The 72,089-nt window shown below is 41.2% G+C and overlaps 1 protein-coding gene across 4 annotated transcripts; it reads left to right on the top strand.

Annotated features, from left to right (window-relative positions):
• The first annotated feature begins 39,544 nt into the window (after window positions 1–39,544).
• LOC117562638 lies at window positions 39,545–50,276 on the top strand. 4 transcript variants are annotated; one of them, XM_034240470.1, is made up of 10 exons: window positions 39,545–39,827; window positions 40,313–40,497; window positions 40,732–40,861; window positions 41,639–41,682; window positions 41,836–41,862; window positions 42,130–42,222; window positions 42,410–42,458; window positions 47,549–47,659; window positions 49,245–49,316; window positions 50,134–50,276. In XM_034240470.1, exons 1-10 carry the CDS (start codon window positions 39,728–39,730, stop codon window positions 50,250–50,252), a joined length of 930 nt encoding a protein of 309 aa, XP_034096361.1. In that variant the 5' UTR covers window positions 39,545–39,727; the 3' UTR covers window positions 50,253–50,276. The 4 variants fall into 4 exon arrangements, with proteins under 4 accessions (XP_034096361.1, XP_034096352.1, XP_034096367.1 ...); XM_034240461.1 differs by having other exon boundaries at window positions 40,726–40,861; XM_034240484.1 differs by having other exon boundaries at window positions 39,747–39,827; window positions 40,722–40,861.
• Window positions 50,277–72,089: the final 21,813 nt, after the last annotated feature.

Here is a 72,089-nt window from a genome sequence, read left to right as displayed (position 1 = left end):
GTTTTATCAATGTAGAAACCAGCCATATTTGAATTAGCCAGGGAATTTGTGGCTCTGTGGCCATCACAGTGTGCCTCTGAATAAATTCACGAGGAGACAGATGCATGTGTCCTATGGGAATCCATATTTACAACCTAAAAACTGCCAACATCACTTTCAGTGTATAATTCCCCTGAAACAAACATGAGCATGAAGATTTCAAAGGCCAGACAGACATGCCTGGGCGGAACTGACACCAGTAATAATGTTGACAATATTTCCAGTCACACAGCCTCTGATATTTCCCTGACCTCATTTGCATGTGCTACCCAAAAAAACACTGTAGGGTTTGCTAGAAATTCAAAATGTTTCAGCCAAGCATAACATCGGGGTAATAGATGAACAGACCATGCAGTACATTGGCTTGCTGAACACACAACATTTTACTGTGTCTATGTGTGTGTCACTTACACACCCACAGACCCGTTAACAGGCTTACCAAAGCAATCTCATCCCAGTCCCTCTTTGCTGAGCTCAAACCTCGGTCTCATCTTTTTTTCCTCTTATAGAACCTAGCATGTATAACAGAGTGTGTCATTTTCCACGTGCTCTCCATCTCCTCTTTTTCTGGGGGGATGTTTGTGGTCCACATTGAGTTGGATATACGCACACATTTCAAAGGCCGTGTAAAAAACTACACATGCAGCAGGATCGATACAAATGAGCTGTTATTACATGTGATTTAAGGGGGTTCTTTGGGGAATTTTCTTTGCAGCAATTGGATAATTCCACCCTACACGATGCAGTGATCGATCTGAAATCACCACGCAGCAGTGGATTTCTCAACGTTTTCTCATTCCACTCCATGATGCCATTGGACTGCTGTGACCAACTTGCCTGCCTGCAGCGAGAGAAAGGCTGAACCTTCAGGAAGCTGTATAGATGTAAAGTTCACTGCTAAGAAACACAATAAGCTTTGTTTCCATGGCTTCAGAACACTGAATCTGAGCATGTTGATGAGAAATTATACATGTGGTCTCATCTTTGCATTTGTAATGTGAACAATTCCTTTCCCATTGAGTCAGAGGCTGTGTTTTCTTCCATTTGTTTTCTCACCTCCATGAATTCAATGTACCAGAGCTGCATATAAAGGAGTGCAATCTGAGGCTCATATCCTGACTGGGACAAGGACAGATGCTGGAATGTTCCATGTCCTTCTGCTTTCAAGAGAAAATGAAGAGGGTTAGCGGAAAGGGCATGCACACTATAAGATGATGTATTGTGAAAAACATTCTGGGTTATAACCTCGACAATTAAGACACGAAATTCCACGCTTATTTCATCTCAAAGAACTTATAAAACACTTCCATTTATTTGTTCTGGATATAAAAGGTGACGAGGTCAACTCATGAAGTTAGCTTGAGCGCAATTCAATCCTCACATCATGGACGACCCCTAGTCAAATGAATTCGCCGCACTTCTGTAAAGAGAGGCCATTTTGATTGAGCAATAAAATGATCCTGAAATGTACTTTATATCAAAGATTAACCTGAAATTCTTTTTTTATTAAACCCTCTTTGATGTTGAATGCCTACAAGGTTATAATAAATACCTTTGAGGTGAGTTAAAAGTGTTTCATCTATCAAAAGCCATGAGCAGCTCTGCTCTGTGCGTTTGTTCTGTAAGAAGTTTTTTAATAGCAGCAATTTGACTGTAGCTTTTGAGATGAGAGCTGAATGTAACTGGATGCAAATTACAGTCTGAAACATGATACCTGAAAGGGCAGATATCAAGTGTGCGGACACAGCTGGTGCAAAGACTACATAATCCTTTCCAACACATAAGATTACAACTCTGAACTAGAACAAGCTCAGATCCATTACACAACCGTGGAACTGAGATGCTTCTTTATCACCATGTGCTGAAGAGATTTTCATGAAATAAAATACAATTATTTAGGGTTAGCAGTTTTTCTGCAGTTAAATATACAGTGATTTCTGGATTTAGTAAATAAGCATTGTTGAAAGAAGTTCTCACATAACAAATAGCAATACTCCTGCATTCAAAGCTTACTATTAAGTAAAAGTATACAAGTATAGGCACTAAAATACACTTAAAGTGCAAAAAAATAATCATATAATAATGCAGACTGGTTCATTTCAAATTTCACAGCTAATGTGGCCAAGTAAATGTAGTGGAGCAAAAAGTACAATATTTAACTTAAAGCTGTGGTGCAATAGAAGTAACTGAAATGGTACTTAGTTAGATTTCGCCGCTGTTATAATGCAGAATGGCCCATTTTAGGATCAGATATGAACTGTACAGCATGGCGGTCATTAATGAAAACAGAACACCCGAGAGGATGATTCTTATTTCATTATTGACCGCCTTGCTGCACATAGTCCCGCTTATTACATGTCCACATACTAAGTAAACCAACGACTTGACTCACAATATTGATTTAAAAAAGGAAACTAGTGCTTCCACTAAGAAAAGTCTAATAAAATAAATATACCAATGGCTGGAACTGCGTAACTTAAAAGACGGCAGCACTGATCGAGGTTTTCTGTAACTGTCCAACAGAAAGCAGACGGTAAATCAACTGGACATGTTTCTGCTGATTGATATGAAAACAAATAGTGCCCCAATCCTACTTAGCCATGGTCATGCTATGCTTAGCAGCCGAGCGTTAGCGTGTATTAACAACCTTTGAAATGTCCAAATTGACCAATCAGTTTCGAGTATTCAAATAAGCCTAATAATACTGGAAAATTATTAGTCATCACCTAATGTTGTATATGGTAAAGCAAGGCTAGTTTCAATGCATTTATATGCTGCTGGGTAGAATCATCTATAATCATATCATAATGTTTTAAGTTACTAGTTACTCAAGTTATTAAATACATTTTGTGGGTTTAATAGTACAATATTTGACTCTGACATGAAGTGTAGTGACCCATCCAACACCATTGCTTTGCATTGACTTCGAGTCAGATTTTGATTTAAAAGCTAATTCAACTGAGCATCATTATTTAAACTAAATTCATGACAGCCATTTTAAAAAGTAATCTCACAGATCTGCACATTAACAGATTATCTAAAACAAAAACGTAATCACATCTTTCTCTAAGTAGCTCTCACTGCGAATTGTCTTCATTTTCATAGGAAAAAATAACTTAGTTCTGAACGGATATGAGACATTATGAGTGAGCTGTCATTTATAATCAAAGCAGGCTACACCAGCATCCACTGCTACTGCAAAACAAATGTTTTCTGTTAAGTTTTCCCTGAGCCAACGGCCAACATTTCCAAACTTCAAAGAACTGTTTTCATGCCCACATTCTACTGTGAATCAAATAAGAGATAGAGCATAATTGCCTCGTATGAATAATTCAGTTGTGGGATTTATGATAAGACAAAATTCTTATCGGGGCTTTCCCTCAAGGTCCTGTAGACGGCTTTTTTCCATTTTGTATGGCTGGCTGCTTGTACAAGATTCCGAGGTCTCTATGTTCTCGCTCTCCTACTTCCTCTGAATCCGACCAGGAACACAAAGTCAGCAGAATTCACACTGACTGACACAGAGTGGCCGCCAACAAACACGCCGCTCACTTTGCAACAATGTGGCTCGGTAGATTAAGACATCAAACTTCAAACAACACAACAAGCAAAGAGAGTTTTGTTGTTGTGCGAATCATTAAAATATACCACCATTCTTTCTTTAAAAGCATGTTTACAGTGATGAGTGCAAACAGAGAATGCAAAGTAGAAACCCAATTTGTACGACAGATGATGCTGTTTTGAATAATTTTTATAACTGTTTTGTAAGTGAGACCCCATTCTTGAAAGACTGGAAAAAGCTTGAGATTTCTGTTTTCTTTTCTCCTTCTGATCTGAATCCAACTGTCCATAAAATGTGGATCTGCGAAAATCCTTAGCACTTTGAAGCCCAACAAGAGTTTTTCCCTGGGTTTTCAGGATATCCGTGTTGGACCTGTAAAGTGTTTTTCCCTCTCCACTAAAGCTATTGTTGTTAAACCTGCAGTATACAACTGGTTTTAACAATGACCTAAACAAACTCTTTCTCTGGCATTCTGGCACTGCTTGTGAGAGTTACCATACCTTAGCAGCTTACTTTACTTCAGAGCTGTCTATCCTGGGATTATATCAAACAGACTGGGTTCCTTAACTGCTGTCGAATTTTCTCAAAAGAAAAAAAAACCTCCCACTACTATTCTCTTCACTAAAAAGTCACCTCCAGACATATCTCACGTCAAGAAATTGAAGTATATTTCATAAAGAAGGAAAGGAATTGTGTAATATTGTTAAAGCTCAAATGCCTATCTTGAATTGATAGATGGATCAGGTTTTCAAATGTAACGTTCAATACTATTCCTTATATATCATATCCATCCTTGTCACCAGAAAGTTTGCATCCCTCTTGCGATCATGGCCCCAAAGTGCTCATGGGAGATCAGACAAAGCAGAGGCGAAGCCAGGTCTCAGAACTAATTTTTATTTTTTGGCCCCGTCTGTCAGACATCTTTGTTCCGATGTGAAGGTCTGACCTCGCTGATTAAGTGTCTAAACCGACTGTTTGAGTCAGCGCTTTCAGAACTCTTTCTCGCATGATGGAGGGAGCTTTGAGGGACATCGGTTTTATGTGTAAGGTTGTCTCTTCCTTTAGCTGCTACCCTATATACACAGCTGCACACAGTAACTCACCACCAAGGACAGATGGAGCATTGTTGGATCAAAGGAGTCCTCTTGTCAAACAGTGCAGGGGGGCCTGACCCCCTGAGCAGTCTGTGGTGATGCTAACTGGTATGGCACTTTGACAACATTTTCAATTACCTCAAGTCTTCAGAATGCAATATGTTCTTCTCTCTTACTTGATACCATCAGATACAAAAAGGATGATATGGATTTGTTTGCCCTTAAGTTCAGTTGCTTGTTACTGACCATTACTCAGGTAAAATGTCTGAATGGCTTTTACCTTGAAGGAATGAAGGCAGTTTTATTTTTTTGATTGAAGAGTTTAAGAATTGGTGAGTAAAATGTTGTTTTTTTACATTTAATAATTTTACCCCAGCGTGATTACACAGACATATGTTAAAAGCAGCATGTACAGTAATGTGCTAGTTAAGATCCTTTTCGAGGTGGATAAAACAAATTCCCATTTTCAAAACAACTATGTTTTAATTATCGTTCCTGTTAAAAGAAAGATTGGGATGAATGTGTAATGAACGGTAATTTTACACAGGAGACTGCATTTCTGTCCCTGGTTTAATCAAAAGTCGAGGATAACAAACATACTTTTTATTACTTAAACCATAATATTTTCTTTTCTAAAATGAACAAAGTTGTTTTGTTGCAACATCCATTGCTTGCGTTGGTTTATCCTTGAGTCCAATATCATCCAAAATGTCCAAAAGTATAACGTGAGATATACGATCAGTCGAGTATCTGACACTTAGTTCCTAGTAATCTTTTTTCTAAGACAAATTACAAAATACTTCAGTAGTAATTCCACTACAGAAGGTGTTTTCTGTACTGACAGCCCTTTAGTAGGATGATATATTTGCAGCGTAACAAGTATAAAGTCGACATCAGTAGCGGGCCGTGCATTTCACACCTAGTGTCATGAACGAGTGTGACTACCAGTCAGACAGTACAGTACACTCTGACTGTACAGTCACTACAGTGTATACTGTATAGTAGGTGTGTAACAGTGTAATGCGTATAGTCTACTCTACACTCTACCTTTCAGCAAAGTTTTAGGGATTTAGGCTCAGTCAGCTCAGGGACTGTTTGGTTACTTTAGTTTGGTAAATGAAATAAATGTTTGAACTTTGTAGTAGTTCACTGTAGTTGCTGTCATAAGTCATTTGTAGACTAAGTGGCAAAAAGTGTTTTTTTTACATTTGTACTTTGTAGAGAAATGTAGACACAAGTTGGAAGGGAGCACAATAAACCTGATGAGTTTGAATTTGAGTTGATTATGAGTTTATTTTCAATTGATAATTAGCTCACAATAAGTTCACTTTAGTTACTCACACAACTTGACACAAGCCATGGGTTCAGGTCCGGACTTATAAGTCCGGACCTGAACCTGAATGTGAGTCCAGGTACGCAGCACTAATTCTGACAATAAAAAACGAAATATTTTCCCTCACTCAAGGGCTTTCCATAATTGTAAAGCCTTTAGGAGCAACTTCCCATTCACATGCACAGGGCAACTCCAAAATGTCATTAAACACTTCCACTTTGAGTTGACGCCATATGGCTTTATTCAGATCATAATTAGCTGCTACTTTCTCTAAATGTATTTACAATGCATTACAATGAAAGTGGTACTACAGTTGATCCAGCTGGCACTTCTACATTGGTTGAAATATAGAAGGATGCCCAAGCAATTTCTCACTGAGGGCACCAAAGAGACAAAATATATCTTCACCACTTCAGACAGGCTTTTCACACATTGCAAAGGGCATCAATATTTCTAGCATGGGTAGCAACATGTCAAACTCTTTGCCTGGGGCCCAGGTGGGCTCTTGTGTTTTACAGGATGTCCCACGCCAGCAGACAGCTTAAGGCTGCCGTCAGACTCTTTATGTCATTGTGATGCCTCTCCTGCCCAAGGCCATGGAAGCAAATGCTGGTGTTTGCTTTTAGCACTTTAAAGTCCTTCGGATCCCTCCTAAAAGTGAAGAGCTGGAAGCGCAAAGTGTTGACCTGTGCTGGTCCCAGGGTATGCATTCGAAAGCAACCTCCTGCCTTCATTGTTCTAGGCCTTGACAGAAAAAAGAACTTGATCTCCTGTGACATTGTAGCTTTTGTTGTGACTCAGACACTGTACTGTCCACATGACCTCTTCTACAAAAAGGCTGTGATCCCAACTTTTCCATTACCAACTTCACAAAGACAAGAGTCACATCCACGGCTCCTCATCTGACCTTTCTGTCCTTGTGCCTAAACACCAGGGACAAAGAGTTCTGGGTACCGGCTCAGGGATAACCACTAGAAACTCTGAATTCCTCCATAGCAGAAAATACAACACCAATAGCATTTTTTACGACAAAATAAGAGAAATATGACTCAGAAACCGTGACATCTTTAAAAACTAATTATGTCAATGAACAGTTACGTAGGCATTAGTAGAGTAGATTTCTCAGGTGCGTATGTTCAAAGACTAGTAAAATAAATAAATAGTAAATTAAATTAAGAAACCATAATAGAGGTGATCTAGTAAAACAGAATATAATTTACTCAGTGACACAAAGGTGCAGGAAAAGAAAGAAAAGCACTAGGGATGGGAATTTGAAAGCAAATGTATATTAGAATATTTTCGACCCCCAAAAAAAGGGTTGTGGGACATTTTTGACATGAAAAAAAATCCTCGGAATTTGGGCAAGAGGTTAGGGTTTGAGTCTGCGTGATCTGCGTGTAGGGAGGGGCAGCAGCCATATCATCAGCTAGATCTGATGGATTTGGATATAAACGCGAGTGAAGTATAACCGGACACGAGAGCTGCACCTGCAAAGAGGGACCGGTGAGCAGAGCAAAACACACCTTTAGACCTAACACATTTAGCTAGGCACTGTCGTATACATTGAATTATTCCATTTGATAATATGTAATCAACTTACTTAGGCACCCCTCCCAAAAAATAAATAAATATTCATTCATATTCGAATACCTGAATAATTTCGAATATTCGATTAATCGTTCCCATCCCTAAAAAGCACACAGGGTCTTCCCAAGATTCAAACTCATATGGAGCGAAAAACATATAATCACTCATTTGGCAGTCGCTAGAGGGCTGTCTCTTACAATTTCTTTAAACTTCAGCATCAAACAGACCAGTTAAACTTCGCAAGCCAACCTATAGTGTGTATAAAGTTACTGTAGTGGCCAATTGTCCAAAAAAGGAATGTTCAAAGGCCACTTAGTCTAGGAGGCGAATTCGAGTATTGACTCTCGTATGTTCAAGAAATCCAAATACCTTGCTTGTTCAATTCAAGTGCTTTATTAGGAGGTTCAATGGATCAGCTGGCGGCCCAATGCCGACGTGCAACCTTTGCACGGTATTTAAACATATAAACAAACAAATCCCAGTCGTACGGATGTGTGCGGTCAAAAACTTTTTCCAACTTCCTCTCTAGACTTCCTGCTGTGTCATGCTGGCAGCGTCATTTATACCTGAGCACGCTACTACAATCTGCTTTCTATAAATAAAAACAAAACATAAAACTAGAGCTGTCCATAAGCAAGATAAAACGTTACAAAAACAGTATAATAATAATAATTCATAGTTATTCAGCTAATTTAAGTTAAATTAAAGAATATTCAATTGGCTCACCAAACCATAATTCATTACCATAAAATACTGTTTCTAAATGGCTCTTACAGTTACCCTCTTTACAAAAAAATGGCTTTTGTGATCAATTCTTTATTGATTTGACCAAAATGAGAATAGAACACAAATGTCATCCCCCCCAAGCCTTTCCTGACTTCCAACATCCTCCAGTCCGATCACTGGGTAATAACATTAGATTTGTCAGTGCAAAGTAAACAACGGGCACTCTTAATTAGGCCATACGGCGCTCTTTAAATAATTCAAACGATAAAAGAAAGTCCAATGGATACAAGTCCATACAAATGAATGGAAATGGAGGAACCCTAATAGAATCAACTTTTTATCGCCACACATGTACACACCGCTGCACACACAGTGAAATGTAGACTCTGCATTTAACCCATCCTTGTATAGAGAGAATTGGGAAGCTATTATACTGTATGTGCAGCCCCCAGGGAGCAGTGTTGGGGCCCAGTGCCTTTCTCGGGGGCACAGTTCCCAGGAAGCGTATGGCACCTCACCAGGTACCAGTCCACACCCCATACTTAGTCTGTTTGGGGGCTTATTAGTACCATATTGCTTTTTATTTGTCATTATAAACCACTTATTAATGATTATTCTTCACAACCATAATCTACAACTACTAAGAGCTTTTCACTCAAGCTCATAATTACTGCTCAGATTTAGATTTATTTTCCCAGGAGGATTTTTGTTTTCACAGCTGGGACACAACAGATTACTTTACACATTACTGGAGATAGCAAAACAGACACACATAGCAACACATAGACACATAGCAACAAAAAATACAGATACAAATATGGCAACATTCAGGGTTATTGAATAGTGTGCGTGCTAGGCGTGTGATAGTTCTGAGGTAATTCAATCTTAGACTGGGTATTGATTAGGGTTGCCAGAAACTGACCATGATCAAAATCGATTATTCGGCAGCCCTGGCGAATAATAATCGATTATTCGACCGATTAATAATATTATATATAGCAGCATTGCAATAAATAAATTGTGCGCGCATCGCGCATCTTCAAATAAAGGCAATGGCAGGCACTTTAGAAAATAACAAAAAATAAACCAACATCATGTTGATGTTGGTTTATTTGTCGTTTATTTTATTTGTTGTTTGTTGGCCCCCCTGTACTCTGGTTCCACGCTTGCCATAAGCTTAAGGAAACCCCCTCCTTCCACGAAACGTATTGGCAGCATGTCCTTCACTATCATATTGGTAATTAGCAGTGTTGTGCTAGTTACTGAAAACCAGTAACTAGTTACCATTACTAGTTACTTAATGTCAAAAGTAACTCAGTTACTTTACCAATTACTTACACCCCAAAGTAATGCGTTACTGTGAAAAGTAACGTTTTCGTTACTTGGAAAAAGGGCTCCCATTAATGCCCTTAAGCCTTCATTTCAGTACTGTTATTGCATTGGAGAATAATACAATCTGTTGATCAACTTGACATGCATTATATGCAATCTGGATTGCATCGATATTAGCTGGCTTTCCATTTTTGTATATTCTTTCTCCAGGTAGTTGGAAAAAGTTTTCCGTCCCATATATGCCGTGTGCCGCCCGGACATGCTATCATGCTAACTAGCTCCCTGAAAGCGGGTGACTCCACTGTAGCAATAGCCTGCATGTGTTCTACAACATACCGTGCAATGGCTTTATCGACTTTTCCCTGGATAACAGTCCCTCGGTTAAAATCCAGCCGCTGTTGCTTAGGCGGAGGTGGAGTGGCGTCGGCTGAGTCTCTGTGGTCTTAGCTACTAGCTTCGTCCCAGCATGTTGTTTTTGCAGATGTTTTTAAGATATTTGAATTACTGGTTTGGGCAGTAGATAGGATCTTTGACCCGCCAAGACACAACTTACATTTAACTAAAACGTTCTTTTCTTTGTGCTCGACAAAAGTGAAATAGTGAGAATATCTCCAGGTGGAGAAACTAGACTTGAGCTCCGCCGCCGCCATGATAGTCTTGTTAGTAAACAACACAAACACACCCACAGCCCGTCTCCGCATGTGACACAGGAAGTATCAAAGTACATTTACTCAAGTACTGTACTTAAGTACAGTTCTCATCTCTGTTCGCCTGGCTGTTGACTATATAAAAAAACTAACGCAGTAACGGAGTAACGCACCATGTAGTAACGGTAACTGAGTTACTGAATTTAAAAAGTAATGCGTTAGAGTACTAGTTACTGCCACTAGTAACGCGTCACTTGTAACGCGTTAGTCGCAACACTGGTGATTAGTGCAGTTATTTCACCTGCACGCATGTCATCACAACGACGTGGCCTTGAAGTGAAGTTGGTAATGGCCGGCTGTGCTGCGTCTTTCTCTGTAACCTCTTTGGCGTGCTTCGCACTCAAATGCGAACGCATTGTTGAGGTTGAGCTGTGATAGACCAACGTCTTTTCGCAGAGCTTGCATTTAACTTCCTTTGGACTTGTAAGTTCGAAGTAGTTCCACGAGGAGGAACTCTTTTTACCTGCCGCTTTGTTCATCTTTAGTCGCACGTGTGAGGGAGAGGGGGGGCGGGGTCGGTGTGTAGCGTGCTGCAGCAGCAGTCTGCTCTGCACGCAGGCTTCCTCCAAGTTTACAGTAAAACAAACTGGTGGTGTGACCAATGGCCATTTACAATTATTAATACTATTACTATTATTAGCATTAGTCTATATTTTGGTTGAAACTAAGCCAGAAAGCCTAGTAGTTGTAGAATATGGTCATGCAAACAAGGCATTACTATTTATTCATGATGAATAAAGCCCCAGTTAATACATTCATATTTCAACCTCTAACACATCAGCTTGATTCAACATTTAAAAGAGCTGAAACATGTTAGTTAACCACATTGTCTTTACTTAAAGCAATTTATTGAAATTATAATAAAAATACAAAAGCCCTAATTGCTACTGATGGTGCAATAAAACACTCAAATCAATAAAGGGATGGTTCTCGGAGGGAATCCAACACTCAACCACATCACTTGGCTGAAGTTGCTAAGAAAGAACACATTATGAGCAGAAAGCAGTCTAAAGAGAGAGCTAAGGTCACATCCTATAAACAGCGCACTGGCTTAGTGAGCTACCCATGGACTGGAAGGCTTTTTTAAATACACAGGTTATTAATACACATGGTTTAATGATTATCATACAAAGCCTTGCATATATTGAGGCTGCCCCTACGCTTAAAATTCCCACATTTAATGCCCTTAAACACACACTGGAACGCATGCACTCACTTCTCAGCCATTAGAGGAAATCTTCACAAAGATTTAACACTTGGCATGAATACGAGGTCTTATATATTGTCTGCGGGGAACTGTATAACATACAGCGCAAAAACCATTAGCATTTAAGGTGGCAAACACACGGATCTCCGCCGACAAATGTGGTGGAAACAGATGAGCTCGCTGCATGTTAATGGAAGCTCAACGAAGGATAAATAATTAAAGACAGCATTACATAATTAATGAAGTTCCTTCAAAAGAGCATTGTTGAAGGAAGATAGGAGGTAAGATGGGTCCATCGAGAGTTTGACAGTACAGTATACGGGCCCTATGGGATCGATATGGCAAGGTGTGCCCAGAACCTTGTATCGCAGGCAGGAGATCACAGGAAAAAGACTCTCGCATGAAGGAGGGACTGGCAGCAGGAAGGAGGCACAAGAGGGAGAGGAGAGCATAGTGTGGAGAGGGGGAGGAAAGAAGGGATCAGAGCCCTGACTCTGGGGTGTTTGGCTGAGATCTTTCTGCTCGGCGGGTGGTTGGTTTTTCATTTGAGTTTCTCACCTTGATTACCACTCGTGGAAATTAGCAGAGGATGTGTGTAGGGCCTTGGGGAAAGAGACCCTGAGAGACCAGATGGCGTGCCTGAAATGGTAAGCATGGGTGTTCAAAATGCTCCTGGTAAAATAATAAAAATATTTTGGATGTTCAAAGTATCCTGCATTACAATTTTATCTCCTGTATTTTGTAGAGGCGGAAAGTAACAAAAAGCTGCAATTATAAGCTATGAATTATAGAGTTATATATAATATATATATATATATATATATACTTACAGTTTTATATACATACTTTTCATATAAATGTCTCTTTATGCTTTTATTTCACAACATTTCTGAGGGATAGGGATTTCAAGTATGGCAATTTCTGAAGGGCCTGCTAATAGCAAATAAGGAAACCCTCGCCATGCTTCTAAAACTGGTTGCATTAACAGCATTAGTAATAATATTAAATGTGTTATAATAATACACTCCATTCAGCTTTCTTACAATTAGCTGATACCACTATTTAAATCAAGGTGGTGCAACATTTAACTTTCTAGGCCTAACTTTTATATTTCAACACATGGAAACATTAGAATTCATTTGGATTCTTTTAACGGTCTATCTGACACAAGTTAGTCCCCTTTTAGCTATGTTTTGGTCTCCACCAAACATCTGGCTCTTTACGTGTGAAAAGTTCACAATCTAACTCACTTAATTTGTCTTTGTTCTGTTTGGTGCTTGCCAGCTAATGTACATTAGGTTTATTACAACTTTTACACCAGAAACCACTTATCGGCAGAAAGTAATTATAAATAATTCATAAAATAGAATAAATAAACCTAAACAATGAGCTGAAAGACTCTAAAACGCTGAAGGCTGATGGAAATTGCAAAATTGCCCAATTTCTCTATGGGTCTATACAGCATGACTCAACTCAGCTTAAATGTATATTTATTTTACTAATAGTTTTCCATAAAGACTTGATGACCCTGTACAGTAAATAGAGGAACCGCTTCAGGGGTATAAGCAGGTAGGGGTTGTGTGTGCAGTTGGAGGCATATAAGCCTCCGACAGACCTGACAGTGTGGCAATGGGGATGAATAATTCTCCTGGTATAATCACAATAGAAAATGGGATATAAAAAACTTTTTCCATAGCAACCATATATCTCCCACTGTGTAGATTTAGAAAAAATGCCTACAATAAACGGTGGATCTCGTGATTCACATACTGTACAAAAAAATGGCCCCAAAAGGAGAGATAATCTGCGTTGAAAAAACAATATATTCAACGATGATGTTGGTTGCTATTAAAGGTCGCAACAATCTGCTGTTACTGACAGGCTTATTGTGGCGTGGTTTCCACAAAGCACGCAGGTGGAATATAAAACATGACGGACACGACTCACGAGGCGAAGAGATCCACACTGAGAATAATACAGCACAAGAATGCAAATCAGGACCATTGTCTAAGGAGCTTATAGAAAGGCATGGTTCCAGTTTCTCAACTTGTTTTTTTTTCTTCTGATCTCCGTTTTTCACGTTTCATACTTAAAAAAGAAGCTGTACCTACAGATCCTGTACCGTGTGATATCCAATATTCAAATCATGCATCATCTTGATTTCTCTTTATTTTTCAGACTTAATGGACTTGGATTTGTTTTATGTTCCTTTTTTAGAGTGCAGTTTTATGCTGATGCTGCAGCTTTGAAGACAGGCCCTCTAAAGAGGAGAAATAAAAGACTGGTTTATGTTTCGACTTCCATCTAAAAATGCTCAATGTTACTCTTTAAAATGTGTTGGTTTTTTGTATCTTAACATTAAAAGTGCTTTTTTCTTCCTTTGTAGGATGTCTGTAGCTGTTAGTTGCGTCTTTGTTGGACTAGCACTTTGAGGAACACACAATCTCACTTCTTATAATAAGGTGCCAAACCCTGTTTAAATGCAATCCCGTGGCAGTCTTTCTTGAGCATCACAGCATTTGTTTGTAATGATTTTATTTCAAATGAAGTCAGAATTGGGTGTTTTATAGTGGAAACATATGGATAAGTTATCAGGGAGTAGTTACTTTTAGGAGAGAATCCAGGATGAGTAGTATCCCTCTCAAAAGTAAAATTCCCTCACCATAACAAATGATTGCTCCATTGGTCAGCAGGGCATGGAACCCTAATAAGAGGCAAAGCATCTTCTAAAGTGTCTCAGTGGAGTATTAATGGCTAAACAACTGGTTTTAAAGCCAATATAAGAAGTGAAGGGGAATCATAGGAATGCTAAGATGCAGCGTTTCTTAACGGAAAAGCAAAACTATAGAAGCCATTTAAAGACCAGGTCACGCTGATCCTTCAAAATCTAATTTCCCCTTAAAGGGAATGTCAGGATTTTGCTCCAAAAGCACTTTTTCTATCGAACTGTAATTAACTTTCATCCACTTTCTTCCGCTCAATTCAGGTGTGGCTTACGCTTACCATTTCTTTCATTAAACCCCCACACTTTCATTCAGCATGCTATGTATGATTTACTCTGACCCCTGCTCTGTAGCATAACCTTCAGTTGCATACAAGGAACCATTAATCTTCTTATTTCCCCATGCCACCTACACCGTGTGTGGCTGCTTGGGAAGACAATTAATATCCAACAAACACTGTTATTTACACATCTCTACACGTCTTTGTATTGACAAGGACTACATGCACTGTTTCCACTCCATAATGTTTTTATAATTTCCTTTTGATACTCCCAGGATCTGAAGCCTTCTGTTCACATTTAAAAAATAATTTCTTGCAGCACCAGTGACCTCAACCTTTTTATTTTATTGCCATTACCTTTGGGCATAGCTTCCTAGATTGTTCTAAGGAATAGTAAGGTGACTTTGTTTTGTTCCCCTTGCATAATTATCATATCAATCACATAGGATTCTTATATAATAGCTATGAATTATTTTTCAATAGTTTTAGGTTGTGTTGCTTCATTATAGTGTCAAAAGACAATATCGTTACCTTGTCATTATAAAGTGAATGTTAATTGAACAATGTATTTCTGTAGAAAATAACCACTATCAACGTTCAACTTGGTCCCTCATTAGCCTCACTTTGACTACGCAATTCTGTCTGCAGGTCGCAATCTCCGAGGAAAATAAAGACTCAGTTAACGGCACACAAAGGAAGAGGATATGGATTAAGTTGCGCCTATACTTATGCAGTTAATACAATAAAAAAGGGAGGCTTTGCAGGCAAACTCTTTATTGCTCCCACATTGTCAACAACAGTGCTAAGAAGAGGCAACTGAACAAAATAGCATACGTTAGCTATCCCCAGGTAGCGCTAATGGCTGACGGTGAAACAACAAGAGTAATGTTTATAGTGGTAACTTTATCCTCCAAAAGTTCCTTGTTAACAGAGCAGTTTCTAGTAAGAGAGACCAGTATTCTTCCTTTGTTAAAGCACTGAGATCAAGGTTTGTAGTTTGTACAGATTTGTTGCAGTTGTTTTCTTGCTTCAGATCATGGCCGTATCCACCATTGAGGTCACCGAGGTCCGGACCTTGGTCATCTTTTCGAGGTGTATATAATAAAAGTCGTGAAATAACTGCACCTACCAGTAATGCAAAACTAGCCTCTATTAAAGCAAACAGAAGAAGACGACATGAACTTATCAACAAATAGCCGCCGTCCGGACTTGTACTGGAGCAGCGGAGTGATGAGGTATCTGAGATCTGAGTCCAGCGGTCTGCTTGTGTTTCTGTTCATCACAGAACATCATAGGACCAGCAGATCCCGTGTGAGCGCTCTCGTTAGTCAGTGGACATCCGATAACATGCCCAATAAGTTATATTGCAGCAATAGGCTATACTTTGGTTTAAAATCCCATGAATAAAATTGCTAGAGAGCTAAAGTTCATTTCATTCATCCAATGTCAGACCTTGTAACGAAAGTTTCAATGCTTTTCTTTTATTATAATTTGAGTAAAAGGTTAAAGAGATAATATTGTATTGTTTTCTTTTTCACTGACACAGATATAATGAAAAGAATATCAGTCCAAGCTCAGCTTTGGTAAGGGAGAGACAGGACAGGCAGAGAGTAAGAGAGAAAGTGATGGAAGTCAGAGAGGAACTGCAGGTGCAGCCTTCTGAGCCCAGGGTTGCATTTACATTCTGTTCATGTGCTGTTCAACACAAACAACATAGGCTTGATAACCCCATCTATCTATCTATCTGCAAAGTGAAATGAACTCAATTACTGAATTATTTGTAATACACTGGCAGGAGCGACAAGTGAGAAGGAGCATACAGTTAACAATAAGGGATGAGTAGAGGACAGAGAGAGTAAAGAACAGAAAGAGCATGTTAGCCTCTTCTGCATGTCCGGATTATAATGTGGACCATTATTGGTAACAATCAACTGATTCTCATGCATTACACTTTCAAATATCATTTATGCTGCAGCCCACTGACATGGTTTGAAATCAATATATATTATCCAATTTGCGGACCCCCACAGGAGGGGCCTGCCCCCGAGCCCCCCTAGCATGTTTTGGACCTCAGTATTTACGAAATCCTGGATACGGGCCTGCTTCGGATAGTAACGTTAGCCAGGCTGCTATTGGTAGCAATGTTGCTAACAATACAACAACACTTCAATCAATCTAGAGAAGTTTAGCAGCGTCTTTGTTGTACGGTTTGTTTGGAAATCAAAACTGTGTGTCTCTGAAGACAAGGACTGTTGTATTTGTGAAAGCTGCACTCACAACATTACCACTTGGAAATGCAAAGAGGGGAGTAAAGTTATCTGTTACCACTTTAACAATTTGTCCAATTGTTATTGGATGAACACACACATGTCTACTGATTTAATCCTCAGCAATAACAATCATTTATACATACTTAACGTAATAGCCTTGCCTTATTGCTGAGAGTCATATGAGGGGAAATAACTGTTATCAATCTTCTTATTAAGCTCTTGCCAAAATAAGTTTATTTCTAACTTCTCAAGGAGTCCGATGGTTGGAGGAGCCCTGGAGTGTTTATCCTCGAGCACTGTGAAAAATCAGGCTGGCATGCCTGTGCTGCACTGTGGGAAATCAAATTATATTGTTGTGCACATCTCTTCCGCTTCATTGGGTGATTTTCCGATATATATTTTTTTCTCAGTACCTTTCCCATACTGACGCACATTGACTGCTTCCTGGGACAGCGTGTAGGGTAATCACAACAACAAGGGATGTGATTGGCAATTGAATTCCCAGCCTGAGCGATTACCTGTGTGCTGTCACAGAATGTATAAATATGGAAAGCCTCACAAATTGAGAATCAATGGAACAAATATGAAAGTCTTCCTCTGCCTAAAAGTAGTTTGCAGTGCGTCATCTCTCTCAGCACAAAATAGCTGAATGCTGATTCTCCGATAGGATTTCAACTCCAAAAAACACACTCCCTCTAAGTTTGACAAGCATTCTCGCACAGCTGTGATGAAAGCCAGGCATTGACTGAAAATTCAGAAGCAGAAGATGATTTACCGTCATTATGTAGGAATTATTGTGTACAATGTTTATCTTCTGTTACAAGGTTGTTAACATGTGGAAACATTTTGTTGGATGAATTATTGATAAACAGAGAAATACAACAGGATATATTTGAGATGTTTCATAAGAAAAACATAGGCTAGATGTCTTGCTTAAAGGCTCAGACGTGTAAATAAGAGAAGAGAAACTCCCTGTGGAAGGGAACTTTGGGATTTTAGCCTTTGTAGGCTATTTACATGCACAAAAACCTATATAACACACAACAGGAAAGGGGAAATCCAAAAAGGCAGAATAGGGCCCCTTTAACCAGTGTAATTGTGTGTTGGCTACAGTATAATAACAGTATATTTGATCTTAAAGATAAACATAAGGTCATCATAGCCGCAATCTCTCCCTTGCGAATCAAGAAACGGTGAAAGCAGCATTGCTTTGAGAAATGAATGTACAGCTTATCTGAAAAACTGACTAAGATGAAAATGCAGCTGCAGTCTGACAGCAACCCAAGAAATACACCTGTCCCTAGCCCACTGCACTGCAAAATACAAATCAGATATGCCTGTCAGATATGAGTCAGCGAGGCCTATGAGATCATCCAGCAGCACACCACACAGTCAAAAGCAGAGGAAGCAGTTTATCTGTCAGACACAGATGAAAGTTAATTCTTTAAACAGACAAACTTCAGGTGCATTTTATTCATTAACTTTAAGTATGTGGTCCTGTGTGGAAAAGTATAAATGCTTCACAAACCGCAGATCATCAGTGTTTGTCGACGGTGCCTGAGGTATCTTTATGGCACCTCAGCCTCAGGCTAGATGCATTCAAAGGACACAATATGATTGAGTGTTAAAGTGGGACTTTACCATATGAAAATAAGAAACTGAGAAGGCGCCACAAGGTGAATATAGAGATGCGTAGTGTAGCTTTAAGGGGAGACACTACAAGTGAATAGGGTAAACATTATACATATAGATAATAGGTATATTAAACTCCCACAATTACTTAAACTAAGATAATTATTTGTGTATACCAAGTCATCCAAAATGTTGGCTTTAAATATGCAAATGAGAACAAAAATAATGTGCTTATTTGGATACAATTGTATAAGGCCAGGTTCAAAATCATTTCTGTTTCTCTTATATAAATTGTATCACTCAATACAATATCATAAAAAACGAATAGAAATATGGAAAGAAAAAAGTACATTTTGAGAAAATGACCTTTAAAGATATGCATTATAAAAAACACGTTCATACCTGAATTACTTGCCTTAAACCCTCTCAGCAAATAAAAAGCGTGTTGAGTGGATTTTTCACAGGCACTTTGAATGCATATCTAGTTTATTTTCAAATATCACACACGTGTCGTTGTGAGACAAGGCAAGAAAATGTATATCAAATATACTCATTAAAGTTAAGTTATGGCATCCTTGTCTGATTTGCAGCAGTGGCTGAAGATGCAGCCCTCTGCTTATTAAGGATGATCTCGAAGCGATGCAATGCGGCTGAAGATCCTATTAAGTCATGAAGATATGGCCTTTATTGAAAGGACCACTGGGTGGAGGAACAAATAAGCTTGCAGGGGAGGTGGACGCACTGCTGCCTGTACTTTTTATGAGATAGTTAATGAGCATGTGGCTCTGGGTGGTCAAAGGGGGACCAAGGTGTGAGCCACTGCACGCTGCGATATCCAGCAGATGCCTCTGCAATGACAGCTGGCGAGGCAAACGGTCCAGAGTGCAAACATTCAAGGTAATTATGGAGTAATTATCCAGCATTGCTGCCATATGGAAACCAACTGAGCCCCATACATCTTATTTCCATCCCGAGCTGGATCAGTTATTCATATATCAGCGGGTGGCATCTTCACAGACTATTTGATGTAGTTGTGAAGTTTGGAAAAAAACTAAGCTGTTTGTAAATATATTTGGTGTAAAGTCACCCAGAACATTTGGTAAATGCCGACTCCTGTGTTGGTGGTACTCTAAGCCCGGTCGCGCTTCATGCCCAGATATATGAGTCACTTATGCTAAATAGATTTCTCCCAGATGGACAAATTATCCATCTGAGCCTTAAGTTTTGCCGCAGTGGGAGGATGCAGCATGGACGGTCACGCTCACAAAAGGTGTGTATCTTCATCAACAGGACATGGTAAGGTGCTGCAGGAATAGGGACACATTTTCTCATTAACACTGAAACATTTTCAATTTCCGTTCTATTTTTAAACTTTTGTTTATCTCCCTTATCAGCGACCTCTATTAATGTCCTCCAGGCACTTGTCTCATGTTTGCAAGTGAGCTTATTTAACATCAAAAGTGGACATAATAAACACACCCCATGAGTGCATTGATTCATCTTTCACACTTCTATCAACACAACCTCCTGCGAGAACAGCTGTAGACATAACCCTTATCATTGATCTTGCAAGGCGTAGCCGCAGCTTCTAGCACGCTGACTTTTTGATGTTGATGATGTCTCTCCACGCTGCTGAAATGCCGCACTCCCCGCCTCCGGTGCTGAGGAATCACCTGCTCCACTGAAACCAACACATAATCGCTTATCTACACTTGTCATGCCAGGCCCGCTACCTTTGCAGCTATTTGTCTTTAGATCTTCTTGGATATCAGTTTTTTGAAGGCACTTTTTCACGCTCGCACAAACGACGAGCATTCACGGCAGGGTGCCCACACGCACATTGAGAAGCATTTACCACATACACAAGTGTGATTTTCCTTAAGGCTTGCATTTTTGGTGTTAGGATTGGTTGGCAAGAGGGGAAAAACAAAACAAGAGTATTTCTCAGGCAAGACACTGTAAGAACTGTTTGCTCTGAAGGAGGTTTAAGGTTATAAGAGTCCCTGTGCTTACAGAAGTGCAATGAGTTGCTGCGAAGTATCTGCAAACATTGGTATCATAACCTTTGGAAATCCTACTAATTTGAAGGAAACATTTGGCAAGTGAAACAGGAGCAAATGTCATTATGTCTCACTTTTGTCGAACCCTTCAATGCAAGTCTGCCTCAAGATCGATGCAAGTTTTCCTCTTAACTTCATACTGTTCGTTTTTTTCTGGTGTTTCCCATGTTTTGATCAGATAGTTTTCACTCATGGTATGGAGAGAATTTGCAACTCTTAATATCCAAGATTAGACATCTTCATTACTCAAAAGTGCAAGTCTGACAAAAACCTTCTGAAAATGTATTTTAGCGACCAACTGAAATCTGCATTATTGCCCCTCTGGCGAGCATAAATAAACATCTCTTCATTTATCATTTATCGTTAATGAAAACACATTTTGCACTTTTGTATTTCGTAAAGTTTTCTACAACATAAAACAAACATTTGTAAAAAAAATGCCTTATTCGTTTTTTATTGGTCTGAAAAATAAATGGATTTTCTCGGTCACAGAGGCACGTTCAATCAACAATTGGCACTTGGCGATCCAAATGAAAAATGTTCCAAATGACAAATATAATTCCACCAACCATTCATGATTGTCTCCTACCCTCCAAAGCTTTGACATATTGTATTGAGCATAAGACTTATGAAAAAGCCGTACTCCTCGCTCTCCGAAGCCTTCTTTGTGTGCATTCATCAAAAGTACGCAGCAAGATGGCAGCTTAGATTGATAACGGTTCATAAACGAGCCGAAAAACAGGAACGTAACTTGTTCACCGAGGGAGCGCTGTGAGGCCCCCTATCTGATGAGTGAAAGAAAGGGGACAGAGCAACAGTGTGCAGACAGCGCTGGAGATACTGTCGGGTTATTGATGTGCTGCAATAAAGCAGCAGGAGGCCTGTTAGAACGAGCTAAAGAGCTTGTATCCGTCCCCTTTAAGACTATCAATCCTGTATCCAATTAACAGTGGCTCATTGCTTCAAAGCCAATGCATACTGTTGCCGTCTCGCCCCCTATTTATGTAAGAAAAAAAGCATATCTTACAATCTTCCATTTAGGCTTAAAGTGTACATGCATAGAGAGTGAAATGTGTGTTTTGGTTGATGTGGCTCTTCAGTGCTGTCACAGTTAGCACCCTGGGAAAGGCATCTCCCTTAATATGGGAAAAAGGCATCGAGGCCCTTCATCTTAAATTGTTAATAATTAAGTAATTAATTCTCATGCAACTCAACTTTGTAGATAATTCATGAAAAGGCTAGAGGGGAATCAGTCGAGAATGTTGGATGGCTGTCAGCAGGCTGTGGGATGAATAACAGGCTCAAAGAAACTTTGAAATATAGGCGCGTATATATCGATCTTGACATGTTAAATAAAGTATTTGTGAAACTGTATAAAACCACAGACATAAACAAACGAGCACTGGAAAACATAGCCCATGCTACATCTTACTCTATAATATCAGACCACCTACGACAACATTTTTGGAATATGTTTAATAGTCGCTGTAGTTATTGTCTGTGCGTGTATGTGTATGTGTGTGTTTTGCCCACAATGGGACTCAATCACAGCTAGAAAGTAGCCACAAACGACACCAAACTTGCTACACCTGCCCAAGACCCTTACACTAAGTTATTAAAAAGACTGACGCAGTTAAAATCTAATTTTAATGATCAAGACCCTAACCGTGTCCAAACTGCCCCCCCCCCCCCCCTCACAAACACACTAGTCTTTCTCCCCACTTGCTACCCCCTTCCCTTCCTTCACCACATTTACTATGTACCAGCAGTGGCGACTGGTCATTAGGGGCAGGTGGGACACAGCCCCAGTGTCAGCAGAAAGTATTACAAATAATGATTACAACAAAATGCAAAAAATAAATTAAAAAATATATAAAATATATTTTAAGATCATGTTTAATCATCTGATTCGTCTGTACATTGCTGTTTTAGTCTGTGTTCTTCTAATTAGTGTCTACAGTGCAGGCCCGGACTGGCCATCGGGAGCACCGGGAGGTTTCTCGATGGCCTGGCCTGTTAAGTGGCCTGCTGGCCTGAGGATTTTTTTTATATATATGTATTGTGAACTCAACGCTGCGCAAATGTGGGTCTGACTCTGCCTCACAGAGGGTGACTGGCTGTCTACATGATGTGGCCTGCCGACATGGCCACTTTCATACAGATCATACTAATGCCCTCGATTGGTCTCTGTGTGTCATTCAAGCTCGGGAGGGTGTGTGTGTATGTGTGGCGCGAGCGAGAGAAAGCACGCGCACCGGTTACGTGTAGGCTATTGTTGTTGTTAGCATCTGGTGCTAGCTACAGTAGCTGCGCTAACGGATATAAGGAGCTGTTTCAACAACAAGGTGGAGGAGAGTCCTCTCCTGTCAGACCCCATGACGCCGGGCCCGCCCATCCAGGATTTGGGCTCGCCCATCCAGGATTTGGGCCCGCTGTTTTAATAAGGGCTGAATATCACATTTTTATTGTTTTATTATTATGTTTATTGTTGTTATTTGTAGGGCTTTGTCCTAATATTTATTTTTGTATTAGTTTAATATCATTTTTTTATTTTGCTAGGAAATTCTGAATGAAAGGCTGCGCGCAAGACTGGTTTTTCGCTGGGTTGAGTCGTGTGGGTTTTTGAGTGAGATGCGGCACAGCAGCCTGTCAGTTAGTTTACTCTTGCTAGTGGTTCACGAAAGGAATATGGCCACTCAGCGCCAGATGCAGGCACATTAGAATAAATCAGTTAGGCCTACGTTACCAACGAGCAAGCAAGTCAGCTGGCAATCAATTATATTTTGAAGAGAAATGTACTCTCAAGCCGGCTCTCTCACAAACTCCTGCTCTGTGCGCAAGCAGACCGCTGCACAGGCTCTCTGCCTCGGTCAATCTATCTCTCTCTCCATTGCTCAACCTCACTCCACCTCTCCACCCTGCGTGCTTGCCCAAGTTGGCACAGCGTTACAAATGTGCCACAAAACCAACCAATGGATACATAAGACCGTCAACAGCCTTATGGCAACCTAAAACCCCTCTCTTTCAACAATTCAGGAGCGCCTCCCTCCCCCCCCGTTGACAATTCAGATTTCCCGGGAAATGCAAGTGTCGTGGTGGGCCCGCCCTGGTAAATCAAATGCCCGCCCAGAGATGTATGTCTGCCGCCGGGTCTGAGCTTATTATTGCACTAAGAAGCTTATTGCACTGTATATATATATACAGTGCAATAATTATTTCATGCTAAATGAAGCTCTGTTGCTTGGATATCACTAGATCCTGTTACAGCGTAATATAAGTACATAACGATTGATGTCAACATTAGCATAATTACTAGCTAGCCGCTAGCTGCTAACTGCCGCCTTGTTAATATCAAATCCATCATAATAACAATCCATTACCATGCTGTCATGAACGCACGGTGCTATTACGTGTACGCAAATTGACGTGCTTGATGTGAACGAGCATTTTGGTTAAAGTTGCGCATGCTCTATGAGTGCACATACGGGTACTTCTCAGGCATGCCGGATAATCTGTGACGTTTCACTCTCTCAAAAGTTGGGCCATTTTATCATCATGTGCTAATGAGCAACTCTCATAGGAATGAATGAGGCCCCGCCTCCCATGCTGTATCCAGTTCTTATTATACATCCATGGATTAAACCCCTCTGCAAGGCCTAGGAGTTACATGGCCGGTCAGAAACTGTATTCGCAGAATATAACAAGATTTGACTCCATTCAACAATGGGGGTCAATAACAGCTACAGTATATGTAAGGGAGCAGCTTCAAACGCCAAGTCGGTCATTGCTTTATCTGCAGAGGGCTGTGGATATCTACAACTACATTTAAGAAAAAAAAACAATAAGAGCTGGGCAACAGAATATATCTTAATAAAAAAGACGATAAGTTTGAAATCTACTTTTAGCCATTTTATTTGCCATTTTAACATAATGGTTCAAAGATGAAACTGTCAAGAAAATTGGACATCACGGCAAGTTTAATTGAGCACCCATGGTACTTTACACTGTGTTGCTACCTTATTTAACACTCTTCTCAGGAAACACTAAGTTATTAAAAAGACTGACGCAGTTAAAATCAAATTTTAATGATCTCTCGTCTGCCGGCTGGATGATATTGCAGTGGCCTGAGAGTCACAACACCTTTTTACTAATTTGCAATGTGATTAAAATGTTGATGAAACACTGACTTGTTCTTTATCAGTCGAAAGGCGTCTCGGTTCCCAATTACCTAGATTAATCAAAACTAACTTGGAGGAGACAGGAATCAATGAATCAGTCATTCTAGTCCAGGACTCACAATTCTTCCAAGAACAAAAGGGCACACAGGGACATCTCCACCTCTCACTGCAGTGGTGTTCAATTGTCTGGGTGTAGTTATACAAGTGAGATTGTTCTCTTTCTGGAACAAATAGTCTATTTTTTTGTTGCGTTTTTATCTCACCACTTGTTGCCGGAGTATGTATCGAATCCAAATAGCATTTATTAAACATCAAAAAGTGCCTTTTCTTCCCTTTCCCATCTATTTTATTGGTTCTGCAGTTCAGAGCTTTAGATTAGTTTCTTGTATTGTCTCTAATACAACATATGTAACTTTTCTTTACTGGTGCTGATCTTTGTTTATTACTTGGATGACCTACAGTAAAATATTGGCACTGGGATACCACTTTAAAATAAGGTATACGCATTTGTGAGGCGTTGCTAAGGAACAAGTGAGGCTGAAATCCACCTGATAATTTATGAAGAGCTATTAAGTTTAATATAAATAATGCTGATTAACTAGAAAACAGACTGGGAGCTTATTTATTAATCAATCATTAGATCAGTTCATAAAAACCTGCTAATCTACATTGACAGCAAATGCACAGAACAAACTAGGATCGACTCAATAACAAATTGTTACCTAATCATTAGGCACTCTTTCTGTCCACCCCCAATTAAAGTGACACACTTTGTTTTAACCCGGTAGTTACAAAGGAGTCCCTTAATATAAAAACATTTTTAACTGAGGAATGCACATCTAATGCCTTAAACACCAGGATGCTAACACATATTTTAATCATAACATTAAAACCATATACATATTAAGATGTATCCAATCCATATGGTAATGCTTACCATGCTCTATAAGTGCAATACACAGAGTGTGTACCAGTGAAAGTACTTACCTTCACTTTCCTCTATAGAGGAAATGGGTGTAATAAAGTCCAACGTTAGCCCTGTGACTTTCCTTTCTCCTGTTTCAGATGAGAGTCTTTCTGGAAAAGAGGAACGGTTGTGTTATTTTTATTTTTTGCTGAATAGAGGGTGTGACTTTTTTTGGCCTAGCCTTCCCCTTGCAAGTTTCCTTTATAAATAATGCAGGGATCAAATAGTAACATCAAAAAGAGGTCTTTCATGTGCGCCACGGGTCATAAAGGTGTGCTTCACATGCAGAAGTTCAATCCTATCTCATATCTCTGTATAAGGGCTTTAACTTTCTGAACTTCACTGATGTCAAACAAAGTTCACTTTAAAGTGTAAAATAATACAGTTTAGTTCGGCTGCCTCCTGCTTTAGGTTCAGCTTGTGTTCTGCACAAAGTGCATCATGATCACTGTCCAATGTGCTGATCCTGCAACCCCCATGATGCAGTAGATATCTGACTGCCCGTCAGTTGAGCTTATCAGCAGGATTTTATGTACCGAGAGGGGATGCAGTCCTGAGGGCTAATGAGATGTGTTGTTTCAAACGTCAATGATAAGCCAGGAAGCTTTGCAAAGATTCAGTATTGTTAATGTTTTCTTCTAATCTCGGTCATTTGTAGATTTGCCTTTTGTTGTCTGTTCTCTAGGAATTCAACATTATCTATTGGAGATCCAACTACTGTATGTCCAGGAAACATACTGTGTGAACCAAGGCCTAACAAAGACCAAAGTTTACCCAGTACTGGTTTATTTGTATTTGTGAAGGAAGCGTGTTCACATAGAATCTAGACACGCCCTCTCAGGAAATATAGGCAGGGGGGCAGACTACCAGAGTCTGGCTTTTATGAGGCATTCAGTCGTCAGTTGGCTGGCCCACATCAGGGGGAGGGATATTTAGTTTGCTACTTTGTCTTAAATTCTGGGATATACTGCATTAAATGAGGATGTCAATCGTGTTCCCTTCTTCACTCAATCCCTAATACCTGCTCAAAATGTTGAATAATGTATTATAGAGTGTTACCAACCTACAATGCTGTACTTTTACATTTTACAAGCTTTTTCATACTTTTTCTTTACCCTTTACCTTTCGGGTGTCAGAAATGGGAGTTATCCTGTGAATGACTTACCAAAAAATATCTATGTGTCAATCATGCTCACTTCACACTGCGGTTGGTCAGGTGTGCAGTGTGGGGACATTAAGCAGGGTTTGAACTTCTCTCCTGAGCTTCCTTTTTCAATTCATCACTCTATCAGTTTTTATGTGTTAAACCAAGTGCAACACTATTTATGACTTTGAGAAGAAACTGCCATAAAGTGTGTGACCTCGTCCTAGTTTTAACAATTGTTTGCCTCTCACCCCTTTTTAAAAGGGCAAACTTTTCACTGAACCTTCACATGTGGCCATTTGGATAGTATAAACATATTTTCCTGTAGACTTAGTTTGATTAAGACTCACATTTTTTTTCTTCGAAATCTGTATTTTCTGACTCCAATTACATTCAAAGACATTGCATTCCTGCCTTCTAGAATAATTGTATGGGACTAATTTGTTTTGCCAATCATGTTGTGGTGGGAAATGTAATTGCCTCGTGGATTTTTTCATGGAAAACACATTGTATAAAAGTGCATGTACCTTGTTTGAAGAACTTTGATGACATACTGGGTAGCTTATAAAAGTATTTCCTGGAGACACTAACAATGTTTTTATTTTCATCACTTCCCACCTTCAACTGTCCTAGCTTTATCTTGTTGTCCAAAATAGACATGTCTGATGCTAGTAATATACAGTGTATCAGCTCTTTTTTTAAACAGACTCTACTGTTCTCATGTTAGCCATACTTGGATATTTGGTTCCCTTAAAAATATACACTGAACAAAAATATAAACGCAACACTTTTGTTTTTGCTCCCATTTTTCATGAGATGAACTCAAAGATCTAAAACATTTTCTATATACACAAAATAACCAGTCTGGGGGGGTCCGAAAACCAGTCAGTATCTGGTGTGAGGGGTAGGGTTAAGGTTAGGGTAATGTTGTGAATTGAGTGGCCTGTGTTCGTCGTCCATAACATACGCCTACCCATACCATAACCCCACCACCACCATGGGCCACTCGATTCACAACATTACCCTAACCCTAACCCTACCCCTCACACCAGATACTGACTGGTTTTCGGACCCCCCCAGACCCCCCCCCAATAAAGCAAAAATGCACGTTTCAGAGTGGCCTTTTATTGTGGCCAGCCTAAGGCACACCTGTGCAATAATCATGCTGTCTAATCAGCATCTTGATATGCCACACCTGTGAGGTGGGATGGATTATCTCGGCAAAGGAGAAGTGCTCACTATCACAGATGTTTTCCGAATTGTGAACAATATTTGAGAGAAATGGTTATTTTGTGTATATAGAAAATGTTTTAGATCTTTTGAGTTCATCTCATGAAAAATGGGAGCGAAAACAAAAGTGTTGCGTTTATATTTTTGTTCAGTGTATAATGACAACAACATTAATCCTAATGTCACTGTTAAAAACTGCTTTAATTTGTGGCTTCTTTCAGTACTTGGTAGCGTCTTGTATTGCCAGCTCCTCGTAGAACAGCTGAACAATGGGATTAGGTTCCAAAATAGTATAACATTTGGAAAGTGAGAAATGTCAGCGCCTTCCCAAGTGATCCTCGACTCATTGATATTGATCAACAACACTGTCGGCTCCACTTCAGATGGATGGTGGTCATTTAGTTCTCTGGGGCCAGTTCAAATCTTAGTTATTGCTCTTTAAAACGTGGCCATCTACTCCCGGGATCAGGGGCAGTGTGAGAGGAGCTGACATATGAAAAATATGTCACGGACAATCAATATGGCTGTGAGATGTGGATGTGACAGACACAGAGTGAGCTGTTGGTGAATTAAAAGGTTGAAGGTTAGAAGTAGGGATGCTCCGATCGCCAATTTCGGGGCCGATCGCCGATCCGATCGAGTGGGCGGGGCCTAAATGGAAGATTTAAACATCACTTTAAATCTTCCATTTAAAGTCATGTTTAAACTCAGTTAATGGGGCTCATTCACTGGAGCTTCCACAAACAACAATCAACTTAATTATTACATTCAAATGATGTACATTATTCAAGTTTACATTAACTTTGGATAATAACACGGGAGAAATTAGCGGAAGCGCTCTCTTTTCCTCTCTCCCTTTCTCTCTCCCCCCTCTCTCCCCCTCTCTCTCTCCTGACAGCCTGTCAGTATCTCATGCAGCTCACTGATCCAGTAATGAGTGACCCGACAGTGAAGAATACATATATTTATAATAACTAGTTTAGCTTGTTCCAGAGGTAGATAAAATAGCTACGTGTGTAAGGTCTAACTCTTGTGTGTTTCGCTCCGCTCACCGGTCCGGCGGGCGGAGCTGCAGGATTTCTGCTTCACACACACGTTGCATACCGCTATTTTACTGTCTTTTTCGGACACCTTAAAATAATGCCAGACCGGTGAAGCCATTTTGGCGAGCTTGTTTTGCCGCACACAGAGAAAAGTGTCATGTAGGCTATTTTACGTCATGCGATCGGCTCTCACGATCGGCATGTTTAGAGACCACCGATCGATCGGTAGAGAGTGAGTATCGGCCGATCTCGATCGGAGCATCCCTAGTTAGAAGATGGGCTGTATGCGTTCCTTGCCCCCCTCTACTCGCACGATGATACACTGACCCCGGGTGCAGGGGCGGAGCTTCCTACAGGCGATACAGGCGGTTGCCTAGAGCGCCACCCAGAGGGGGGCGCCAACAATTGCACCAAACAAATAAATAAAAACTTTTTCTTTTTTTTGCTTGGCGTAGTTTTGGCGCCCCCCTCTATATCTGCAACCATTATTCTTACATTAAAAAAAATTCTAACATAAGGGGAAATAAGCCAAACATCTAAAACGGTCGGTCGGTCTAAGAGCCTCGGCTTTAGGTGTTCACAGTCGGAACATGCTAGAGCGCTGTGCATTGATGGGTATCGGTCAAGTGTTTATAAAATTGAGCGTTGAGGAAAGAAAGACTAACGTTAGAGAACTATGAAGAGGCAAAAGCCATCCGGGGCGCAGTATAAAATCAGAAGAAAAGAAGAAGAAGAGAAACGTGCCAAGGTGAAAGGTATGCAATTTTGATTGTGTTGTCAACATTAGCGAATGGATCATGTAATCTTGCTAGTTAGCCAAGCCAACTTTAGCTAGCCAGCGTTTGTTATTGCCATTCAGTCGAAACTGTCATAAGGCTATTTTCGTTGTGTCATGAAATAGAAATATTAGTAATAATAACAATGTTAGTTTTGGTGTAGTGTGGTGGAATGTTAGTTAGTTGGTAACGTTAGCTAACGTTAAGTTTACCTCAGAAAGCACATTGACTATCCGAGTCAAACATTTGCCAAATTCAACCCTGTCATAATGTGCGCTAACGTTAGCTAACTAGCTCAGTGGTTCTCAACTCCAGTCCTGTTGAATGTTTTAGTTCCAACCCAGAACTAACACACCTGGTTCAACTGTTCTAATAACATAGGCATAGCTCTTGATTAGTTCAATCAGACCTGTCAGGCTGTCCAAATGCTTACTAACTAAATAATAGCTACATTTAACAAATGGAAATTATTCAATGTTGATAATACACATTTTGTTATATCATTTTAGATTCACTTTTAAAATATCTGGGACCACCTGCTGCATCAGTTGACAAGGAACAAAAGCGGCTGAAGTCAACAAAGAGGCACTTCTCATATGAGTCTCCTGATGAGCCATTGAGGGATGCCTTGCAAAATCTGGAGGTAACCTTCCTTAACGTGGTGGTGGATGCTGCAGTGTCAGCACAAAAGGAGAGGTTTACCACTCTTAAACATGTGCAAGACAAGTTTGGCATTCTGTACTTCCCAGACCTGCCACACCAAGAGCTGATGAAGCAAGCAGAGGCAGTTGCACACACCTTAAGCCATGGAGCGCAATCTGATTTGGATGGGAAGGAGCTGGCTCAGGAGTTGGAAAATGTACCTGACTTGCCATCAAAGAGCATGACAACTCTTGAGTTGTTGAAATTCATACACACAAAGCAGCTCACCGAAATATATCCCAACTTGTGTATTGCTCTGCGGATCAGTGCAACGCTACCAGTAACAGTAGCTTCAGCCGAAAGGAGTTTTTCCAAATTAAAACTCTTGAAAACATACCTGAGGTCAACCATGGCTTAAGAACGCCTCAGTGGTCTGGCTGTAATCAGTATTAACCATGAGGTTGGTGGTCAGATTTCATATGATGATGTGATTGATGACTTTGCAGCGAGGAAGGCCAGAAGGATTGCACTGTAAATGGAAACCAGTAGGAGCTAATATGTAGGCTAACCTTGTGTGCAACCCGGTATCACGGCAAGACGTGAACATGTGACGATTTACCATGCTGGGAGACGTGAAGATGTCACGGTTTCGTCCCCTTCAAACGTGACAGCTACACGGTATTGTTAACCCATGTTAACCAGTGGAGAAATAACCGGAAATACCAACCAAATGCTACCCCGACGTAATGATTTATTTTTTAATAGTCACACTCGATTACAGCGATTTTCTTGTTGCCCCAGCTGGTCGACACCTCTTTTCGCAGAAACAAAGGCTACATTAATGTATTAAATCGATGTTAATCCATGCGTGTGGATGTGGAATTAATGGACGTGACGTTGTGCGATTGAGTTGCCAAGCAACAGCTTCGGTTCATGTTAATTTACAAACTATTCAACTACAACCGTAGTTATATTTAAAAACATGTTAGAAGGCCTCACGAAATGTAAATGTGAAGGAATGTGTGTATAACAAAATACATCGGTCATTAAACGAAACCGGAAACAGACGTAGGCAAGATCCTCAGCTCGATGATTGGATGGTTATCCGCAATGCATGCTGGGATTTGGTGTTTATGTGATATGAAATCTGAAAACGTTTTTTTTAAAATACAATAATACTTTATTCCGAGTGTGCTTGCTTTACTCTTTGAAAGTCATCACATAATGGCATTGTAATACACGGTTCGGCTGCATTAAATATGACATATCTGCCGTAGTTCTCTATTTATAGAGCCCTGCTGAGAAGACTTCTGGACAAACAGAAGAACTGCCACCAAAACTGAAGATGTGACGTGGATCATAAATATATAAGCAATTATACAACATCTTACATTTATTTTCACACAATGCATCTCCTTGCAGTATCAACACTAATTCGGCTGACTTTTATATTTGATCCAATTGGTAGATAGGCTGTATTTAAACCATAACCGTGCAGAGCTGATAGAAAGGGACACCTGGTGGTCAAAGCACGTTATTGAATTTTATTATTTTATTATTATATATTAATAGGATCTCTATAAAGTATATTCATTACTCGTTATTCTCTACTAATAGTTCATTAAAGACTGTATATAATGACTAGTTTGAACATCCCTTTCAAGATTTCAAGATTTTATAAGCTAAGGTTTATTGACATATCATATTATACACAACTACTGTGTAGTTATGCAATGAATGAAAAACTTGGGTCGCAGGTTCCTCAACAGTGCATTACAAGACATCTATTAATATGTGTGTATACTCCACCATTAAACTGTCATTCTGCACATTTCTTATACTATCATACATCTTATAAGAGTATAATACATATGTATAATATCAGTTTAATAATAAACAAATAATAAACAAATAAGTGCTTAAACATAGTTAACATTGCAGGAAAGCAATATATTAGACGTTAAGTACTTTGTCAGGCTTAATATTTATCTGTAGATACAAATGTCACTGTGTGTGCTGTGTGCTCTGCATGTGTGTGACCATTAAAGAATCAGAATACCTTTATTAGTTCCACAGAGGGGAAATGTGCAGCGTTACAGCAGGAAAGAGCCACAGACAGCTTAGTGTTGCATATCTTACATGCGTTAAAAAAGTACTAAGTTAGAATAAAATAAACAATATGCTAAAAAAGTACTAAGTTATAATATAATAAACAATATGCTAAAAAAAAGATAAAAAGTTACATAATTTTCAAAAATACAGATCAAAAACAAAACGGCATATATATTGATTTAGTGGCCAGGTATAAATTACACAGTTATTAATGGCATATATATATTGCACATATAGCACATATTGCACAAAGTTGGTTTGTATTTAGCAGCAAGGGGTGTTATAGTCTGTGTTGTGGTGTGTGTAGGAGGGTCTACTAGGGGCAGTGCTGGTTGTAAAGTCTGACCGCTGCAGGAAGGAAGGACCTGCGGTTTCAAGAGGGTTTCATCCCTCCATATTCTTCTTAAAGCTTTTTTCTTATTCAAAATAAGACCTTAACCTAAAGTACTCTTTAATGTTTAAATTAAGCCTTATTAGTTTGTCTGTTTTGCACATCCTCCTATTAATATCTAATAATAAAATAATACAATTCAATAACGTGCTTTGACCACCAGGTGTCCCTTTCTATCAGCTCTGCACGGTTATGGTGTAAATACAGCCTATCTACCAATTGGATCAAATATAAAAGTCAGCCGAATTAGTGTTGATACTGCAAGGAGACGTATTGTGTGAAAAGAAATGTAAGATGCTGTTTAATTGCTTATATGTTTATGATCCACGTCACATCTTCAGTTTTGGCGGCAGTTCTCCTGTTTGTCTAGAAGTCTTCTCAGCAGGGCTCTATAAATAGAGAATTACGGCAGATATGTAATATTTAATGCAGCCGAACCGTGTATTACAATGCCGTTATGTGATGACTTTCAAAGAGAAAAGCAAGCACACTCGGAATAAAGTATTATTGTATTTTTAAAAAACGTTTTCAGATTCCACATCACATAAACACTAAATCCCAGCATGCATTGCGGATAACCATCCAATCATCGAGCTGAGGATCTTGCCTACGTCTGTTTCCGGTTTCGTTTAATGACCGATGTATTTTGTTATACACACATTCCTTCACATTTACATTTTAATGTGCATTAAAGTATTTCGTGAGGCCTTCTAACATGTTTTTAAATATAACTACGGTTGTAGTTGAATAGTTTGTAAATTAACATGAACCGAAGCTGTTGCTTGGCAACTCAATTGCACAACGTCACGTCCGTTAATTCCACATCCACAAGCATGGATTAACATTGATTTAATACATTAATGTAGCCTTTGTTTCTGCTAAAAGAGGTGTCGACCAGCTGGGGCAACAAGAAAATCGCTGTAATCGAGTGTGACTATTAAAAAATAAATCATTACGTCGGGGTAGCATTTGGTTGGTATTTCCGGTTATTTCTCCACTGGTTAACATGGGTTAACAATACCGTGTAGCTGTCACGTTTGAAGGGGACGAAACCGTCACATCTTCACGTCTCCCAGCATGGTAAATCGTCACATGTTCACGTCTTGCCGTGATACCGGGTTGCTTGTGTGATGATAGTGAGTGGAATGTAAATAGTTCTTCATTTTTATTTATTTGTTTGTTTATTTAGCATATTATATATTGATTATTTGACATGTGTAACATATTTTACATTTCTTCTTAATTTTCTTTGAAAGCAAATTTGCACATTATTTTATTGTTTGTTATTGTTATTATTATTATTATTGTTTGTTAGCTAAGTTGTTTGTTTTAATTCTTTAGTGTGCCCTTTACATTTATTCTTAGCTCTTGTTCTTGCTTGTAATAAATAAAGGTGCAGTACTTTACTGTATAACTGTTAAGATGTTTTGATATTTCTTTGGGTGGGGCGCAGTGGTGAAGCTCGCCTAGAGCACCAAATGTGCTAGGTCCGCCCCTGCCCGGGTGTCATAGGCGGGGTAATCACTTATTCCCCCCCCCCACCTTTGTCAAACGTTGATAAATCATATGATAGATTTAACTGTCTTTTTTTCTGAGTAATATATTCATTCATTTTACGAGTTAATCTATATCTATAATTTGTTGATTCTGTCTGATTTACATCTAGTACGTGCCTACCCTGCTTACAGTTATAATTGTAGCCTTCAGTGATTTCCATAAGAAGCAGTGCGAGTGTGTGAGATAGATCAAGAGAGAATCACACACCTCTGTCACAACCACCAGCAGGACTTCTTTGACAAGGGCAGCAACAGCCTATCATTTATTCTGATGGCTCCCCCCTCGCGCCATACAGCTCGGAAGGTCATCCTCCACACTGATAAGAAGGCCGAAAGAAAAGCGTTTTCACAAGTGATAATCAACTCCTTATTCCCTCAAACTCCATGTCCGAGGAGTGGCTGGCACAATCTTCGCTGTAATGCGAGCTGTCAGGTGGTTTTGTGTTGCCCGGGGGAGGATTTGCTGCCGTGTCAGGCCGACAAACACAATTGATTGAGGTTATTTCGGCATAAGAGAAGCCCAGAGAGCACAAAAATGAGCCATAAAATATTGATAAACAATGGCTGAAGAAAGGAGTTGGCATTTCATGAAACAGACAAACTAGCTGAAATATGAGGAGATTTATGTTGGAGTGTTTGTGTTTAAAGCCATGCTCACACGGTTAGTTTTATAGCTGGTGTAACATTCATCCTTATCTTCACTGTATGCTTTTTTATATTTCAGTATTTAGGTATACTGGCTGTCTTGAGGTATGACAGCATATCAAAAACCTCCTCAGTCTTTTTCTCTGGACTGAGTCTTTAGTGGTGAGAGAAGAACACTTCTGTGTGTATTTCATAAAGATTCGATCTAAACCACCAAACAGCAAGGCAACTTCAAAGAGGAGTGGATAATGCACTGTTTGGAGAGTAAGAATAATAAAGATTTAAGGGCGAACAAAAGTTGAGGGGATATCAAATGGATGCTGCTGGGGATATCTAGAAAACCTACACGTTCTTCAAAGCAGTGGGATTGCTTTGACTTCATACATAATTGCCCTATAAAAGGTCCTGCAAGCTGTTGAATGGATTAGTACAGTGGTTCTCAAAGTGGGGGGCGCAGAGGCATGACAGGGGGGGGCGCGAGAGACCAGGAGGAAAAATGGTTATTAAAAAAATAAATTAAAAAAAAGATTAAAAAAAAGATTCATATTTTTAAAAATTATTGATTCGAAAATAATATGATACAGTACTATTACGTCTGGGTCTCTGTGTTTCATTAAAGCTCGGCTCTGTGTGTGTGTGTGGAACGAGCCATTTTGTGTTCGCGAGCGAGAGAGAGAGCACACCGGTACCGGAGATCGTTGTTGTTAGCTTCTGGTGCTAGCGAGCTACGCCAACGGATATAAGGAGTTGTTTCAACAACAAAGTGGAGGAGAGTCCTCTCTTGTCAGACTGAGAGACTCAGTGAACTAAAGGACTCTCTCAGTGTTATCTCAGTGGGTCTCAAACGTTTTAGTCACCATTAATGTAAACAATTATTTTCGAGGCACACGTTTATATGATCATTATAGTTATAAAAAAATAAGAGAATAAATTAAAAGCAGGTATGAAATACTATATGACAGTAAAAAAATAATAAAGTTTAAAAGGGTGATTTGTAAAATATCCATAAAGAAATAGTAAATCTGTTTACAGTTCTGTTTCAAATGGGAGAGTATCCATAGATCTCTTCATTGTGCTCTCAAAGTGCACCAGATTGATGCTTTTAACTTCAATATTTAAAAATCTATGTGAGGTCCACACACCACCTATAAAAATAGCACTTTACCCCTGCTTACACCTATATGCCGTGAGATGATTATCGAGCCTTCATTGTAACAGTTGCGGGTATACGTTGTGTATTTGCGTGAGGATTGTTGCAGTAGAAAATACCACTGTAGCGCCCGGTACATTAATGGGAAACCCTAAATGTTTGAGCACCCTCTATGAAACGTCAAGCTACCCCACAGCACCCCCAAAATAAATCTCTGGTGCCGCCACTGAGCCTGACTTTGTGTTGGGGGGGGGCCCGACTTTTTTTTTTCTCCAAAGGGGGGGCCTGACAGAAAAAGTTTGAGAACCACTGGATTAGTAGAAGGGTGAACTACCTTGGACTTGGCTTTTAAATGTTTACACCCCTTTAACATAATTCTCACTCATCACTCCCTCCCTGCTTTGAGCCAAAATAAAGACTGAATCAGAATTTGAGAACACGTTTTGCCCTGAACCATGCCCTGAACACATGGCTCTGCTGTTTGAGACCTTTTAAGGTTTCAAGGGATGTAAGTTCACAGACACAGGAGTTCAGTTAATAGCTGCCTTATCAATGTTGCTGTGGCGACATTTCTACTGGTAAAGGTTCCATAAAGACCTCATACCTAGAAGACAAAACAGTTAATTTGTCCTTGTCACTCGAAAAAAGCCATATGAGCGTTTTGATGATCTCCTGTGATAAAGGTCTGGGGATGTTTAGGCAACTTAAAAATGTTGGATAAATAATCGGAAACCAGTAGAGCTTCAGATCAATTCGTCTTCTCCTAATGTTGATATCAACGCGCAATTTTTGGTTCTAATACGTGAATCAAATGCGGAAATGCATTGAAATATTGTCTGATTATATAGAAGTCTATGACAACATGAACCTACATTTGTTAATTACCTCAGTTAACATTTTCTGAAAAAGTTTATGGTCTCAATCGCTTGTTTCAAGTCTTGTTCAATACAGCATGATGTCCATTATGTAAATTAAGGTCACACAGGAGAAAAATAGATGATAAAGCAGCGTGAGCTTCAGGGTGTGTCGTCCATGTGATTCAGCAGTTATAGAACTTAAATCCCTTCACAGTGTATTTTCGGGCAAAGTAATTGTAACATTTGGTTTCCTGAAAAGGTTTTGGTCAACATTAGGTTGTACTTGGCTCCGCACTTTTGTGTCACTTGTGGTTCCAAAAAAACAAGAGGGCATTGGCCAAAAGACCACAACTTGAGAATTCAAAACCGATGAATTAGACTTGAATGTGGTGTTTTTGGTTGCCCCAGATCACTTATCAATTAGACAGCATGGTCATTTTTTATGACATAAAAAGACAGTTTGAATTTGAGTTTGACTTTTTGGGCTTCACTTTTTTTTTTAAAACCCTAAATAAAAATTCTGGAGGAGATAAGGCATTTCCATGTCTCTTCATACTCTCGTTTACGTTTCTCAGGAAACAGTAAGGTCAATGAAGCAAACGTTATATATCAAGAAACAATTAAAGGCAACTCCTGTGTGCTCTGTTTTCCTGGAAAGGTTACTACAGACAACAGTTGCTGCTTGTATACATCCCATTATTATACTGCAGTATATCCGTAGAGGATAAGAATCAAACGGCTAATTTTCTCATAACGACATGCCACAGATCAAAGTCAGAAAATACATCCTCCCCTTCTTCCTCTGGTGTTGTTATGTTGTATAATTTCACACATCTTAATAAAAACCCACAGGAGCTACTCACACAGGCACAAATGTGTGGCCATGACTAGTTGCTTCCACTTTAAGTGGCCATTATTTGAGCATGCAGGAGGACTTTTCATTCAGTTAATATTAACACTTAAAAGGGGACCTATAAATGCTCTTTTTGATGTCTTCTATACATAAATATGTGTCCCCGGTGTGTTAGGGAACTCACAAAGTGTCAGAAAACACAACCCTCTCTCTTTTCCTCCGTACCCGTAGGGAGGCGTGTGGCGCAGTGGATAGAGCCTTGGTGTTGGGATCAGGGGAGCACAGGTTCAAACCCCACTGCAGTCAGCATGTCGTTGTGTCCCTGGGCAAGACACTTCACCCCAAATTGCTCCTGTGGGGATAAAAGTGTCTAAGTAACATGTAATGTAATGTACCCAAATCTCTAAAAACGGGGGGTACAACGGAGCTGATCCAGATTTGCGTCCGATATGACGTAATATCGGAAATGCAGACCCACGGCCCTATCAGAAACGTTGCTATCAGAAATAATGCCTGACGTAATATGGTCTTTGTTTACATTAGCCAGCATTGCTAACCTGTACTGGAGAGAGTATGTGTAAAAAAAGCAGGAAATAAAAAAAGGAACTCACCTTGTGGTAAACCGGCAAGAGAAAAAGCATTTGAGCTCCATGCTGTTTCAGAAATAATCCTTGATGTGGTTCGGAACATAATGGCATTTAATCACGAGAGCATTCCCACACGGAAAGAAAGTATACGAACATATATGCCAATATATGGCAAATATATGCAGAATATATGCTGCATATATGCCATATTCAGGTTCATATGTGCATATATGTGGATTAATAGGAGATATATGTGTCATATATAGCTCATATATTTCCACATATATGCCAAAGTCAGGTTCATATATTTGCATATATCTCCTACATAATGCCTCATACAGTATATAGCTCATATATCTGTCTTTTTGCATATATGTCATACTGAATGCCTACATATAGGTATTTGCAAGGTAATGTGGTAATGTGCATATTATTCCAAAATTCTATATAACTACATGAATTAATCATTGTACTTATTTCCATTCAATGCAGATTGAGGTTTGCGGATTGCCCAAGACAATTCAATGTATAAGACAATATTGTTTGATTACGGTATGTTTTATTGTATGAAGCAACATTTTTAGTTTAGTTATTTCACCCAGGACCGGAACCGGATGTCCGCTCGACGTCAGCTGATCAGTTTAAGATTAGTAAATTATTAAATATTTGATAATTGTACATTATTGTGTGATTAATAATTAATAAAACACATCATCTGAACCACAAGTTTTCACTAAATGTTACCTTTAATTGTTCACGTTTTTTTATATTATTAGAGAATAATAGAGACATTCGCTGCAGAATGTGACGTCATAGAAAAGCGCCACTCACAACGAGCGCGCATTCATGACGTCATCCCGTTTATTCCAACCGCTCGCGGATACAGGAAAACACAACAGACAGAACAAACATACAAATTAAATTACATTAATATCACCATGTGCACGTTTGCCTTGGTGGAGTGGACAGAAGGTAGTGACAAGGGACTTAGGAGCATTCTGCCGATTGACTGTGTTTGAGATTTTCATGAAGAGAATTACTTGAATGGCAACTCCTGAGGAGTTTTTGGTGGAATGGCACCATGGACGCAAGGGAGCTAATAGACAGTGGCCGGTGTATCAAGCCAGGATCATCAAGGTTGCAAGTATGTACACACTATCCATATTTATTTAGCTTTAGTAACTAATTAAATGAACAAAAGCCTGTAAACCAGGCAACGTTTTCAGACCAAGGACCCCTTGGCTGAGAGAGAGAAGCAGGGACACCCACTACATATTGTATACAATTGTGTTGTAAATTAAACATTTTCATAGATTTCTTAAATAACTTCATAGACTTTGACAGCACTATCATCAGTGTATGTTCCACTAATGTGTATTTTCAGACATTTAACCACTTGAGCCATCAATATTTAGTATTTTTCCCCCCCTCTACACCAAACCTCTGCCAAAAATAGCAGATCTGTAGTAACTCTGGGGACCCCCTAGGGGTCCCGGACCCCCTGTTGAAGACCCCTGCTGTAGACTATATGTTGAGCCAGCTACGCTTTTCGGCGCGAGCAACCATAACAGAAAATAGCAGTACAGTGTTTGCTACTGTGTCACGTTAATGTTGATGTATCTGCACCAGAATGGGAGAAGAGTCTGAAAAGAGTACTCTGTGAGATGGAGACCAATGACGAGGCTGACACTACTAAACGGGTTACCAAGCCCAATTGGCGATACGTCGACAGTGATGAAGAGGAGGAGGAGAAGGGTCCTGCTAAGAAGAGGGCTCATCTGGACGAAGAGGAGAGACCTATTTCCAAGAAAAAGGTAACTGACTGCATCCATTGCGTGTTGTAAAGGTAAGTTTAGATTTAGCTGCATAACAGTAACTGTTTAAGGTAAACAATCAACTTTTGTGTGTGTGTGTGTGTGTGTGTGTGTGTGTGTGTGTGTGTGTGTGTGTTGTGTGTGTGTGTGTGTGTGTGTGTGTGTGTGTGTGTGTGTGTGTGTGTGTGTGTGTGTGTGTGTGTGTGTGTGTGTGTGGCTGCAAGTGAGATGCAGAGGGAGCAAGACACTTCAATATGGGAGAAGAAAAAAATGCAGCAATTCCAGACAACAATTCAGGAGTTGAGGGATGCAAACTTGGCCCTGAAAAATGAAAATGATCATTTGAAAGACCTCATAATAAAGCGTAAGTATTATTGTATTGCAATATTGGTTTAATACAATCGGATAGGACTTTTCTGTTTTGTAAATGTGCTGTCAATGGACCGTGTTACAACTGATGCCCCTTTCACACCAACGCGTTTTCAGCTCCGGCTCGGAGCTGGAGCCTGAAAAGTACCGGTTTTTCCTGTTCACACCGCAGAGGCGCCGCCTCTTTGCTCCGGAATCCGGTTCACTTCCAGCTCCAAAAAATTGTCGGTCTAGACTCTAGAGGCAAGAGCTTCGGAGCTAAGAGGTGGCGTCGCTTACGTCTCTCTTACGTCGAGGCGGGGGCAGGGGCATCTCGTTGAAGTAGATGCTGAAGACCACAAAGAAGTCTTGCATTTCGCATGTGATGTTTGTAAAGTTCCAAGTAAAGTCATCCCTTGTAAAGTCGTCCGATGCCTTCCATTTCGTTTCGTAAGAGGATAACCAAAGCGAACAGCGCTTCAATACAATCGGCCATTGTTGTTGTTGTCGATGTGAGGGAATTCCGCGCGGTTTGGATTTTATGAAGCAGGCACGTAAACGGTGACGTCATGATGCAGCAGCGGCAGCTCTGGGCGGTGTGAACAGAGCGGGAGCAGAAAAGGGCAACCGGAGCTGAACCAGAAAAGCTCCCGCTCGGAGCTAGAAATGGAAAAGCGCTGGTGTGAAAGCCGCATTAGATGCAAATAGCATCCAAGTTGCTTGCAGCTATGGTGATCTGATGATTGTAATTGGTGTGATTTTATTTTTTCCCTTCTGTACAACCCCACACTAGATATTCCTCAAATGAAGGAGGACATTGCCTCGCTTGCTGGAAGAGTAAGTTCCTCTTATTTGTATCACTTTATTTTACTTGTTACTTAATCAGAGGAGGAGATTTTTATGATATTAGGCTGATTAGGGCAATTCACCTGCTGTTTGTATTTTTAATTGTTCAAAAATTATAACATACTGTCTTCCTTCTCTAACAAGTGTGCAGCAACCTCAAAACAATTGCAGGTGAGTAACATTTTTCTTGTTCTAAGGATGCATATTTTATGGTGTGACTCTGTAGGAGGCAATAGTCTACAAATGTGTGTTTGTCCAGGGCTAATCTCATCAGTGCCAAATTGTTCATTGCCAACAGGCCAAGAACGAATGTGTATTATATCATAATGGAAATCAAATCAATGGACAAAAACCTTGGACAAATTAATATGTCATAGAAAGCTAACTACAAAATAAGTTTCATCCCCCTTTAATTCATCTTGCTTCTCTTGTAAAAAGCCTCAAAATACTGTGGCAGCTGCAGAGCCTCAGAAGAAGCAGCCTGGTGATGACGATGATGATGGTGGTGGTGATGGTGGAAATAACAACAAAGTAAGTAACAAGTCAAAAATGTATCTATAAGCTCTCAAGGCGGGAGGCGGGAAAACATATAGATTGGATATTTTTGCTATTTGACATAAAACAACGTATATAGGGTTATTTGTGTCCATATTTCCCAGTTATTACCACTGTAAAAGTTAACCGTATATATTTTGCCATGTCACTGTTTAATTTCCAGATCCATGGAGAGAGAACCGAAGCGCCAGATAACAGAAGCCCCAGAGACAGTAAGTAGATGCATATTCTTAAGGTATAGGTTACATGAAAATGTTATCTGGACAGTGGTTATTTTTTTGATGGGTAACTGCAAAACTGATGTATTACCGTGCGTGCCCATGTTAGATCAAGTTTAGGACAGTGATTTGTTACTTTAGTGCCTTTATCATTCTTGTGCAGTAGACAACTATTTACTACTGATCTATACAAACTATGTTAGTTTGTATAATGTTAATTAATAATCAATTGTGATATTCCATAAAATATATTTGTGAAAGTTGTAGGCCTACTAATACATTTACAGTGGGGCAAACAATTATTTAGTCAGCCACCATTTGTGCAAGTTATCCCACTTAAAAAGATGAGAGAGGCCTGTAATTTTCATCCTAGGTATACCTCAACTATGAGAGACAAAATGAGAAAAAAAATCCAGAAAATCACATTGTCTGATTTTTAAAGAATTTATTTGCAAATTATGGTGGAAAATAAGTATTTGGTCAATAACAAAAGTTCATCTCAATACTTTGTTATATACCCTTTGTTGGCAATGACAGAGGTCAAACGTTTTCTGTAAGTCTTCACAAGGTTTTCACACACTGTTGCTGGTATTTTGGCCCATTCCTCCATGCAGATCTCCTCTAGAGCAGTGATGTTTTGGGGCTGTCGCTGGGCAACACGGACTTTCAACTCCCTCCAAAGATTTTCTATGGGGTTGAGATCTGGAGACTGGCTAGGCCACTCCAGGACCTTGAAATGCTTCTTACGAAGCCACTCCTTCGTTGCCCGGGCGGTGTGTTTGGGATCATTGTCATGCTGAAAGACCCAGCCACGTTTCATCTTCAATGCCCTTGCTGATGGAAGGAGATTGTCACTCAAAATCTCACGATACATGGCCCCATTCATTCTTTCCTTTACACGGATCAGTCATCCTGGTTTGCAGAAAAACAGCCCCAAAGCATGATGTTTCCACCCCCATGTTTCACAGTAGGTATGGTGTTCTTTGGATGCAACTCAGCATTCTTTCTCCTCCAAACACGTCTAGTTGAGTTTTAACCAAAAAGTTCTATTTTGGTTTCATCTGACCATATGACATTCTCCCAATCCTCTTCTGGATCATCTAAATGCTCTCTAGCAAACTTCAGACGGGCCTGGACATGTACTGGCTTAAGCAGGGGGACACGTCTGGCACTGCAGGATTTGAGTCCCTGGTGGCGTAGTATGTTACTGATGGTAGCCTTTGTTACTTTGGTCCCAGCTCTCTGCAGGTCATTGACTAGGTCCCCCCGTGTGGTTCTGGGATTTTTGCTCACCGTTCTTGTGATCATTTTGACCCCACGGGGTGAGATCTTGCGTGGAGCCCCAGATCGAGGGAGATTATCAGTGGTCTTGTATGTCTTCCATTTTCTAATAATTGCTCCCACAGTTGATTTCTTCACACCAAGCTGCTTACCTATTGCAGATTCAGTCTTCCCAGCCTGGTGCAGGTCTACAATTTTGTTTCTGGTGTCCTTTGACAGCTCTTTGGTCTTGGCCATAGTGGAGTTTGGAGTGTGACTGTTTGAGGTTGTGGACAGGTGTCTTTTATACTGATAACGAGTTCAAACAGGTGCCATTAATACAGTTAACAAGTGGAGGACAGAGATCAGATAAAATAATACAGTACTATTAGTTATTATAAATCAGCTGTTTATTATGCGGTTCAACGGATAATTCTCCCCTAAAGAGAATAGGGAGGACACTCCTCAGATGTCTTAACACATGGGACATCATATAACAGTACACACACACACACAAATCAGCTGTTTATTAGGCTGCAGTTTAAGGGATAATTCTCACCTAAAAGAAATAAACAAGATTGTCTGAGGCGGTTTGTAAACCTAATGTTGGGGAATCAGCAGTTTCTTTAGTAAGTTGCTTTTTTCTGCAACTCTGTCGATGACCAAGTCATTGTCGAGGGACATGAGGATGTCTTTTTCTGTTGACATAAGCATGAATGCTTCCAGGTGTTCTTGTGACTGTGTGCTCCTTATTCGGCTTTTGATGTGCTTGAGTACAGAGAAACTTCTCTCACAAGCTACCTGTGTCACAGGCAGAGTGAGAAGAAACTTGTATCCTAAACCAAGGAGCTGATAGGCATCTGTGAAGAGGTTGTAGCGTTTCAGAAGTTGGTAGCAACATATTGAGCATTCTTTACAAGAGTTGCACTGTTTGTTTAAAACCTCTGTCTCTTCTTCCTCACAACCAGAGCAAATTCGTACTCTGTACTCTTCAAGTGCAGACATTTTAAGCCGTGGCCACTGGGCTGCCAGACACTTCAACTCAGACTGCAAATTTGCAGCAGTTGCCCTGCTGTCAAACCTAAGCAAGCATTTGCTTAGATCTTGAAATGTAGAGTCAGGCAGAGCTTCTGCTGAACACACCTGGGGAAAGTTTCTTGGATCAAGAACAGCCAAGTCAGCATACAGAGTGCCGTGGGTCATGAAGCGTCGTTTGATACTGTCTGTGACAGTATCCAGGACCTGGTTATGGACCTCTACTTCATAAGCCCTGTTTGCATCTGTCAATCTCTCATCACTTGCCATTTCGCCAGCCATCATCTTCCTTTTCCTGTTCCTCTTCAGTGGAAGTGTTGTTTCCAACTCAAGCTCACAGTCCTCTTCTGCCTCCAGTTTTGCATTTGCCCACTCAACAAAAGTATCAGCAGCTGTCTTCACTGTCATGAAATCTCTTGTCATGTTCATCAGTGCATGTTGAGTGTCCTGAACCATCCTGTGAGCAGAGAGGAAATCTAGTCCACATGTCTGCAAGTATTTTGAAAGAGGTGTTGTCACTTCAAAAATCCGAAGGAAAAGCTGGGCAGTCAACACTGTCTCGTACCTCAGGAGCGCCTCTAGGAATCCTCTTGCTCTGACACGCACTGCAGTTTTCAAATTGGCCTGACTTTGAAATTCACTTAGTGTCATGAAGACATCAATGTACAGAGACTGGTCTGGCTTTCCAAATGAGCCAAAGATCTTCTTCAAGGCTACATCTTTAGCCCACCACCGTGTCTCTCCAATTGGGGAGAGGCGTCTGTGTCGAGTGTCCTGGCTTTTATGCTCCCACACATTCATTCTTTTGTATGACTCGCGAATGAACACAGCAATGTCATTCATGAGGGAGAAAAGGGACCCACTAGCTATGGACACTTCAGTTGTATCAGACAGAACGAGGTTTAGCACATGTGCATAGCACCAAACATGTACATGGTTTGGGACTTTGGATGACAGGAGTGCGGAGAAGCCTCGATATTGACCCTGCATGTTGGATGCACCATCTGTAGCATTACTGATGCAGTTGCTGATATCCAAATCAAAACGATCCATTACATCTGTCAGCATCTGGACAAAATATTGGCCAGTGGATGCTTCACATTTGACCACTGCAAGAAGCCTTTCCTGGACAGTGTCTGTGACGTATCTCAGAATCACAGAACACTGCTCATGGGACGTAATGTCCTGGGTTGTATCTATTTGTACAGAAAACATACCGCTTTCAGCAACCTCTTTTGCAATGGTCTCCTGAATTAGCCTCTGCACTGTGGAAATGACGTTGTTTACAGTTGTTTTGGATAGGAATGTTACAGCAGAACCCCGACCTTTAGCCTGTGAGTGTGACTGGTGCATCTTCTTACTTTTTTCTGTGCACTCAGTGATATGTTCTTTCAGACACACATCATATTTTCCAAGAAGAATGATGAGCTCTAGAAAATTCCCATGGTCAATGTTGTCATCATCTAGACTAGAGTGTATGCTGCCTCATATTCCTTCCCTCTGTAGCCAAGTCCTCTCTTTCCTATGAACTTTACTACATCTACCACACGTTCCAACACCTGCCGTTTCTTCTTCACTTGATCTCTGTGGGCCACTACTTGTGATCCATGTAGTAGGCTGGCTATGTCTGATTTGGATGCCCTCAAAAAGTAGGCCTCCGCACACATTCTATGCATGATGGTCCTTTCGTGTTCCTCTACTCTCTGACTGATATGGTTCCAGTCCTGCATGCCACTTACAAAGGGATTGTTTTCAGATGGCTTGGCAAATGCTAAACATACTCCACAATACAATGTGTGGTTCTCTTCACAGTATGTGAGCTATTTTCTATCTGTGCCGTTCATGCGTTTAAACAGTCTTTGTACTGTCAAATATTTTGTTTTGGTCTGAGGGTGATAGGAAAAAAAACTATTGAGACTGTGATTGTCGGAATTTGGGCGTTGGAAATACCTCAGGTTTGAGCTGCCGTGTGAGTGGCTGTCATCCTCAGTCCTTGTTCCATCCTCAACCTATAGACAATTATAAATTAATGATAAAAATAATGTTAATTATTTTTATAATACTATAGGCTACTACTTGAATTAATACTTAAATGTTGACAAGTAATACACTTTTGTTTAATCTATACTTTTTTTTAATATAGTCTATTACACCTACTCTCAGTTGTATTTATTTTATTGCTTGCATGAGCAACACACCACACACTAACTGGAAACACTAGGTTGAATATACTTGTCTTCTCTATAGTACTTACCACCTCTTGCTCTTGCCCTGCACATGCATGTGCCAGTTGAGCTGGTTCTTCCACCAGCTCAACTCTCTGTCCCTCATGAACGCAGGAGGCTGGCTGTATATATGAAATCGCGCCCTCATCATTCTCTTCATCATGCACTTGTTCTAAGCTGCTGCTGGTGATGATAGTGCTTGTAGTTGTAGCAGCGGCGCTGCTGACAAAAAGGTCTGTCAATTTGCGACATTTATTAGCATTACCTGCGAGTGACTTCACCTTTTTTTCTCTTGCCTTCTCGGCCCCACCTTTTTCTTTTCTTTTTCTTTTATTTGTAACCATTTTTTGTCATTCTCCCTGTCTGCCGCGGCGTCTGTGTGGCCGGTCTTTTTTCTTCTTCGTGTGTGATTTTTTGGACAGATAAGAAACACACAACTGCATTAGCGGCCGCTGTCGCCCTCTGTCGGCCGGAAGCGCAACTTAAATTATGACGTTAAACAAAAAAAATTAAAGGGCCGGCCGTCAACGGCCCTTGTCCACCGGCCGTTCTGTGGTTTTCCAGATTCTACAGATGGCCAGTCCGCCCCTGATACCACCTCTGGCACAGCAATGGTGCGAACTCTCCTCCTCGGCACATTTCCCCTTGAAACCCTGCTTCAGAGTAACCTCAACGGTAAAAAAAAAAAAAGCGACTGTTCAAAATCTCTTTAAATCAATCCTGTCATTAATAAAGAAAGGCAGTTTACACATGTGTTTTTCTTTCTAAACTGATTCACCTAAGAATGGAAAAACTGAACTATTTTCTTACTCTGTTTTCGCTGCTGCAATTTGTTGCGAGTAATGTTTTTTTTACAATTGTCCCACACTCTAGCCCAGTGGTTCTCAAACTTTATCATTTCAAGGACCCCCATAACTCAGAGTGTATGATTGGAAACCAAATGTGTATGGGTCTATTTGGAACACCCCCAAGGAACCTTGAGTGTCATTTGTCCCTGGACAACCACTCTAGCCTAAGACCCCGGCCACACGAGGACGAAAACGGCTAAATGCATAGGATTAACGCAAACGCAAACAAGCTTCCGTCCACACGCAATAGTTATCCGGATAGTGTCTGCCCACACGAGACCGCTCCGTTTAGCTCCAACCGCTGGAGAAGCTGTAGTACATATGCAGGAGCCTGTACGTGGCGCTGTAACTTCCTCCACAAAAGCAGCGAAGAAGCATGGTTGTCATGGTTGCCCTTCTGTTTATTCTCCGCGGTGGGGGCCGAGGGAACCGGGCAGAGTTTTTCGCCAGTCAACGTGTATTAAAGTTTAAATCTTCCGACAAAATTATAAAAGTGCCGGTCAAAGGTCTTCTTTGGTATTTATTGAGCTTTAAAACAAATGAATAACCAATCTATATAATATAATAATAAAATACATGGAGCCTCTCTTTTTCCTCCCTCTCTTTGGACAGCGCCAGTGTCTGTTTCATGTAGCAGCTGATCCAGTAATGAGTGACCCGGCCGACAGTAAAAATAAACATATTTATAACTAGTTTAGGTAGTTTGAGAGGTGTCTCCGTCCTGTCAGATTAGACTTCACTCGTGTTTATGTCCATATCGAGAGAAAGATAAATAATCTGAATTCAGTGTGCAGTTTACTTTGACGCGGGGGTGAGCAGCAGAGGTGGGGAGAGGCGGGGCTATTGCGCAATCATTATCAGAAAATGATCGCTGAAGCTGCAGTACATATCCACAAAAGCAGCGAGTAAGATCCCCCCCGGATGTGTAAGTCTGCTGTAGATGTTGCACAAAGAACTGTGGCATGGTCAGTAGCGTCCGGAGCACGATAGCAACTCTGCGATCCGCCATTGTTGTTGTTGTTGGTGGCGAAACACATCAGCAATGGCGCGGGGTACGCGGAGGTGAGCAGCAGAGGTGGGGAGAGGTGGGGCTATTGCGCAATCATTATCAGAAAATGATCGTATAGGGCGCACACACGGAGCTGTTTGACCCCCCAGAGCGTTGCGTATGCCGTTCTATCCACCTTGGGACCCGTTATCGTTTCCTCAGTCGCTTAGTGCCATATGCGGTCATCCTCGTGTGGCCGAATGGTCTATATGACACTAAACAGTAACGCAAACGGCCGTTTTTGTCCTCGTGTGTGACCGGGGCATAAAGTGTGGGCCATTAGTATGTAAACATTAGCTGCTGTAGATCAGCAGGATTACCCACTTTTCATTTGCAAAATAATAATTATGAAATATTACTTTAGGTGGCAAGCCAAAGCGAGGTGATGGGGAGCAGCTGGAAGCCCTGGACCCAGGAAAAAAGGCGGCTATAATCGGTGAGTAAAAACGAATGAATTTAGTTTAAAAGTTAATAGAGATGCCTCAAGTTGACTACTTTAACCATCCCTGTTTCACTATTTATTAGCTATCAATGGTAGGATCAGGATCAGCATCAGGTAAGTGAGGACCAGAGGTCGCGTTAACCGAATATATTCCGTCTATGACGGAATTCTTTTGACAATGACGGAAAAATGTGAAAGCAGTCCGTCATTTTGACGGAGTAGAACAAACTCAGAACAGCGCCAAAGTTTCCCCGCAGCAGGGCTCCGGTGTTATGCCCTTATGTCATTTCCAGACCTAACTATGCCTTACAAATCATTGAAATGTCTGGCCATGCCCTTTGTACTGTGTTTGTGCCATATCATGTCTTCAATTAATTTTCTTGATTGCAATGCATATCTTATTGCTCTTCTGGTAAACAACCTGTGCTGATGATCTCTGTTGTTTGTATACAAGTGAAGTTCATGTGATGTCATTTTTTTTTTTAAACAGTATTTTTGAAAAGCCAAATTTTACCTAATTCTAACTAATAATTGTAAACTTAGCAGCTTCTTAGACAGATTTGGTAAATGCACTGACTTTTCAGATAATTCAAAAATAATAGTAATGATATATGAAACAAATCACTAATAAAATAGATCATCTGTTTGAATAAAGGCTTTGGGCTTTATCTGCCAATAAACTCACAGGGGAGCTCGTGTACACTACACCAGGTGGTTTGGCAAAACTTTGGAGTGGAATGCTTGGAGTCTGTAGAAGACTTGGAGCATTTTTACACTGTCATCTCATTATGTCCTTTTCTTTTCTCTGTAGAGGCAACAATGAAGAAGTGGCCACACACAACGAAGGGCCAGCTGGGTACAGCCATCAACAACAAGCTGACAGAGCTCAGGGCTCGCCAAAAGCAGACAAAAATAATTGACATTTATTGACAATAAATGTATGTTAATGACTTATACATTTTGTGTGTTGTATTTTTTTATGTAGGTAGGCTATGTATTGATGGCTTGAACATAGGTGTAAATAAACATATATGCACATATAGGCTAAACTTATATGCGCATATATGTTAAACCTATATGTGCATATATGTGCAACCTATATGTGCATATACACTGCACCCATATATGTACATTTATGTGTGTGCATATATGGATATATATGTACATATATGTTCAGAGACATATATGTAGGGGTCCAATTTCAGATATGTCACATATATGTTAAACATATATGTGACATATATTAAAAATGTATAGGTTCATATATATTCCTTCCATGTGGGTTAAGCTGAATCTGCCGGGTAATTCTGAGCAGGCATTAGCTTTTTCAAGCTAAGGACCCCGAACCTGCAGTAGGCTACTCTAACAGGGCTGAAACAGAGGGATATGATGGATGTCTAAAATACATGATCTGTTTGGTATTTTGAGCAAAACACATCAGAGACATGTTTTTTATATATTTTTATATATCTGAGACCCATAATAGATGCCTAAAAATAGCATAACAGGAGACCTTTAATATTAAATTATATTATTTTCTATTATATTAGTTGTAACACCTGCAATGAAATGATGGCTGTGCCTCAATAGGATCAACAGGTTGTTGGCTTGTCACTTAGTGCCATTTTAAATTGAAATAGAGAAGAAATATGAATATGTGCTAAAGATGATCATTTTATAACATACAGTACATACTTATTTTAGGCCAAAGAACGATCTTTCACAAAGCCTAACCAAGTAATTTAGTTGTTTAAACACAACCCTAACCAATTAATTATGTTGCATTTAGATTTCTTTGAATTATATATTAACTACGTGTTTGAAAAAGCAACGAGAAAATACATTTCCCTGACATTATCGAGAATGCAGTTTAGTTGTATGGGAACATCATTTTGTAAGAGAAAGACTTGAAACGATAAAGCAATAAGGCATGGAGTACAAATGATGTTAAAATAAGTATGAGGCATGAATCAGGGAGGTATATTGCAAATGTAGCTCTCAGTGAGTACTGGGGCTTCACTGTTGGCTGGCAATGAAAAGGTGTGTTTAAATGAGATAGCAATCTTGAAAGGGATTTCCTTGGACAAATAGAAAAGAAATAGAGGACATGTATTGCATGCAGATGTGCGTGCCTGCTGGAATCATCAGAAGTGAAAGTTGATCGATTTTACTTACTATACACCAAATAAAAACCTCTTCATTTATGCTCGTATGGGAGCCAGGAAATCAATCTAAATGCACAGGAAGCTGTGATATCTTATTGCTTACATGCAAACAGATTGGAGAGGCACCTGAGCAACAACACTGCTGCAAATACCATTCAGCTACTTGAGATACGGGACTGAGGGAGCTTTTTGGCTAAAGTACTGGTGTTGGCTCACAATCAAGTGAGAGCTAGGCAGAGAAGAACACCCCACAGGCCCCTCTCACAGAAAACATGCTGTTCCTCACACGTTGGTCTCTACTCTCTTCGATCTACTATCCACAAGCTTCTCTGAGGCTTTCAGCAGGACAGCATCACAATATTTATGATAGGCAGCGTAGTTCGTTAAGGGTGTATTTCACCTGGAAATAAAACCAGGAGAAGTGTTGTGTCTAAAACTCAGAAATATCTACCTCTATAACCTTCTTTGTAAAAAAAGAACAAAGCCAAACCAGGATTGCGTTCCGATAATCCAAAAATCAGCTCCTAAATTCTAACCCTATCTCCTATTCCTTGACCTCTGAGTGAAACGTCACAGGGTTAAGGGATAGTGGATAGGAGAATTCAAAAGGACTTAGGAGAAGAGACCGCGGTACTTTAGAGAATCCGAATGCACTTTCACTATCCGACGTGTTTATGATGCGCCAGCGGACGTCATGAATGTACGTCTGCTGCTGTGGGGAAACTATGGAAACTAGTTTTCTATACAGCGGACTACAACATGGATGTATAATAAGAACGAGGGACTACTGTAAACTCATCTAGAGACTCTGCACCGTGCTCTGATGCTGTTGCTTTGCTTTATGAACGTGGACAACAGAGTAACATATTCCTCATGACCAAAGTTGGAATTGAAATAAAAAAGGAAAGTGAAACTTATGCTCGTCACCCTCTCCCTCCGGTCCACATTAACACAAATGATCCCAATACGTATGATTGTATGAAAATATCTTAAAATCAATACAAATGTATTTATTATAAACGTTAGTCCTTAACATCTATCACTGTGTATATCACCATTCAAACATCTTTTAAAAGTTGAACAAACCCCACACAGCTCAGTAAAGACTGTGAGATGTTGACTTTATTTGATAATTTCAGTAAAAACTAACGTTCATATTTCTCTTTCTGATTATAATACTGATGAACGTTCAGAAAAAAGCACTTTGACAACTTACCACATACGTTTTAAAATGCTTAATAAGCACCGTAACTTTCATGATATAATTTCTCGGTCATAATCGGTTGTTTCCGTGAACGGCCGACTGTTGTGATGGCAAATGCTGCGGCTGCAATGCATTGTGGGGCGGCATTTCCTCCTCTCCTTTCGGTTAGGGAGGTCCAGTGGTTCCTAAGCTAAAGGAGGTTATAAAGGAAGTTTGAAACCTCCTTTCCTTTCATTTGGAGAATTGGAACGGCACTTATCATGGCGGCCAGTGACGTACTTCCGGGTCATTTCACTCCGTTAGGAAGGTTCCTAAGCTAAATGGACTATTGGAATGCAACCCGGCCCTTTTAAGACACATTTTAGACATATTTTACTCCCCAAGTTTTAGGGTACAATTGATGATACAGGCAACGTTTTAAAGGACTTAAATTCCCAAGGATGTCCTGTAAAGCTGAGGAGATTTAACAAAGGCTTTTCAGACGCTGTGAATTGCATCCCAGAGTGGTTTTGTGGAGACCTATGCCTTGCACACACCAAATCAAATCAGGCCTGTCAAATTGAAGCTGCTGGATTCCCGGCCTTTACCGAGTGTCAGTGTGTCCGATCTCTCCTCCCCCCCATTCACAGCACAGCCGGCCCCTCATCTGCTCTAAGCACTGTCATTACAACACAGTCAATACACTGAAAATCCTGTAGTCATTTACGTGGATCACCCTGGGGCCAGCCGATCAGCACATGCAGTGAAAAGCAGGGCTATAAATTAATTACGGCTTTTTGTGTCATAGATCCAGGGCTATTGGGTGTTTAATGGTTAGGAGTATGATGAGTTTGAGACTCAAACATATTGAGCTGCTGTTAGGAAAGGCAAGCCCTCATGAAAGTTTATTTCCAGATTTACACGTTGGTGTAGCCGGTCAATAATAATGACTGTTCCTCCATGGACAGTGTCAATGTGAATCTGTGACCATCTGTCAAACTTATTTCAAGGTCAGATGCTAGATAATAGTTAACAAGTCCCAAGATTCACCCTGTCAGGAGAAAAAAAGCAAGAACACTTTAAAATCATTGATTCAAGACGGATTAAAAGCAGAACAAACGAGCGCAGCACAAAGGCACGCTGCCACAAATCAGCATTCAAAGCATTGCAAATGCAGCACTGACAAAACAATTAAGCTATAAAATAATTGTTCATTATTTGTTGGCACTTCTGATTTTTTCTAAATGAAACAAATGGAGTACTAGATGCAGCTTAATGCATGGGAGCCTGCCTGCAGACCTCCACTCTCAGGACAGTTCCGGTGCAGGCTGCACTCTCAGGACACCTCCACTGTCAGTACAGGAAGTGACGATTCTGACGCGTTTTTTTTCCCGCCCACCGAAGGACTCGTTTGATGGAATTTTTCAGGTTGACCCCCCCAGCCTGGTTCTCGTAAAAGTTTTTCGCTCAAATGACACCATGGAGGAATGTAACGGGAGTTGACAGGGGACTCTGCCCGCCTCACGAGTGCCTATTTTCGGACACTTTTTTTTCACTTTCCCCCCTATTTTCCCCGGTTTTATTATTTTTTAGGCTATTTCACCCGGTTTCTACCGGGGACATTGCCCGGTCTCGGGTGTCCCCCCACGGCCTGTGTCCAGCACCCCCCCACTCATCCATATATTAACGGATTTTGACCATTTTCATTGCATTTTACTCCTCTCCTCTCACTGAACGAATGGCAAACGCGACCCACTGTCGGAGGGCCTCCGCGCCGGCCCGGCCTATAGTGCCGGTGCTCTGGTGGGAACGACTCTGATGGCCGGGAGGGTGTGCTGCGTTGGGGTGGGGGACTTCCCCCACTCTGCGTGTCTCTTCCTTCCCGGGCCGGCCGATATGAAGCGTGACCAAGACACACCGTCTAGGGGTCCCGCAGCGGGGTGGAGGTTCCCAGCTGGAACCTCCCCACCTCCGCCGTATATATATATATATAGGGACACCTTGTATTGTAGTTAATATCAGTACAGTATCACTTTTCATCAGTTAGATTGATTGAACTGTTCTGCCCTTACAGCGCGTATCCCTATGCGTAGCTAGACAGTTAGCTAACATTTAAAAGTCCTCCAATAATTCTTTCTTGACTTTACTGTTCTTCTTTTACTTTTTAAAACTGTAACAATACAGAAATAAAGCACATATAAGTATGCAGGCTTTACATAACATATCAGTAGCACTGTACAAACGACACACATACTACTATTAGGAATTAGTTATCATTAGCATCACTATTAGCTAGCACACGTCAGAATCGTCACTTCCTGTCCTGAGAGTGGAGGTCTGCACCGGAACTGTCCTGAGAGTGGAGGTCTGCAGGCAGACCCCTCTCGCTTAATGCAATATTCAAACCCTCAATTTCTCTTTAACATTAAAGGTGGGATAGGTAATTTTGGAGAAACCAGCTCGAGTGCGCTAGAATTTGAAAATACACAGCCGGAAAAAATCTGCCACTTCCTTACAGAGCCCCTCCTCCAACACACACGAACGCGCACATGACCAATGAGGGCACGAGATAAGTTTGCGCACAGATGGAAGGCTGACAGGCAGGTAGGCCATCCAGTTATTTTAGCCAGGCCGGCTAAAATGATTGGTCGTGCTTTTTACAGTGCTACGGCTTCCACTGATGACATTTTTTTATGGATTTTTTGTCAAAGCACTTAAGATATTCATTGCTATCGGGTTGTTATAAGAGCATTCCATGGAATATAACAAAAAGTGTATCTCGAGCCGGTTTCTCAAACTTACCTACCCCACCTTTAAGGGGGCCCTATTATTAGGGATGCTCCGATCGCCAATTTCGGGGCCGATCGCCGATTGCCGATCGCCGGAATCAGTATCGGCCGATACCGATCGCCGATCCGGTCGAGTGGGCGGGGCCTAAATGGAAGATTTAAACATCACTTTAAATCTTCCATTTAAAGTGATGTTTAAAACTCAGTTAATGGGGCTCATTCACTGGAGCTTCCACAAACAACAATCAACTTAATTATTACATTCAAATGATGTACATTATTCAAGTTTACATTCACTTTGGATAATAACACGGAAGAAATTAGCGGAAGCGCTCTCTTTTCCTCTCTCTCTCCCCCCTCTCTCTCTCTCCTGACAGCCTGTCAGTATCTCATGCAGCTCACTGATCCAGTAATAGTGACCCGACAATGAAGAATACATATATTTATAATAACTAGTTTAGCTTGTTCCAGAGGTAGATAAAATAGCTAAGTGTGTTAGGTGCAACTCTTACGGTACGTCCACACAGCAGCTTTTCAAAAATCTTGAAAATCTTGGAGCTGGGCGTGTCTGAAAGCTTGGGGATTTTTTGCGAGCAACGCGACCAACAACCAATCACATGAATCTCCCGCCCCCGACATACAAAGCAAAAAACCCCGGGGATTTTTTGCGAGCAATATATATATAAACTCCCCAAACAGGCGAAAACCTACCAGTTTCACCCACTGTCTATGCCACCTCCCTCCATGCCTGGTTCCTCCGGTTTGTATCCCATTAATAGTTCTGGTCGTAAAGAACCGGGTGATTTGCTACCGTAATTTCTCGTTTGGAATATGAGGAAATGAACTGCGGTCTGGTTCTCCCTGTGTGTGTGTTTCGCTGCGTTTACCGGTCCGGCGGGCAGAGCTGCAGGATTTCTGCTTCACACACACGTTGCATACCGCTATTTTACTGTCTTTTTCGGACACCTTAAAATAATGCCAGACCGGAGAAGCCATTTTGGCGAGCTTGTTTTGCCGCACACAGAGAAAAGTGTCATGTATTTTACGTCATGCATCGGCTTTCGCGATCGGCATGTTTAGAGAGCACCGATCGATCGGTAGAGAGTGAGTATCGGCCGATCTCGATCGGTAACCGATCGATCGGAGCATCCCTACCTATTATGCTCATTTTCATGTTCATATTTGGATGTTGTGCCTCCACTGAGACACTTTCCATGCTTTAATGTTCAAAAAGGTCTTTATTTTCCTAAAACTGCCTGCCTCTTTTAACCCTTTTACTTTGGGTTCTTAGCCTTTGCACACCATTTACATCAGGGGTCCCCAAACTTTTTCCTGTGAGGGCCACATAACTTTTCCCTTCTCTGATGGGGGCCGGGTCAGTTTGTAACAGAAAAAGTGTGACGATCGCATGGGTGTGTAAACGTAAACATTTATTGTTTTCTAGAAAGCCACACATAACCAAATATTAATAACCCTTTCCGGGATCTTCACAGAAAAAAAGTCAGGAAATAAATAATAACACTATTAATGAAATAAATAACACTATTTATGAAATAAATAATAACCAAATAACCCTCTCTGGGTCAGTGGCGTTTTCTCCCGGAGGCCGAGGGAAGCCAGGCTTCCCCTGTTTTTTCGGATTGTAGTTATAATTTAAATAAATAAATAAAAACACTTTGTTTTGTTTCGATAATTCTCCTTTGCTGTGTGTTGCTGCCGGTGTCAGTACCAGATATGTTCGGGCTACCAGATATGTTCGGGTGTATTTCCGTCGCATCCGTCATCCGTCATATCCGTCATATACTCACCTCCCTCTGCTCCCAGCGCTCTGCTGCCACACACCGGCCGTCTGCGGAACTGCAGCCGGATGAACTCGGGACAGCTTGTTATGTGTGGGGCGCTATGGTGGGGTCCCATGTACTTGTGCACATAAATAATGTTTCTAATTATTTACAATTAAAAAATATATATATATTCTGCGTTACTTTAGCCAACGCTTTTATAAGGCCACTAGATTAGATAATTACGAAATGTGTAGATAGAATACATATATTTCAGGTTGTTATTTTGTCATTATGTTTAATGTTTTATTTACCTTTTAGTATTTTTATATAGTATCTGAACTTTGGAGAGGAGTTGGGAGACACACGACACATCAAATCACATCTACAGATCAAGGCGAAGCGAATGGAAGTACTCCCATACTCTATATACTAGCGTGAAAATGTTTGTGAAAACGTGTGCAAAGTCTCCGAAAATCCTAAAAAATAAGCTCATATTTTGAATTCCCCATAAAAAAACACATCATTCAGTAAAAACAAGGCCCCACTGATCATCTACTCTCTGAGACGATTCCAGGGATGTCTGGCTTGAGTTTCGACCACCAGGGAAAGTGGACAAAAGTGCCCGAGATCAGCCTCTTAATTTACCCAGGGCCTAGTGCTTGGTTTTGGGCATGAAAATTCAGGAAACTCCCCTGAGTATTTTATTAAATATCTGAACTTTGGAGAGGAGTTGGGGGACACACGACACATCAAATCACATCTACAGATCAAGACGAAGCTAGTGGAAGTACTCCTAGCTTGTGTAAATGTTTGTGAAAAACGTGTGCAAAGTCTCCGAAAACGGAGCAGTGGCTGTGATGCTAGCTTTGCGGCTAGCGGTTAGTTGTTATTGTTTGAAGTTGTTGCTATGGAAACAACATGACGGAGAACAAATTAATATCTTCTACATATAATAACGGACAAAGTAAAGAATGAAGTGTAGGCTATGCCTGTTTGAAGTTGTTGCTAAGGAAACAACATGATGGAGAAAAAGTATAATCTTCTACATATAATAACGGACAAAGTAAAGAATGAAGTGTCGGCTATGTTTAAATGTTCGGAATTTGACCGTGATGGCCCTCTTGAGTTGCCGTAAAATATGACGAATATGACGGATGACGGATGCGACGGAAATACACCCGAACATATCTGGTAGCCCGAACATATCTGGTACTGACACCGGCCGTCTCTCCCCCATTCTCATTGAGTACTTTACAAAGAGTGAAACAGCGCCCCTCTAGATGTTATGGTGAAACAGTAGATTGCACTCTCTGTTGCGAGAGGAGGCCAGCCGAATCTGGCTTCCTTTGGTGAAAAAAAATGGAGGGATTGACCAATCAGATGAGGCCCACGTGATGCCCCTGCCAACCTGTGATTGGTCAGGGCCATGCCAAGGGAAGCCAGCCGCCTCTTGCTTCCCTTCAGAGGCGGCTGGCGATTTGATGTCATGTCTAGGAAACTAATAGTGAAAGTGTATTCTTTATGTTAGTTTTGTCATGTCCCTTTGCCCTGTGCTTTATGTTATTCCCTTAATTAATCATCCCTCTCATTTCAGGCCTCCACGCTCCCCGCCCCCTTCTGTCTCCTGCGTCCTTGATTGTTTTCCCCACCCTGATTGTTTCCACCTGTGTCCCCTTTACCTGTGTATATATTGTGGTAGCTTCCTCCTGTTCATTGTCAGTTCGTTGTCTTACTATGACCCACGTTCCTGATTACCTCACGGACTTCCCACAGATCTACCTCATTGATCACTTGCTAGTTTTCCTCGAAAGAGTATATTTGTTTTCCTTGTTTTGATTACTGTGCTAAATTCCAGTAAAGTCTTTATTTTTTGAGAACACTATCTGAGTCGTGCAATTGTGTTCATGCCTCAGAGTCTCTCCTTGACAGTACGAACTGACCTTTAAAATGAACTCAGCCGACTCAGACCAGCTAAAGAACGCCATCCGCTCTCAGGGCCAACGTCTTGGGCAACAAGAACAGCAGATGGCCGCCATACAGCACGGAGTGCAGCACCTATCCAACAGCCACGGGGAACTACAATCATCGGTGACAACCCAGGTGAATCTGCTGGCAGCTGAGGTCCAGCGTGTGCTCACTCACCTGCAGGCTGCTTCTCCTCCCACGACTCCCCCGGTTCCGGCGGCGACCGGTTCCGATCCCAACCGGTCTACTGAGCCGCACAGTACTTCCATGCGTCTGGCTCCACCCGAAAAATACTCCGGAGACTCGGAGGGCTGCCGGACGTTCATTGTGCAGTGTGAGTTACACTATCACCACCAACCGGCTGCTTTTCCCACGGACAATTCCAAAGTGGCTTTCATGATCTCCCATCTCTCCGGCCGAGCAGCAGCGTGGGCTACGGCAGAGTGGTCCCGAGGCTCCCCCATCTGCGGGTCTCTGGAAAACTTCATAGACACTATGAGAAAGATCTTCAATCAAACCACGCCGGGCAGGGAAGCAGCTTGGGCTCTGATTAAGCTGAAACAACATCAGCGGAGTGTGGCTGACTACGCCATCGAGTTCCGGACTATGGCAGCCGATAGCGGCTGGAACTCCGCTGCATTGTTTGACGCTTTCGTCAGCGGTCTCTCGGATTCCCTACAAGACCAGCTGGCGCCTCTCGATCTGCCCGCTGACTTGGACTCTGTCATATCCATGGCAATACGGATAGACAATCGTTTGACGGAGAGGAGAAGGAATAAATCCAAGGATGCGGTTGATCCGCCTCCCCAGAGGAGACGCTCGCCGCTGGATACTACTTCTTCTTGGAGGCCCCGTCACCCCTCACCGGCGTTCCGGACAACAGCGCCCCCTGGCTCCGTGGAGGAGCCAATGCAGTTGGGCCGCGCCAAGCTTTCGATGGCAGAACGTCAGCGTCGATTAAAGGAGGGTCTGTGCTTCTACTGCGGGCAGCGCGGACATCCACAAGCGGCTTGTCCGGTAAAAGAGGAGGCTCACCAATAAAGAGGAGTACGTTGGTGAGCCGGATCTCTTCCTCTGACTTTCCTCCTCGCACACTGACCCGCATCCGGGTAAAAATCAGAGACAATGTGGTTACTCATGGTGCACTCATTGACTCAGGGGCAGACGAAAGTCTGATGGATTGGGGTTTAGTTAAAAAATTGGACATAAAAACTAAACCTCTACCCCAGCCTCTTGAAGCGAGTGCTCTCGATGGGCGGCTGTTGTTTAAAGTGACTCACCAAACAGAGCCTTTAGAAATAAGATGTGATGATAACCATCACGAGACAATGTCATTTCACTTGTTTAATTCAGCCCAACATCCACTCATTTTGGGGTTTCCCTGGTTGAAACTTCATAACCCTCACATTGATTGGCAATCTGGGAGGGTGGAGGGGTGGGGAAAGAATTGCAGAGATCACTGTGTTAAGCAGGTAGCGGAGATTGACAGAAGAGGTAACACTGGGAGGGTTAGGCAGGGAACTATCCCAGAAATATATTTTCCTGATGTTCTTTCAGTCCCTTCCTGCTACCACGATTTAAGTGAAGTATTCAGTAAATCCAAGGCTCTGACTCTTCCGCCTCACCGCCCCTATGACTGTGCTATCGACCTGATTGCTGGGTCTACAATTCCTAAGGGTCGACTATATGCTATTTCAGGACCTGAGAAAGAGGCCATGAAGGACTATATTGATGCCTCCCTCAAAACAGGCCTTATTCGCCCTTCCTCATCACCAGCAGGAGCGGGGGTTTTTTTTGTTGGGAAAAAGGATGGGTCTCTTAGGCCCTGTATTGACTACTCGCATTTCAATGACATTACGGTTAAAAACCGGTACCCCCTTCCTCTCATCTCGTCAGCCTTCGAGCAGCTTCAGGGAGCCAAGGTTTTCACCAAGTTAGACCTGCGTAATGCTTATCATTTAGTCAGGATCAGGGAGGGTGATGAATAGAAGACGGGTTTCAACACCCCTTCAGGCCACTATGAATACCGTGTAATGCCATTTGGATTATCAAACGCTCCTGCTGTGTTCCAGGCTATGATCAACGACGTGTTGAGGGAGTTTCTGAACCGTTTCGTTTTTGTATATCTGGACGACATTCTGATCTACTCCCCTGACCTTGACACCCATAAACAACATGTCCGCCAGGTTCTACAAGAGCTGCTCAAGAATAGGTTGTTTGTCAAAGCAGAAAAATGCGAATTCCATGCAGAGACAGTCACTTTCTTGGGCTTCATCATTTCGCGAGGTCAGGTTAGGATGGACCCAGAGAAGGTTAGCGCAGTAGCTTGTTGGCCTACCCCTGACTCTCGTAAGAAAGTGCAGCAGTTTTTAGGCTTTGCAAATTTTTACAGACGTTTTGTGCGGAGGTTCAGTGCTATTGCAGCCCCTCTTCATGTCCTCACGTCCCCTCAAGTGCCTTTTTTGTGGTCTCCTCAGGCTGAGGAGGCTTTTTCTCGGCTTAAAGGAATGTTCACCTCTGCTCCCATACTCACCTTGCCGGACACCACTCGTCAGTTTGTGGTAGAAGTGGATGCCTCCAACGAAGGGGTGGGAGCGGTCCTCTCCCAACGACTACAGAAGGACAACAAACTTCACCCCTGCGCTTTCCTGTCCAGGAAGCTCTCCCCAGCAGAGAGAAATTACGACGTGGGAAACCGTGAGTTGCTGGCCGTGAAGCTGGCACTGGAAGAGTGGAGGCATTGGTTGGAGGGAGCCGAGCATCCTTTCGTGGTTTGGACCGATCACAAAAACTTGGAATATATAAGAAAGGCCAAAAGACTGAACTCCCGCCAGGCTAGGTGGACCTTGTTTTTCAACCGTTTTGACTTTGTTCTTTCCTTCAGGCCGGGGTCTCAGAATGTCAAGCCTGACGCTCTGTCCCGTCTGTTTGACCCTGTGCCTGCAGTCAAGGAGCCGGAACCCATCATCCCATTAAACCGGGTGGTAGGAGTGCTGACTTGGTCAGTAGAGAAGGAGGTAATACAAGCCAATGCTGGAGCTCCTGCACCAAGGGGTTGCCCGCCTAACCGGCTTTTCGTTCAGGAGGCCGAGCGACCACAGGTGATCCACTGGGCTCACACTTCGCTGCTCACCTGTCACCCTGGAGTCAAGAGAACTATGTTCATCATAAAACAACGCTTCTGGTGGACATCCATGGAGAAGGAGGTGAAGGAGTATGTGGAGGCGTGCCCTGTCTGCGCTCGAAACAAGACCTCTTCCAGGGCGCGAATAGGACTATTACAACCACTCCCTATTCCCAACAGACCCTGGTCAGAGATCTCCATGGACTTCGTCACTGGCCTGCCCCTCTCTAGAGGTAAAACCACAGTTCTTACGGTAGTGGACCGTTTTTCTAAAATGACACATTTCATTGCTTTGCCCAAGATGCCCTCAGCGAAGGAAACGGCTGAGGTCATGATGCATAATGTGTTTCGGCTTCATGGTTTCCCAAAGGATATTGTCTCCGACCGGGGCCCCCAGTTTGTGTCACGCTTCTGGAAGGAGTTCTGCCGCCTCATCGGTGCCACGGTCAGTCTCTCGTCAGGATACCATCCGGAGTCTAACGGCCAGACAGAGCGCCTAAATCAAGAACTGGAGAGCTGTTTGCGCTGCTTGGTGTCCCAGAATCCATCCTCCTGGAGCGAGCACCTCACCTGGGTTGAGTATGCGCACAACATCCTCCCTACTTCTGCCACGGGCCTGTCCCCATTTCACTGTGTTTATGGCTACCAGCCGCCACTGTTCCCAGCCACGGAGAGGGAGGTCACGGTCCCGTCTGCCCACGCGCTGGTCAGGCGTTGTCGGCGCGTGTGGGCTGCGGCTAGGAAGATCCTCTGCAGGAATTCACAACTGGTGAAAAGAGCAGCAGACCGAAAACGCCGACCAGCTCCTGTATACCAGCCAGGCCAAAAAGTCTGTCTTTCTACACGAGACCTTCCCCTCCACGTACTCTCCCGTAAATTGGCCCCCCGGTTTGTGGGTCCTTTTCCCGTCACCAAGGTCATCAACCCGGTTTCAGTGAGACTACGGCTTCCTAGGTCCATGAAGGTACATCCCACCTTCCATGTAGGGAAACTAAAACCCTTGAAGGAGAGCGCTATGGTTCCCACCGCCAAACCCCCCCCGCCCCCCCGGATGATTGAGGGAGGTCCGGTTTACACCGTCAAGAAGATATTGGCTAGTCGGAAAAGGGGTAGAGGGCGACAGATACTGGTTGACTGGAAGGGTTATGGTCCTGAGGAGCGGATATGGATTCCTTCCCGCTTCGTCATTGATAAAAGCCTCATTGAGGATTTTGACCGCCTCAACTCAGAGGAGCCTGGGCCGTCAGGAGCTGTCCCTAGAAGGGGGGGTACTGTCATGTCTAGGAAACTAATAGTGAAAGTGTATTCTTTATGTTAGTTTTGTCATGTCCCTTTGCCCTGTGCTTTATGTTATTCCCTTAATTAATCATCCCTCTCATTTCAGGCCTCCACGCTCCCCGCCCCCTTCTGTCTCCTGCGTCCTTGATTGTTTTCCCCACCCTGATTGTTTCCACCTGTGTCCCCTTTACCTGTGTATATATTGTGGTAGCTTCCTCCTGTTCATTGTCAGTTCGTTGTCTTACTATGACCCACGTTCCTGATTACCTCACGGACTTCCCACGGATCTACCTCATTGATCACTTGCTAGTTTTCCTCGAAAGAGTATATTTGTTTTCCTTGTTTTGATTACTGTGCTAAATTCCAGTAAAGTCTTTATTTTTTGAGAACACTATCTGAGTCGTGCAATTGTGTTCATGCCTCAGAGTCTCTCCTTGACATTTGATTGGACACTGCCATCCAATCAAATCACATCAACATCAGTTTTAATACTGTAACTGTCATCACCGACGTTAGAAATTATCAAGCAAATGAAGCATTATGGAGGGTGGAGATTTGGCGTACTTAATCAAACATAACTTTACTAAACTTCCGCTACAGCAGCAACTAAAAATTAAATCAGATGACAGGCCAATGCCCGCACTCGAGCTGTGTGTACACCGAGGAAAAAGGGAGAGAATCGGACGTTCAATGAGGACAATTATGTCCGCACGGAGTGGCTAACTGGAAGCGCTAAACTTCAGCGTCTATTTTGCTGGCCATGTCTTCTTTTTGACAAGGATTCGTGCTCCCTGAACAATCCTTGGGCAACTTCAGGATTCATCGACCTTGCCAACCTGTCACGGGCAATTGAGAGGCACGGTAAATCCAAAAATCACAGATTGTGTGATTGTCTGCATACATTAATAAGTACAATGCTTAAATTAATAAGGAGAGAGTTTCATCTGGAGAGTGAGTGCGGACCTGTCGGTTAGATAACAGGCGTGCACAATCTTAACAGGTAAAAGTTTAGCTTAGTTGTCAGAGCAGAATCTCTCAAAATAAACGTGGATTTACGTAAAAAAAACTATTTTTTCGGGGTTCGGGTGTTTTGTTTGATTTTAAACAAACAAAGTCTTGGGTTTCAGAATATGAAACTTTTATTTCCAATTTATTTATTTATCACTCGCAATCTGCTCTTCCGCAGCGCCGCCCCCCCCCTCACTCCGCTGAAATTATGAATGTAAGAGTATACTAATCATAGATAACACGGCAGGGTCCGTTACAGTTTGTTTTCATCTGATTTCAATTAAACAAAGTCTTGGCTTTCAGAATATTAAACTTGTTTCGGCAAATTCAGATGATAAATACAACTTTGAAGCTTCGGCATTATTACAAGCGGAGAATGTCAGGCATAACAACAGCCAGTGTTTCTCGTGAGTGTTTTCCCCGGGAAACAAACACAATACACACAAACGCAAAATTACACAAGCACACACACTGACACACACTCGCGAGCTTCCCCTCCAAACGAAAATATCTTCCCTCTGTAGTATTTTGATCATTTGCTCCGCTAATAATCAATCAGATCGATGGATTCCAGAGAAGAGACAACTTTGAAGGCCTTTTTCTCAAAATGATGACTCGGTGACAGTCATTATATAATGTGACATATTTCACTTAATATTTGAAGTACAAAAACAATCCTGATATCATTAGAAAGCTAGGAATATCCTCTTTCCAACAGTGTATACAACTCAAAAGGTGTCTTCGGGTCAATGCGACTGATTTCGATAGAGCAGGTCACAACATTTTGACAGGGGCTAGTCTAGGATTCGCGTGTCCAGACTGAAAAAAAAAAAAAAATAAATCATAATGCGTCTCTGGTATTGTTCAGGGGGCCGGGCCAAATGTGGAGGCGGGCCGTACCCGGCCCGCGGGCCTTAGTTTGGGGACCACTGATTTACATGCACAAAAACCTATATAATTTTTTAAATAGTGTACAATAGGGGTGTAACGGTTCACAAACATTTCGGTTCGGTACGTACCTCGGTTTTTAGGTCAGAAAAAATTATCACAAAACATAACTAACTAACATAATTTTTATTTTTTTATTATTATTAAACTGTGAATAATGTATTCACTCAAATAAATACAAAATATAATAAACTAAACATTAAGGTGCAGCATTTCGATGAACTGAAATAATCTGTATTTGAACTTTACTGTACTAGTACTCACAAAACATAAACTATTAGTTTTGGGTTTTTAATTATTATTAAACTATGAATATTCACTCAAATAAATACAAAATATAATAAAATAAACATTAAGGTGCAGCTTTTCGATGAACTGAAATAATCTGTATTTGAACTGTACTGTACTAGTTCCTAAGCAGCCAGCTTGACATTATGACTTGCTTGTCATTGTATTTTCATGTTTTTTTAAAGAAAGATGAACTTGTCCACATTGCTTGCCGAAAGGGCAGATCTGCTGGCACTAACAATGTCTCCTGCTGTGGAGAACACCCTCTCTAGGGACAGAGGTAGTAGCAGATACAGCCAGGTAGCGCTTTGCTACCATGGCAACATAAGAATATTTGGCGTTTGTAATAGCTTTGGCTCGGTCTGATCTTTTTGCGAGTGGTGGAGGCTTAAATGCTAGCGGGAGTTGGGTTTGCACTTCAGTCTTTTTTCTTTTGGTACTGAAGATTATTATCATCTGATATTTAAGAAATGTGTTACATTTGAAATGGCAGAAAGTCTTGTTGCAAATTCCAGATAGATATTAAAACAGGTCCTTTGGGTTTCTCTGGTGGTTATCAATAGTAGCAGTTAAGTGAATACTGTTCAAACAATACCTGTGTTTGTGTTTTATATTGATTTCTCTGTTTTATCCTTTCATAAATGTAAGGACTAAAAATGGCTATAAACATTCTGGGCTGGTTGGAGTAAACAGGGTTTTATTGCTCTGTGGGGGAGGTGTAGGTATGCAGGACAGGGGTCTAGGTGGATGAGAGTATATTCTGCTTAAGATCTCTAGCATGTCATGTTTCAGGGAAGTCTACATGTCTTGAATAGTATATGTGTGGGTTTAATTAATAAGCAGTCTGTGTAACCAGAAGTTGGAGATATGAGGGATGAAATCTTTGTGTTATCTTTGTGAGAGAAATGTATGTGCGTTCATTTCAGGACTCCTAAAGGAGCAAGATAATTGAGTCACACACAGTTAAGAGAGACAATGGTCCTTCTAGATTCTGGGTGAGCTGACTTAGTGTGAATGGAAGTTCAGAGATGGCTGGGGGGTATGAAGACAGTTAGGCGTTGTTGCTGGTTCTGAGGATGTCATGGGATGATGACTGTTACATTTCCAACAAGTATGGCTTTCATAAAGAAACACATGACTTGTGTGATAAGCTACATAATAAGAGGTGTTTTGTTGCAAAGTGAGCCTGTTTGGTTTTCTGCTGGCCAGCGCTGAGTCACTGTGATACAGCATATTTTGCGTCTCCCAATGAGATGACCTGAAAAGATGACCAGCTGACCCAACCCCTCCTTCTTATTATGGTATATCTCCTGTTGAGCCCTGGCGTTCGGCCTCTCTTCCCATGCTGTCAGGACCGAAAGGATCTCCGCAGCACGCGAACCAGGGCAGGAGTGGGCCGGCATACTCCTTACACATTACAATATAATTGTAGTATATTATATTGTATTGTAATGTATTATATTGCATTGCATTATTACCTTTGATAATTAAAACAGATTATTGTTTCAACTGGTATCTGGGTGTTCTCTGATTTCCTTCCTGTTATGATTTTAAGCAGGACTCGTCAAAACGACACGCGGAGCAGAGTGGGGTTGTAAAAACCTCAAAACTCCTACAGTACCGGTGATATTCACGTTCGGGTGATGCCTTTTCAAATGAGTGTGCAAGTTTGATGTATTGCCAGCCGCGTAATCAATTTTAGTTGAACAATGCCGACAAACAGCTTTGGTTCGGTCCAGCTGTCTTTGTCCGTCATCCTTGTACGTAACTGCGAAACCAAAATGTTCCCAAACCGGAGACTTCAATGATGCTGGAGGATTTTCGAGCTCAACTTTATCTGCGTTCGCCATTTCGACAGTTCCTCAAATTACTGACTACATTTGAACGCGTCCCTCTGACCAGCTCTCATAGTATGCCTCTCGTCCAATGAAAGGACTTGCTCGCTCTATGACGCGTTGAACACAATGTGAGCAAATTACTCTGAATGCTGCGACGCAGCACCTGAGATTACTTCCAAGAAGTTGTTCATGTTCTCAATTTTTTACGTTTAACGTTATATTCGTTCGGTACACACGTGTACCGAACCGAAGCGCCCTTACCGAATAATTTCGGTACGGGTACGTGTACCGTTACACCCATAGTGTACAAATAATAGATGAATAATATAATAGTTAAAAAAACAAGGTCAATCTATTCAGCAGCCAGCAGCAAAATAAAGTTTCTAATCAGTGCAGAGAATCTTTTTTGTACGTGTTTTTTTAAATATAGATTAATATTTATTCCAGCACTGTTTGTAACTAGTATCTAGTAGTTTCCAAACAGCGCTTAGTATTATTTGAGTAATACCCTTTAGATCATGGTGTGAGCAATGGTCCATCCAAACTGAAGGATGCCTTTTAATTTAAAGGGAAATCACGTCTATATTGTGATAATGAAGACACTGACCATCCGGTAATGAACCGGATCACTGACACATCAGTGGATAAAGCAGAAGGGCTCATCATTTACATGCTAATGTATGCACTTATATTCAAGAATAAGCACATATTGCTCAACGCTTAAAACGACTCAATATTCATCACACATACTTTGCTTATTTCCATTTTGCCTGCATTAATAAGCAAACAAAAACAAGCTTAGTGAAGTTTGAGGTTTGCTGGCTGTTTTAAGAGGGAATCTTGTGAGAGCAGCAGCACAGAGGCACAGTTTGGAGTTGAGGGGGGAAGAGACAGTCAGAGAGAAACAGGGGATCATCTTTCAGCCAGACCTATTTTATTAGTGATCTTAAAACTTTTTTATTTTGGGATCACACTGTCAGCTCTGCTCCAGTTTCCTGTTGGAGAGGTTTCTATCCATGTTGACTGCAGTTAAGATGTCACTTTGATAAGAATAACATATCCACATTTAGACTGATTCAAGTTGATGTGTAAATAATTTAAAGCAAAATAGTGTAACCTAGGGAACAAACCTCAGCCCCCTTTTTGCAAAATGCCTTGTGTTATGTAGACTGATATACTTTATTTTCTTTCATAATTTGTTTTAATGAATAGTTTAACTTTAACTTGTTTCTTTACAGACGGTTAGATAAAGATAAATACCATATTGTGTTTGTCTGTTATAATATATAAGCTGGTTGGCTTAGCTTAGAGACTGCAAACAGTGTAAACAGAAAGCCTGTCTCTTTTCCAAAGGTTCTGTATTATGTTTATGTAGTTTCATAATGCCTCCGGCAGCAGCTGTTACTGGCGCAGAGGCATTTTATTGTCTGGTTGTCCGTATCTTATCCCATATTCCCTCTCGTGATGTTGATATAATCTCAGGACACCTAATGGGAATTTCTTCAAATTTGGCACAAGCGTCCACTTGGACTCAAGGATGAACTGATTAGATTTGGAGTCAAAGGTCAAGATCACCGTGACCTCACATCCATCCCGTACCTGTGACGGCAATATTTCAGGGAATTCTTCGGATTTGACACCTCAACGTTTTACTGATTATATTTTGATGTTCAGAAGCCAAGATTACAGTGACCTCGCATACATTGTTGGCCATAAGTCATTTACTAATTATGACAAGTTCAGTGTTCAAGTGCTTTACAGTACAAACTGATCTTACAGTACAAGAGGATCTTTTGAACCGACATAATCAAAATGTCCTCTTTGCCTGGAGCAGTGACTCTGCCTTGGCATTAGTGTTGTCACGATACCAACATTTTGGTTTCGATACCGATACCAAGTCAAAATTGCGATTCCGATTCTTTTTCGATACTTTTCTTAAAAAAATGGAAACAGTCTTAAATGTAATTATTGTGCTTTATTTCACACCAGAACCAGAGCCACATTGGTAAGTTAGCTAAAAAAATAGCCATATTAGACAGTTATCATTGCCATTAATTGCCTCGGCAAACTACGAAAACGTTCATTTGTCACAAAATAAATTACACTGGTTTGACTTAGATTTTAGGGCATGGGCTTGAGCATGATGTAATTATGTTATCTATCACATTCGCTAACCTGTCTGTCTTTAAATTCTTTAAACAGCTCTGGATGCCGGTCGGCGAGGTGCTTAGCCAAGTCTGATGTGTTGGCTCCCTTGGTTTGCAGGGATCTAAAACATTTCTCACAGACAGGCCTCGTGGTGTCAGAGATATAGCTAAAATACTTCCAAATTTTGCTTCTGGCGTCTTTTTTGTCAACAAGCCGAGGCGCAGTGGCAGTTGCACTCCCACTTGCAGCCATGCTTCTCGCTTTCTCACATGCAGCTAGCGCGTGCACGAGAGAGGGGAGGGACTGCAGGCACGGCTGCAGTGCAGGGAGTGGAAGCAGAGCACTGAACACACACGGCTCTTAATATTAAAACGGCGCTTTCTCACCTGAGTACTTTTCCCCGTCATTCTTAAAGTACTGATACTAATGAAACAGAGGAATCGTAACGTTTTTAACGGCAGGGTATCGTGGTACCTTTCAAGTATCGGTACACCGTGCAATACTACTTGGCATTGGCATGAACACTCTTTGGAGGGGAGCATTGAGGAGACTGTACCATAGCCGCGGGAAGTCATTTTGCTCAGGGGGTGCTGCCAAAAGTGGGGAGGGAGCCGCTTAAGCGATACAAGCCGCATCAATTGTTTGTTAACCCTCTGGAGTCTAAGGGTATTTTCTCGATTTTTAGATGTTTTCTTAAAATCACCTTTTAAATGTATTTCTTCTAACATGGCACCCCATGTGTTAAATATCAAAATGTTCAGGACAATCTCTGGTATTGCTATATATGCAAATTACTCACCTTAGAGCACTGTTTGATGAGATAAGTAGCTCAAAAGCTTAAAATTTGACATCCGATTTTCGGAAAATCTTCAAAACTTTTGTGAAAACACAAATTTACTCATGTGATCGAATTGTTTTGGTGTTTTAGATTTGGTTACCAAAGTTTTAGGATCACAAAAGCAGTCAAATATTTGAATTACACTGTATATAAATGTGTTATTCATGTCTAAAATTAAAAAAATTAAATTCGAATTTTGAGTAAAATAGGTGTTTATCACTCTACTTTCACCACAGCAGGGACTGAGATACATTAGGACTGAATAATGACTTCATATTACATACCAAGGTTCATGTGATGTGTACAAATACAAATTGAGCATTCAACCTTTTTTTCAACCAACAATTTATTATAAATATGTTTTTTTCAACCAACTATTTATATAAATATAAGAAACTGGAAAATCTAACTATTTACAATATTGAACATCAGAACTTTCAACCAACTATTCATTATAAATGTCAAGACAGTGTCAAGGTCTGTGTCTGTCTTCCAAGACAGTGGGTCTGGCTGCTGTGAAGATGGGGGTGATGGTGCATGGGCTGCTGTGTAGGTGGGGTGTACAAGTGCTATACGAGACCTCCACGAGACCTCCACGAGACCTCCACGAGACCTCCTTGCTGGCTGGGTTGAAGGTGATGGCTGTGGTGGAGCCTTTGTGCTGAGGTGTATCTTGACCTGGTGGCAGCCGCAGATGGAGGTGGAGGCAGCTGTAGTGATGCTGGTCTGCTGGTCCTTGGTGGTGATCGCTCTGGTGAATGCCCTTGAGCCACGGTAGATCTTGACCTGGGGGCCGGCACAGATGGATGTTCTGGCTGCTGGATAAACGCCGCCTGTGGGCCACTAGGCCCAGACAGCTGTGAAACCTCTCTGTAAAACAAATTAAAATGTAGGACAATAATTACAACTAATTTCATTGAAATAAAGTTCAAGTAAAATGTTGCTCAAGCACAAATAACAATGCACACATAAAAAGAAAGTTTGGGAGGTTGGAGAAGGAACACACACACACACACACACACACACACACACAGGTATTTCCAGTTACTTTACATTCAGTATAAAATCACAGACACACATATACATAGGCTACATCTGATTACAAAGTCTCATCTGATTACAAAGTCTCATCTGTACAGGACGGTAAAATAATAACAGGCACACATATAAATAAATCTATGACAAAGTCTCATCTGTACAGAACAGTATGATAAAATAATCGATGGCAAAAACATGTCACTGTAAATGTCTCCGTTGTGGGACGAATAAATGATTAATTTAATCCTCTACACATGTAATCTCACTTTCACACACCAAAATAACGTTAACACAGAGTAAACATTTGCTAATGGAGAGTCTATTTTGTCCAATAAAAAGTTCATGACTATCGATAAAAAATATATATCAATAA

This window comes from Gymnodraco acuticeps, unplaced genomic scaffold, assembly GCF_902827175.1.
Source record: "Gymnodraco acuticeps unplaced genomic scaffold, fGymAcu1.1, whole genome shotgun sequence".
In the NCBI taxonomy this organism is placed as follows: domain Eukaryota; kingdom Metazoa; phylum Chordata; class Actinopteri; order Perciformes; family Bathydraconidae; genus Gymnodraco; species Gymnodraco acuticeps.
This window is presented reverse-complemented; position numbering and strand designations above follow the sequence as displayed.

What these genes read in the sequence shown, in the direction of transcription:
- LOC117562638 (XM_034240461.1), top strand. Translation starts at nt 39,728, where the DNA reads ATGGCAACTCCTGAGGAGTTTTTGGTGGAATGGCACCATGGACGCAAG. An exon ending in GACCTATTTCCAAGAAAAAG is followed by an intron (nt 40,498 to 40,725) that starts GTAACTGACTGC and finishes GCTGCAAGTGAG; the next exon opens with ATGCAGAGGGAGCAAGACAC. An exon ending in CAACCTCAAAACAATTGCAG is followed by an intron (nt 41,863 to 42,129) that starts GTGAGTAACATT and finishes TCTTGTAAAAAG; the next exon opens with CCTCAAAATACTGTGGCAGC.